At 44.4% G+C, this 72089-nt stretch overlaps 1 protein-coding gene and 2 pseudogenes across 1 annotated transcript; 1 reads left to right on the top strand and 2 right to left on the bottom strand.

Moving 5' to 3' along the window:
• Positions 1-30464: 30464 nt before the first annotated feature.
• On the bottom strand, positions 30465-31556 carry LOC125518566 (BTB/POZ and MATH domain-containing protein 1 pseudogene; annotated as a pseudogene).
• Positions 31557-31594: 38 nt separating this feature from the next.
• On the top strand, positions 31595-40390 carry LOC147961837 (uncharacterized). The gene is made up of 14 exons (XM_087533962.1): positions 31595-31715; positions 32128-32250; positions 32889-32893; positions 33986-34477; positions 34628-34738; positions 35088-35201; positions 35533-35631; positions 35733-36116; positions 36271-36554; positions 37035-38224; positions 38756-39065; positions 39202-39475; positions 39789-40054; positions 40189-40390. The coding sequence occupies exons 1-14, from the start codon at positions 31595-31597 to the stop codon at positions 40388-40390; spliced, it is 3975 nt and encodes a 1324-aa protein (XP_087390088.1).
• Positions 40391-42718: 2328 nt separating this feature from the next.
• On the bottom strand, positions 42719-43913 carry LOC147961836 (protein FAR1-RELATED SEQUENCE 5-like; annotated as a pseudogene).
• Positions 43914-72089: the final 28176 nt, after the last annotated feature.

Below are 72089 nucleotides of genomic sequence, written 5' to 3'. Positions count from 1 at the left end.
TCGGATGGACGTAAGGTTGAGTCCATAAGAAGGCTTCTTTTGCCAGTCATGTGATTGGTACACCCACTATCAATAATCCATTCTGAAGACGCTGGTGTCGTACGCTACAGTGCAGTTAGGGGATAGGCTTCACGAAGAGAATTGTGAAGCAAAAACATTTGATGAACCAGTGGATTATGAAAGCTTAGATCCAGATTAGGACTGATAGGGAGAGTAGCAAGCGATTCAGGAACGAAGTACATAGTAAGACCATTCGGGCATTTGATCTTGCGCCCTACAAGATGTTTAAGGTCCCCAGCAATAGCATCAGACGATTTTGGTTTTCTGCTGGAGACCCTTCCCTGCAAAAGAGAGTTAAGCTTTCTTAGCCACCCACATCTTCAAGGGTGGCTTAGAAGCAATAAGCCTAAGTGCAGCATCTGATAACTTTGGCTTTGGAGCCCTAGCAAACAGTCTTGCAGGTGGACAATAGTACTCATAAGAATAAGCAGAATAGTTCTTGGTCTTATGAACATGTGTAAGTGCATCTAGTGCCACCCCTAGTTGGTTTTGGAGTATTGACGACAAACCTAGTTGAGGGACTAATGTGTTTGTGAGAATTGCAGGATAACACAGGTAGAAGTCCCTCATTGATTCAGTTTTCCTACCAGAGATGACCCCTAAAAATGTATGAAGACATTGAAGTCAAAGGTGGTATATGAAGATATTCACATTGAAGACTATGACAAGAGAAGACACCACATGAAGCCTATGGAGCTCGAAGACTTAGATCTTTCGTAGTTCTCTTTCTTCTGTGTTGAGTCATAGGAACCACCGTACTGTTAAGTGGGGTCCAAGAGAACCAGTCAGAATGACTGAAGTGATGCTTAAACAAAACCTATGTCTTCGAGTGAAGACTTTGAGAGCGAATCTTGTCTAGAGTCGGGCAAGTCAGCTTTGCTTGAAGCCCATGTAAAGTTGCCATGTGAGTTTGAAATCTGGCCGTTGGAACACGTGTCAATTCCTTAGTGACCCAGGGTCATTTCGGACAAATTAGGTCGGGTTGCCAAGTGGCTATAAATAGCCCACCCCCTACAACCATAAACGGTTGGCTGCTCAGATTCAGAGTACGGCTTTTGTCGTTTGAGAGCAACCCACCTCGAAGCCTTTGAGAGAGAATTCCTTGCGAGGATAAAGCCCTAACCACCCAGAGCCAAAGAGAATTAGGCATCACTTAAGTCTTCTTGTCTGTGTGATCTGAAGACTTATTACACTTGAGGACTGTGCATCCTCCAGCCGGTTAGGCGTCGCGTTCTGAGCATCCAAGAGACATTGTGGATTGCCGGTGAACGAAGTCTGTGAAGGTTTGGGAGTCTACCTTGAAGACTTACCAGAGTGATTGGGCGAGGTCTGTGTGACCTTAGCTCAAGGGGAATACAGTGAGGACTGGGTGTCCTGAGTTGCGTGTTCAGGACTGGGTGTCCGGAACTGTGTGTCCTAAGGTTTAAATACCTAGCCGCCCTAACCAGACGTACAGTTGTCACAGCAACTGGAACTGGTCCAACAAATCATTGTCTTCAGCGAGTCACTGGTTTCATCTTCCCTTCCCTTTACTTACTGTTACTCCTTGTGAAGTCATTGTATGTTCGCACTATCTTTTGTCTTCACTGAGTGACTGCGTGTTCTGTGTGGCTTCACAATATCTTCCTACCTGATCCTTACTACATTGCTGCTATTAGTCATTGTGCTTTCACTCTATTGAATACTTGACTATGGCTTGCCTAGTGTAGTCTACCTTCCGCTGCAGGGTAATAGGTTTATTTCTATCGTTTGTCTTCGTAACTTCCACGTTTTGAAGACTTTCATAAAAATCGCCTATTCACCCCCCTCTAGTCGATATAACGCACTTTCAATTGGTATCAGAGCAAGGTGCTCCCTTGTTCTGTGTGATTCGGTTTAACCACCTGGAGTTTTAACTATGTCGACTGCAGGGATAATTAAAGTCTCCGCTGCATGCCCCGTCTTCGATGGAACTGAATATCCCTACTGGAAGAATAAGATGCGCATGCATCTTGAAGCCATTGACGTCGACCTATGGTATGTCGTCAAGAACGGCGTTCCCAAGGCTGGAGAAGGTGTCACTGCTGCTGATGTCAAAAAGTTCATTCAACTGGACTCTACTGCCAAGAATATCATCTGTGGTCATCTGACCAAAGGACAGTATGGCCGTGTGAGTGCTTTGGAAACATCTAAGCTGGTCTGGGACTGGCTCTCCAAGGTCAATGAAGGCGTCTCAACCCAGAGAGATCCGAGAATCAGTGTCCTTCGCAACCTCTTCAACCGCTTCAAGCGAAATGACAATGAGAATGTCCAGCTCACATTTGACCGACTCACTGACATCACAAATGAGATTCAAGCCCTCGACGCTACTGAGATCACCAAACATGAAGTCGTCAAGACACTACTGAGATCACTTGATAGTTCGTTTGACACCCTAGCCCTGATGATTCAAGAACGTCCTGATTTCAAGACACTCGATTCGTCTGACATACTTGAGAGGCTCAACACACATGAGTTTCAGCTTTCGGAGAAAAGAGATATCTACGGTCCAAACTATGGGCGAACTCGTGCCTTGAAGGCAAAAGCTGTCTCCTCATCTGAAGAAGAATCTGACAGCAGTTCGGATGATCCTGAAGACATTGGAAGGGAACTTTCTATGCTTGTGAAGAAGTTCCAAAAATTCACCAAGAAGAAAGGTTTTAGAAAGTCTTCCCAATCAAGCTCAAGGAATGATGAAGCTTCTGCTCACGACTACAAGAAGAAAACATGTCACAAGTGCAAGAAACCTGGCCACTTCATCTCTGAGTGTCCACAGTGGGACAATGAGAACAAAAAGAAGAAGAAGAGCAAGGAATATGACTCTGACGACAAGAAGAAGAAGAAATACTCAAAGTCTTATTCCAGGTCTTCCTCAAAGTCTTCATCACACAAGAAGAGCTCATCTGGCAAGGCACGTGCATTTGTTGGCAAGGAAATGGATTCAGAGGAGGAGTCCACTTCTGAGGAGGCGAAGGTGGAGTCTGAGGAGGAGTCCGATTCAGGCGTCGCAAGTCTGACTACAGCATACGTTGCCAAGTCCATCTTCAACACTGAAGACAATGACTTCATCACCGACCCCGATGCAAATGATAAGGACTACTCCACTGCTACCTACTGCTTCATGGCACGCGGTGCCAAGGTAAACACACGCACTACTCACTATCAAACATCTAGTGAAGATGACTCTGATTGTGGTTCAAAACCCAGCTACAAAACACTTGCTAAAATTGCAACTGAACAACAGAAAGCTATGGAACATATTCAAAAACTATTAGACAAAAGCGATGATCTGTTAGGCGCTGAAATGACTCGATCTGAGTCCTTAATTGAAGACATAAAAAATCTTCACGTTAAGTATGAGGAACTTGAAAGTCGTCATGAAACGCTCTCAACAACTCATGAAAAGCTTTCCTATGATTATCTTCAAAGGAAGCAAGATCTTGAGAAATTGAGAGCGGCTCATGAAGATCTTCAAAAGGAAAACGAGTCACTTCGCGCCAAACAGATCAGTTCCGCTCAGGAAGGATTTGAACCACCATGTCTTAAATGCATTGAGTGTGATAATGCTACTTCTGTTGCTGAATGTTCTACTGCTACTACTATTGCAATATCTTCAACTGTTGATGTGGTAACTAACCCCTCTACTGAGGATACCATTGCTATTGCTGATGAGAATGTTAGGTTGAAGACATTGCTTGAAACAGGGATGTACAAAAGTCTTAAAGGGCCTCAGACACTATGTGATGTCCTCAAAAAGCAGATTCTGAACCGAAATCCGAGGAAAGAGGGTGTTGGGTTCGTAAGGAAAATGAATGCTGATGGCTCTTACTGGAAACCTGAGCAGTACCCCAAAACCACGTGGGTTGCTGCAAAGGAACCTTCAGCAGATCCATCCAATCTATCTGGCTTCACTTGTGCTAACCCCATGATCATTGATGAATCCTTTGATGCAAACTATAAACTGTTTAAGAATCAGAATGGTGAAGTGTTTGCCAGGTACATTGGTACTAACTACAGGAATGGACCGCCTATGAAGAAGATCTGGGTTCCGAAAAGGTGTCTGGAGAATCTTCCTGTGAATGTCATCATGACACCTCACGTGAAGAAGACAAACCTCAGACCAAAGGCTTCATACGGTCCAAAGGCTTCATACAGACAGAGGACTCACCTGAGTTGCACTAACACAAATGTTTTGCAGGGAAACCATACCCAGGCATATGAATATGAGAGCGGTTCATCAAACCGCCATGTCATAAGACCAAGAACTATTCTGCTTATTCTTATGAGTACTATTGTCCGCCTGCAAGACTGTTTGCTAGGGCTCCCAAGCCAAAGTTCTCAGATGCTGCACTTAGACTTATTGCTTCTAAGCCACCCTTGAAGATGTGGGTGGCTAAGAAAGCTTAACTCTCTTTTGCAGGGAAAGGTCTCCAGCAGAAAACCAAAATCGTCTGACGCTATTGCCGGGGACCTTAAACATCTTGTAGGGTGCAAGATCAAATGCCCGAATGGTCTTACTATGTACTTCGTTCCTGAATCGCTTGCTACTCTCCCTATTATTCCTAATCTGGATCTAAGCTTTCATAACCCACTGGTTCGTCAAATATTTTTGCTTCACAATGCTCTTCGTGAAGCCTATCCCCCTAACTGTTGGGGAACGTAGCAGAAATTCAAAATTCTCCTACGTATCACCAAGATCTATCTATGGAGAAACCAGCAACGAGGGGAAAGAGAGTGCATCTACATACCCTTGTAGATCGCTAAGCGGAAGCGTTCAAGTGAACGGGGTTGATGAAGTCGTACTCGTCGTGATTCAAATCACCGATGATCAAGTGCCGAACACACGGCACCTCCGCGTTCAACACACGTACAGCCCGGTGATGTCTCCCATGCCTTGATCCAGCAAGGAGAGAGGGAGAGGTTGATGGAGATCCAGCAGCACGACGGCGTGGTGGAAGTAGCGGGATTCCAACAGGGCTTCGCTAAGCGCTGCGGGAGGAAGTAGATGTGTCACGGGAGGGAGAGGGAGGCGCCAGGCCTTAGATTGGTTTGCTCCTCCTTTTTCCCCACTATATATAGGGCCAAGGGAGAGGGGGAAGCGCAGCCCTTGCCCCTTCCTCCAAGGAAGGGTGCGGCCAAGGGTGGGGAGGAGTCCATCCTCCCCAAGGCACCTCGGAGGTGCCTTCCCCTTTTAGGACTCTCCTCTTTTTCCCATCTCTTGGCGCATGGGCCTCTTGGGGCTGGTGCCCTTGGCCCATATAGGCCAAGGCACACCCCCTACAGCCCATGTGGCCCCCCGGGGCAGGTGGCCCCACCCGGTGGACCCCCGGGACCCTTCCGGTGGTCCCGGTACAATACCGGTGACCCCGAAACTTGTCCCGATGGCCAAAATAGCACTTCCTATATATAATTCTTTACCTCCGGACCATTCCGGAACTCCTCGTGATGTCCGGGATCTCATCCGGGACTCCGAACAATATTCGGGTTACCGCATACTAATATCTCTACAACCCTAGCGTCACCGAACCTTAAGTGTGTAGACCCTACGGGTTCGGGAGACATGCAGACATGACCGAGACGTTCTCCGGTCAATAACCAACAGCGGGATCTGGATACCCATGATGGCTCCCACATGTTCCACGATGATCTCATTGGATGAACCACGATGTCAAGGACTTAATCAATCCCGTATACAATTCCCTTTGTCTATCGGTATGTTACTTGCCCGAGATTCGATCGTCGATATCCAATACCTAGTTCAATCTCATTACCGGCAAGTCTCTTTACTCATTCCGTAACACATCATCCCGTGATTAACTCCTTGGTCACATTGCGCATATGATGATGTCCTACCGAGTGGGCCCAGAGATACCTCTCCGTTTACACGGAGTGACAAATCCCAGTCTCGATTCATGCCAACCCAACAGATACTTTCGGAGATACCTGTAATGCACCTTTATAGTCACCCAGTTACGTTGTGACGTTTGATACACCCAAAGCACTCCTACGGTATCCGGGAGTTGCACAATCTCATGGTCTAAGGAAATGATACTTGACATTAGAAAAGCTTTAGCATACGAACTACACGATCTTTGTGCTAGGCTTAGGATTGGGTCTTGTCCATCACATCATTCTCCTAATGATGTGATCCCGTTACCAACGACATCCAATGTCCATGGTTAGGAAACCGTAACCATCTATTGATCAACGAGCTAGTCAACTAGAGGCTTACTAGGGACATATTATGGTCTATGTATTCACACGTGTATTACGATTTCCGGATAATACAGTTATAGCATGAATAAAGAGAATTATCATGAACAAGGAAATATAATAATAATCAATTTATTATTGCCTCTAGGGCATATTTCCAACAGTCTCCCACTTGCACTAGAGTCAATAATCTAGTTCACATCGCCATGTGATTAACACTCACAGGTCACATCGCCATGTGACTAACACCCAAGAGTTTACTAGAGTCAGTAGTCTAGTTCACATCACTATGTGATTAACACTCAATGAGTTTTAGGTTTGATCATGTTGCTTGTGAGAGAGGTTTTAGTCAACGGGTCCGAACCTTTCAGATCCGTGTGTGCTTTACAAATCTCTATGTCATCTCCTAGATGTAGCTACCACGCTCTATTTGGAGCTATTCCAAATAACTGTTCTACTATACGAATCCAGTTTACTACCCGAATAATCTGGATTAGTGTCAAAGTTTGCATCGGCGTAACCCTTTACGACGAACTCTTTTACCACCTCCATAATCGAGAAACTTCCTTAGTCCACTAGTTACTAAGGATAACTTTGACCGCTGTCCTGTGATCCATTCATGGATCACTCTTGTACCCCTTGACTGACTCATGGCAAGGCACACTTCAGGTGCGGTACACAGCATAGCATACTGTAGAGCCTATGTCTTAAGCATAGGGGACGACCTTCGTCCTTTCTCTCTATTCTGTCGTGGTCGAGCTTTAAGTCTTAACTTCATACCTTACAACTCAGGCAAGAACTCCTTCTTTGACTGATCCATCTTGAACACCTTCAAGATCACGTCAAGGCATGTGCTCATTTGAAAGTACTATTAAGCGTTTTTATCTATCCTTATAGATCTTGATGCTCAATGTTCAAGTAGCTTAATCCGGGCTTTCCACTAAAAAACACTTTCCAAATAACCCTATATGCTTTCCAGAAATTCTATGTCATTTCTGATCAACTATATGTCAACAACATATATTTATCAGAAATTCTATAGTGCTCCCACTCACTTCTTTGGAAATACCAGTTTCTCATAAACTTTGTATACACCCAAAATCTTTGATTATCTCATCAAAGCATATATTCCAACTCCGAGATGCTTACTCCAGTCCTTAGAAGGATTGCTGGAGCTTTGCATACTTATTAGCATCTTTCAGGATTGACAAAAACCTTCCGGTTGTATCATATACAACCTTTCCTCAGAAAATAGTCGAGGAAACTATGTTTTGACATCCTGTCTGCAAGATTTCATAAATAATGCAGTAATCGCTAATATAATTCCAACAGACTCTTAGCATCGCTACGAGTGAGAAAATCTCACCGTAGTCAACTCCTTGAACTTGTCAGAAAACATCTTAACGACAAGTCGAGCTTTCTTAATGGTGACATTTACCATCATTGTCCGTCTTCCTTTTAAAATCCATCTGTACTCAACAGCCTTACGACCATCAAGTAGTTCTTCCAAAGTCTACACTTTGTTTTCATAGATGGATCCTCTCTCGGATTTCATGGCCTCGAGCCATTTATCGGAATCCAGGCCCACCATCGCTTCTCCATAGCTTGTAGGCTCATTGTTGTCTAGCAACATGACTTTCAAGACAGGGTTACGTACCACTCTGAAGTAGTACGCATCCTTGTCATCCTACGAGGTTTGGGAGTGACTTGATCTGAAGTTTCATGATCACTATCATAAGCTTCCACTTCAATTGGTGTAGGTGCCACAGGAACAACTTCCTGTGCCCTGCCACACACTAGTTGAAGAGACGATTCAATAACCTCATCAAGTCTCCACCATCCTCCCACTCAATTCTTTCGAGAGAAACTTTTCCTCAAGAAAGGACCTGATTCTAGAAACAATCCCTTATTGCTTTCGAATCTGAGACAGGAGGTATACCCAACTGTTTTGGGTGTCCTATGAAGATGCATTTATCCGCTTTAGGTTCGAGCTTATCAGCCTGAAACTTTTTCACATAAGCGTCGCAGTCCCAAACTTTTAAGAAATGACAGCTTAGGTTTCTCTAAACCATAGTTCATACGGTGTCATCTCATCGGAATTACGTGGTGCCCCTTTTAAAGTGAATGTGGTTGTCTCTAATGCCTAACCCATAAACTATTGTGGTAATTCGATAAGAGACATCATGGTATGCATCATATCCAATAGGGTGCAGTTATGATGTTCGGACACACCATCACACTATGGTGTTCCAGGCTGTATTAGTTGTGAAACAATTTCCACAATATCTTAATTCTGTGCCAAACTCGTAATTCAGATATTCATCTCTATGATCATATCATAGATCTTTTATCCTCTTGTCACGATGATCTTTCAACTTCACACTGAAATTACTTGAACCTTTCAATAATTCAGACTCGTGATTCATCAAGTAAATGTACTCAACATCTACTCAAATCATCTGTGAAGAACATAACGATATCCACTACATGCCTCAGCACTCATTGGACTGCACACATCAAAATGTATTACTTCCAGCAAGTTGCTTTCTAGTTCCATTTTACTAAAAACGAGGCTTTCAGTCATCTTGCCCATGTGGTATGATTTGCATGTCTCAAGTGATTCAAAATCAAGCGAGTACAAAACGGTCCATTTGCATGGAGTTTCTTCATGCATATATACCAATAGACATGGTTCGCATGTCCCAAACTTTTCAAAAAGGAGTGAGCCCAAAGATCCATCAACATGGAGCTTCTTCATGCGTTTTATACCGATATGACTTACGTGGCAGTGCCACAAGTAGGTGGTACTATCATTACTATCTTTTGGCATGAACATGTGTATCACTACGATCGAGATTCAATAAACCATTCATTTTAGGTGTAAGACCATTGAAGGTATTATTCAAATAAACAGAGTAACCATTATTCTCCTTAAATGAATAACCGTATTGCGATAGACATAATCCAATCATGTCTATGCTCAACACAAACACCAATCTCGATGGTAGAAGGAGCGTACGATATTTGATTATATCAACATTGGAAACACTTCCAACACATATGATCAGCTCACCTTTAGCTAGTCTCCGTTTATTCCGTAGCTTTTATTTCGAGTTACTAACACTTAGCAACCGAACCGGTATCTAATACCCTGGTGCTACTAGGAGTACTAGTAAAGTACACATCAACACAATGTATATCCAATATACTTCTATCGACCTTGCCAGCCTTCTAATCTACTAAGTATCTAGGGTAATTCTGCTCCAGTGGTTGTTCCCCTTATTACAGAAGCACTTAGTCTCGGGTTTGGGTTCAACCTTGGGTTTCTTCACTAGAGCGGCAGCTGAATTGCCATTTCATGAAGTATCCCTTCTTGCCCTTGCCCTTCTTGAAACTAGTGGTTTCACCAACCATCAACAATTGATGCTCCTTCTTGATTTCTACTTTCGCGGTGTCAAACATCGCGAATATCTCAAGGATCATCATATATGTCCCTGATATATTATAGTTCATCACGAAGCTCTAGCAGCTTGGTGGTAATGACTTTGGAGAAACATCACTATCTCATCTGGAAGATCAACTCCCACTTGATTCAAGCGATTGTTGTACTCAGACAATCTGAGCACAAGTTCAACAATTGAGCTTTTCTCCTTAGTTTGCAGGTTAAGAAAATCGTCGGAGGTCTTATACCTCTTGACGTGGACACGAGCCTGAAATTCCAATTTCAGCCCTCAAAACATCTCATATGTTTCGTGAAGTTTCAAAACCGTCTTCGGTGCCTCAATTCTAAACCGTTTAACTGAACTATCACGTAGTTATCAAAATGTGTATGTCAGATGTTCGCAACATCCACAGACGACGTTCGAGGTTCAGCACACTGAGCGGTGCATTAAGGACATCAGCCTTCTATGAAGCAATGAGTACAATCCTCAGTTTACGGACTTAGTCCGCATAATTGCTACTATCAACTTTCAACTAAATTTTCTCCAGGAACATATCTAAACAGTAGAACAGAAACGTGAGCCACGACATAATTTGCGAAGACCTTTTGACTATGTTCAGGATAATTAAGTTCATCTTATGAACTCCCACTCAGATAGACATCCCTCTAGTCATCTAAGTGATTACATGATCCGAGTCAACTAGGCCGTGTCCGATCATCACGTGAGACGGACTAGTCATCATCGGTGAACATCTTCATGTTGATCGTATCTACCATACGACTCATGCTCGACCTTTCGGTCTTCTGTGTTCCGAGGCCATGTCTATGCACATGCTAGGCTCGTCAAGTTAACCCTAAGTGTTTTTGCTGTGTAAATCTGTCTTACACCCGTTGTATGTGAACGTAAGGATCTATCACACCCGATCATCACGTGGTGCTTCGAAACGACGAACTGTAGCAACGGTGCACAGTTAGGGGAGAACACTTCTTGAAATTTTAATGAGGGATCATCTTATTTACTATCGTCGTTCTAAGCAAATAAGATGTATAAACATGATAAACATCATATGCAATCAACAATAATAGTGACATGATATGGCCAATATCATATAGCTCCTTTGATCTCCATCTTGGGGCTCCATGATCATCTATTACAAGAACATGATCAATCTTATACATTACATATATCATTCATCACATCCTTTTGGCCATATCACATCACATAGCATACCCTGCAAAAACAAGTTAGACGTCCTCTAATTGTTGTTTGCTGTTTTTACGTGGCTGCTATGGGTTTCTAGCAAGAACGTTTCTTACCTACGCAAAACCACAACGTGATATGCCAATTGCTATTTACCCTTCGTAAGGACCCTTTTCATCAAATCCGATCCGACTAAAGTAGGAGAGACAGTCATCCACTAGCCACCTTATGCATCTAGTGCATGTTAGTCGGTGGAACCAGTCTCACCTAAGAGTACGTGTAAGGTCGGTCCGGGCCGCTTCATCCCACGATGCCGCCGGATCAAGATAAGACTAGTAACGGCAAGCATATTGAACAAAATCAACGCCCACAACTACTTTGTGTTCTACTCGTGCATAGTAACTACGCATAGACCTAGCTCATGATGCCACTGTTGGGGAACGTAGCAGAAATTCAAAATTTTCCTACGTATCACCAAGATCTATCTATGGAGAAACCAGCAACGAGGGGAAAGAGAGTGCATCTACATACCCTTGTAGATCGCTAAGCGGAAGCGTTCAAGTGAACGGGGTTGATGAAGTCGTACTCGTCGTGATTCAAATCACCGATGATCAAGTGCCGAACACACGGCACCTCCGCGTTCAACACACGTACAGCCCGGTGACGTCTCCCATGCCTTGATCCAGCAAGGAGAGAGGGAGAGGTTGATGGAGATCCAGCAGCACGACGGCGTGGTGGAAGTAGCGGGATTCCAACAGGGCTTCGCTAAGCGCTGCGGGAGGAAGTAGATGTGTCACGGGAGGGAGAGGGAGGCGCCAGGCCTTAGATTGGTTTGCTCCTCCTTTTTCCCCACTATATATAGGGCCAAGGGAGAGGGGGAGGCGCAGCCCTTGCCCCTTCCTCCAAGGAAGGGTGCGGCCAAGGGTGGGGAGGAGTCCATCCTCCCCAAGGCACCTCGGAGGTGCCTTCCCCTTTTAGGACTCTCCTCTTTTTCCCATCTCTTGGCATGGGCCTCTTGGGGCTGGTGCCCTTGGCCCATATAGGCCAAGGCACACCCCCTACAGCCCATGTGCCCCCCCGGGGCAGGTGGCCCCACCTGGTGGACCCCCGGGACCCTTCCGGTGGTCCCGGTACAATACCAGTGACCCCGAAACTTGTCCCGATGGCCGAAATAGCACTTCCTATATATAATTCTTTACCTCCGGACCATTCCGGAACTCCTCGTGATGTCCGGGATCTCATCCGGGACTCCGAAAAATATTCGGGTTACCGCATACTAATATCTCTACAACCCTAGCGTCACCGAACCTTAAGTGTGTAGACCCTACGGGTTCGGGAGACATGCAGACATGACCGAGACGTTCTCCGGTCAATAACCAACAGCGGGATCTGGATACCCATGATGGCTCCCACATGTTCCACGATGATCTCATCGGATGAACCACGATGTCAAGGACTTAATCAATCTCATATACAATTCCCTTTGTCTATCGGTATGTTACTTGCCCGAGATTCGATCGTCGGTATCCAATACCTAGTTCAATCTCGTTACCGGCAAGTCTCTTTACTCGTTCCGTAACACATCATCCCGTGATCAACTCCTTGGTCACATTGCGCATATGATGATGTCCTACCGAGTGGGCCCAGAGATACCTCTCCGTTTACACGGAGTGACAAATCCCAGTCTCGATTCGTGCCAACCCAACAGATACTTTCGGAGATACCTGTAATGCACCTTTATAGTCACCCAGTTACGTTGTGACGTTTGATACACCCAAAGCACTCCTACGGTATCCGGGAGTTGCACAATCTCATGGTCTAAGGAAATGATACTTGACATTAGAAAAGCTTTAGCATACGAACTACACGATCTTTGTGCTAGGCTTAGGATTGGGTCTTGTCCATCACATCATTCTCCTAATGATGTGATCCCGTTACCAACGACATCCAATGTCCATGGTTAGGAAACCATAACCATCTATTGATCAACGAGCTAGTCAACTAGAGGCTTACTAGGGACATATTATGGTCTATGTATTCACACGTGTATTACGATTTCCGGATAATACAGTTATAGCATGAATAAAGAGAATTATCATGAACAAGGAAATATAATAATAATCAATTTATTATTGCCTCTAGGGCATATTTCCAACACTAACTGCACTGTAGGGTACGACACCAGCGTCTTCAGAATGGATTATTGATAGTGGGTGTACAAATCACATGACTGGCAAAAGAAGCCTTCGTATGGACTCAACCTTACGTCCATCCGACAAGAGCCACATCACATTTGCTGACACTGGTAAAAGTAAGGTATTGGGTCTAGGTAGAGTTGCAATCTCAAGGGATCAACACATGGATAAAGTCATGCTTGTTGAATCCCTTGGCTTCAACTTAATGCCTGTCTCAATGCTTTGTGCTTTAAACATGATCGTAATATTTGGAAAATATCGTTGCCTTGTTCTAATGGAATCTAACAAGTCTCTAGTATTTGAAGGGTATCGAAAAGATGATTTGTACGTGGTAGATTTCTCAGCAGGACCACAGCTTGCCGTATGTCTTCTAGCAAAAGCTTCAGAATACTGGCTCTAGCATCGGAGGCTTGGGCATGCTGGCATGAGGAATCTCCACACCCTGGCAAAGAAGAAGCATGTCATAGGCATCGAGGGCGTCAAGTTCAAGAAAGATCACTTATGCGGTGCCTGTGAGGCAGGAAAGATGATGAGGGCCAAACATCCCTCGAAGACAATCATGACCACTACTCGACCCTTCGAACTGCTTCACATGGATCTTTTCGGTCCCACTCATTACTCAACTCTTACTACTACTGCTTGTCTCTATGGCTTTGTCATTGTTGATGATTATTCTAGATATACTTGGGTGCACATAATCCTTTACAAGACTGAAGTGCAGGATGTCTTCAGACGCTTCACCAATCGAGCAATGAACAACTATGGCGCCAAGATAAAGCATATCAGAAGTGACAATGGCACTGAATTCAAGAACACTGGCCTTGATACATATCTTGATACCTTGGGCATCACACATGAATTCTCAGCCCCGTACACGCCACAGCAGAATGGGGTCGTCGAACGCAAGAACAGAACACTCATTGAGATGGCTAGAACGATGCTAGATGAATACAAGACTCCAAGAAAATTCTGGCCTGAAGCCATTGATACTTCCTGCCCTACAATCAATCGTGTTTATCTTCACAAGCTTCTGAAAGAGACATCTTATGAGCTCCTTACTGGCAAGAAGCCAAATGTCAGTTACTTCAGAGTATTTGGCGCCAGGTGCTGGATCAAGGACCCACATCACACCTCAAAGTTTGCACCAAAAGCACATGAGGGTTTTATGCTTGGATATGGAAAGGATTCACACTCCTACAGAGTCCTCAATCTCTTTCATTACAAAGTGGTTGAAACAGTGGATGTGCGGTTTGATGAGACTAACGGTTCACAAAGAGAGAAACTGCCAAATGTGCTAGATGAAGTTCTATCCAGTGAATCAATCAAGCTAATGGGAACTGGAGAAATTATACCTTCTGAAGCTCATCCTGAAGAAGAACTTATCATCTCAGCACCTGATCAACATGAAGACAATGCTCAGCCTGAAGACATTCCTTCTAACAACGACAATGATCAGCAAGAGCAAAATCTTCGCCCTGTACATCCTCGCGTTGCCAATGAAGTGCAGATTGAAAGAATAATTGATAGCATCAATGCACCCGGTCCACTCACTCGTTCAAGGGCAACTCAGCTAGAAAATTTCTGTGGGCACTTCGCATTCGTCTCAATAAGAGAACCCAAGAAAGTTGAAGAAGCCTTCATGGAACCTGAATGGATTCAAGCTATGCAAGACGAGCTTCAACAGTTTGAGCTGAAAAATGTATGGGAACTGGTCAAGCGTCCCGATCCTCGGAAGCACAACATAATAGGAACCAAATGGATATACCGCAACAAGCAAGATGAGCATGGTCAAGTTGTCAGAAACAAAGCTCATCTCGTTGCTCAAGGATATACTCAAGTCAAAGGCATTGATTTCGATGAAACATTTGCTCCTGTGGCTAGACTTGAAGCCATACGCATACTGCTGGCATATGCAAATCATCACAACATACTTCTTTATCAAATGGATGTGAAGAGCGCCTTCCTCAATGGCAAGATTGAAGAAGAAGTGTATGTTGCACAACCTCCTGGCTTTGAAGATCCAAAACATCCTGACATGGTATACAAGCTCAACAAGGCACTGTATGGCCTCAAACAAGCCCCTCGGGCCTGGTATGACACACTCAAATACTTCCTGAAGAGTAAAGGCTTCATACTTGGTTCTCTTGACCCCACTCTCTTCACGAAGACATATGATGGTGAACTGTTTGTGTGCCAAATATATGTGGATGACGTTATCTTCGGCTGCACCAATCAGAAGTATAGTGAAGAGTTTGGATATATGATGCAAGAGCAATATCAGATGTCTATGATGGGAGAGCTGAAGTTCTTTCTCGGTCTTCAAATACGACAGCAACGCAACGGCATCTTCATATCTCAAGAGAAGTATCTCAAAGATTGCCTGAAGAAGTTCGGTATGCAAGACTGCAAAGGCTTCACGACGCCAATGCCAGCCAAGCATCATCTGGGTCCTGACGACAATGGTAAAGAGTTAGATCAAAAGGTATACCGCTCCATGATTGGTTCTTTACTTTATCTATGTGCATCTAGGCCAGATATTATGCTTAGTGTTTGCATGTGTGCTCGATTTCAAGCGGCACCAAAGGAGTCGCATCACTTAGGTGTGAAGCGAATTCTTCGATATTTGGCTCACACCCCAACTCTAGGATTATGGTATCCAAAGGGCTCAGAGTTTGATCTGGTTGGATTCTCGGATGCTGATTATGTTGGTGACAAAGTTGATCGCAAGTCTACATCAGGCACATGTCACTTTCTAGGACGATCACTTGTATGTTGGTCTTCAAAGAAGTAGAACTGTGTATCTCTCTCCACTGCTGAATCTGAATACATTGCTGCTGGATCTTGCTGCGCTCAGCTTCTGTGGATGAAGCAAACGCTCAAAGACTATGGCATTCATCTGAAGCAAGTGCCACTCTACTGCGACAATGAAAGCGCCATCAAGATTGCCAACAACCCAGTTCAGCACTCGAAGACAAAGCACATTGAAATTCGTCATCACTTTCTCAGAGATCATGTTGTGAAGGAAGATATTGATATCATACACGTCAACACTGAAGAGCAATTGGCAGATATCTTCACCAAGCCCTTGGATGAGAAAAGATTTTGCAAGTTACGGTGTGAGCTAAATATCCTGGAATCCTCAAATGTCCTGTGATCAGGCACACATCCTAACCCTTATGCATATTGATGACTTAGATGTGCAACACACGAAGTAAAGTATATCTTCAATCAATGAAGACATACATTCTAAGTGTGAATACATTAATGTGGAATTTGACTTCGGAGCGCCACGATAATTGTGCGCCGTGTCTGGGTCTAATACTTCCTATATGGTGGGTAACGCCACCACCAAATGTTCTATTTTGAAGTGTTTCACTCATGGCGTTACCTTGCTATGTCTTCACATTTGGTTTGGCTTCAATCTCAACATGTCTTCATGATTATCTTCACTATGTTGATTATATATATATATATATATACTAGTTGAATCTTTTGAATCTTTTGAATCTTCACTATGTCTTCGCATTTACTTATAGCTATGTCTTCTTGTTGAATCTTTTGAACTAAGTGAATGTGATCGGACCCTAACCTCTCTATGCTATCTATCTCAAACTCTATCTCTCCAAATCATATGCATTCTATTGAAACTGTCGAATGTCTTCTCTGCGTCCTTGTCAGCAGAAGATACAAAGACAAACCTTAAGTCCAACTTCAATGCTCATTCCTCCACATGAAACCCGGAGAAGTAGGAACGACCACCCGACAATCCAGGCGTGCGTGGGACGTGGAACAAACCCTAAAATTCTACATGATGGCCACATGTTCCTCAGATGCGAATCGCTAGGGGCACCTGTGTAATAATGCAGTGCCGCCCTTGTACCTATAAATACACACTTCACGGCGGTCATTATCTCTTCTTCCACTCTTGCACAAACCCTAGCGCCACCGCTAGCCCTCGACGACGCCGACGACGAAGCGCTTCGCTGCCGCAACCTCTCTGACGCCGTGTTCACGCCGACCGCGGCATCGTCCTCTCCGCCGTCGCTGTAGGTGTCCTCCGTCGCCAAGTTAGGGCACGGAAGATCGAACTGCTCGGCCTCATCTTCCACTCCGTCTAGCAGTTCTTAGTGTGGTAAATAAAACTTCCTTTTTACAGCACCGTTGATCCTATGGCATTTGTCACTTTCTACCACAAGCAGTTTCTATTCACACAAGTTAGATCTCTCTCATACTGCATCTCATATCATGCCTAGTATATTCACTTATGCTTCACAAAGTAGTTAGATTCCTCACTTGTACTGCTCTCTGGATTCATACAAATCTGGAACCAACTCCTTATCTATGAGTGAATGTCTTCGCACGATGAGGCCAATGTCTTCTAAACTGATTTATATTCAAAATCTTCTGAGAATGCATATGACCTCTTCCCCTTCCCTCGCACCTTAATGCTGTCACAGGTACATGTCCGTGGGAGAATCCCTTGGTTCTCATAGTCTGCATTCATTTGCAGAATTCTTACAGCATCATATAAATTCTCCTGAAGCAAGTTCCTGTTTGTCCAGCAAGCGAAAATCTTTGAAGCCTTTGAACATGTTGAAGCCTTTCAGTTTAAAGTTCATGGCTTTAGAGAAATCAGCAAGGAAGGGTGGCAGAAAGCGTCGTGGAGAAACATCTAGAGATCTGCCAGATGACCTCTCAGAACTGTACAAGACAGATCCTGAAGAGGATTACAATCAGCGCAAGACCCGAATCCGATGGATTCGAAGATATTGGGCAGAACAATGGTTCAAATACCGATTTGTAACCCAGGAATATGCTGAGAAAAATGCCATCAAGAGACCGTGGGGAGACATCCTATACAAGAATCTTCAACCCAGGTCCAGAGATGAAGCCATTGAACAAAGCTTCTATCCCTGCATGGTCCATGGGCCACAGCCTGTTGATGCACACCCATCGTCACTACTATGGTGTCGTGACGACATTCTGTTCAAGCGTAACTTCCAGTTTTCCCAGAACTCAGCGAAGCAAAACAAGAAGACATTGGGACTAGACTTCAACCCTGGTCCCTCAGCTCCAAGGGCTGATGGCATACGAGATGCAGAACCCAATGTCGTCGGTCCTTTCTACAACCTTGAAGGCCTCATCACCCATATCTTGGTTCAAGGGACTGCAGTGAATGAGCCTGCAGCTGACGCTGAATCAGATGAAGCGCCTGCAGCGCCGAAGCCAAAGAAGTTGAAGAAGCCTAAAGCTTCAAAGCCTGCCCCTTCACCCAAAATCTCACAGGCGAAGCCACTGGCAACTGCACCTCCTGAAGACAGTGTGCAGTCCGAAGATTTAGCACGCATCTCCAAGCCCCAGAAGGTCAAGATGCCTCTGCCACACACCGGCCAAGAGCTAACAACTGCTGCCATTCTGCGCAATGATGCCATTGATCTGTCAAGTGATGAAGATCTTGCAGATGACGCTCTTGAGCAACTCATCAAGAGCAAAGAAGAAGCAGAAATCTTCAATGATTTGCCTCTCTTTGATGTAACAATCATCCACAACTTCATTGATGAATGGTTTGACACGCCAAACATTAGCTTCGACGATCTCCAACTACCCATTGGCCTCAGTGTCGCCTTCCATGGCGCCATTGCTTCATAGTTAGCTATCGCCCAGAGCATTGTTGAACTGAAGCAGAAGATTGACTTTGAGAAATCTCAGTTCAAGAAGCATATGGCCAAGCTCAGCGTGCAAGACGTGAAGAATTTCAAGATTATGCTGCACGAGCTCAAGGAAGCCTTTCTAAAGAAACGTGCAGAAGCTCAGGGTTCTCGTGAGCGCATGAAGGTCCTGGCTGATAGGTGTGTGCAAGCCTACAATGAGGCTGAGAAGTGCAAGGCCCTTGGGCGTCCTGGCATCGACCCCAGGATGGCTGCCAAGAAGCAGAAGAAGCCCGCTATGGCTGAACCTGAAGCACCAAGGCAGGAGGCAGATCCCCTTGTCTTCCCAACTAGCATGACTGGCCCGAAGCCAAAGGTCAGGTCAACCGCTTCAGAACTGAAGAAGACCAGGACTGCTGAGGCTGAAGCAAGGAAGAGAAAACATCCTGAAGCCTCTGCTACTGCCCCCGCCAAGAAGAAAAGAATGACCAAGAAGGAACGGGCTGCTCCCACAGAGCCCTTGATTGTTGAACCCATTTCCATGGTTCACCCCGACGCCGATCCACAAGAACGTCAACTGACTGTCCATGTGCCACCCCTAGTTGGTTTTGGAGTATTGACGACAAACCTAGTTGAGGGACTAATGTGTTTATGAGAATTGCAGGATAACACAGGTAGAAGTCCCTCATTGGTTCGGTTTTCCTACCAGAGATGACCCCTAAAAATGTATGAAGACATTGAAGTCAAAGGTGGTATATGAAGATATTCACATTGAAGACTATGACAAGAGAAGACACCACATGAAGCCTATGGAGCTCGAAGACTTAGATCTTCCGTAGTTCTCTTTCTTCTGTGTTGAGTCATAGGAACCACCGTACTGTTAAGTGGGGTCCAAGAGAACCAGTCAGAATGACTGAAGTGATGCTTAAACAAAATCTATGTCTTCGAGTGAAGACTTTGAGAGCGAATCTTGTCTAGAGTCGGGCAAGTCAGCTTTGCTTGAAGCCCAAGTAAAGTTGCCGTGTGAGTTTGAAATCTGACCATTGGAACACGTGTCAGTTCCTTAGTGACCCATGGGTCATTTTGGACAAATCAGGTCGGGTTGCCAAGTGGCTATAAATAGCCCACCCCTACAACCATAAACGGTTGGCTGCTCAGATTCAGAGTACGGCTTTTGTCGTTTGAGAGCAACCCACCTCGAAGCCTTTGAGAGAGAATTCCTTGCGAGGATAAAGCCCTAACCACCCAGAGCCAAAGAGAATTAGGCATCACTTAAGTCTTCTTGTCTGTGTGATCTGAAGACTTATTACACTTGAGGACTGTGCATCCTCCAGCCGGTTAGGCGTCGCGTTCTGAGCATCCAAGAGACATTGTGGATTGCCGGTGAACGAAGTCTGTGAAGGTTTGGGAGTCTACCTTGAAGACTTACCAGAGTGATTGGGCGAGGTCTGTGTGACCTTAGCTCAAGGGGAATACGGTGAGGATTGGGTGTCCTGAGCTGCGTGTTCAGGACTGGGTGTCCGGGACTGTGTGTCCTAAGGTTTTAATACCTAGCCGCCCTAACCAGACGTACAGTTGTCATAGCAACTGGAACTGGTCCAACAAATCATTGTCTTCAGCGAGTCACTGGTTTCATCTTCCCTTCCCTTTACTTACTGTTACTCCTTGTGAAGTCATTGTATGTTCGCACTATCTTTTGTCTTCACTGAGTGACTGCGTGTTCTGTGTGGCTTCACAATATCTTCCTACCTGATCCTTTCTACATTGCTGCTATTAGTCATTGTGCTTTCACTCTATTGAATACTTGACTATGGCTTGCCTAGTGTAGTCTACCTTCCGCTGCAGGGTAATAGGTTTATTTCTATCGTTTGTCTTCATAACTTCCACGTTTTGAAGACTTTCATAAAAATCGCCTATTCACCCCCCCTCTAGTCGATATAACGCACTTTCAACATGGCGGTTTGATGAACCGCGCTCATATTTATAGGCCCGAGTATGGTTTCCCTGCAAAACATTTGCGTTAGTGCGACTCAGGTGAGTCCTCTGTCTGTATGAAGCCTTTGGACCGTATGAAGCCTGTGGTCTGGGGTTTGTCTTCTTCACGTGTGGTGTCATGATGAGAATCATAGGAAGATTCTCCATACACTTTTTCAGAACCCAGATCTTCTTCATAGGCGGTCCATTCCTGCAGTTAGTACCAATGTACCTGGCAAACACTTCACCATTCTGATTCTTAAACAGTTTATAGTTTGCATCAAAGGATTCATCAATCACAATGGGGTTAGCACAAGTGAAGCCAGATAGAGTGGATGGATCTGCTGAAGATTCCTTTGCAGCAACCCATGTGGTTTTGGGGTACTGCTCAGGTTTCCAGTAAGAGTCATCAACATTCATTTTCCTTACGAACCCAACACCCTCTTTCCTCGGGTTTCGGTTCAGGATCTGCCTTTTGAGGACATCACATAGTGTCTGATGCCCTTTAAGACTTTTGTACATCCCTGTTTCAAGCAATGTCTTCAACCTAGCATTCTCATCAGCAATAGAAGTGCTATCTTCAGCAGAGGGGTTAGTTCCCACATAAACAGTTGAAGATATTGCAACAGTAGCAGCAGTAGAACATTCAGCAACAGAAGTAGCATTATCACGCTCAATGCATTTAAGACATGGTGGTTCAAATCCTTCCTGAGCGGAATTGATCTGTTCGGCGCGAAGTGACTCGTTTTCCTTTTGAAGATCTTCATGAGCCGCTCTCAATTTCTCAAGATCTTGCTTCCTTTGAAGATAATCATAGGAAAGCTTTTCATGAGTTGTTGAGAGCGTTTCATGACGACTTTCAAGTTCCTCATACTTAACGTGAAGATTTTTTATGTCTTCAATTAAGGACTCAGATCGAGTCATTTCAGCGCCTAACAGATCATCGCTTTTGTCTAATAGTTTTTGAATATGTTCCATAGCTTTCTGTTGTTCAGTTGCAATTTTAGCAAGTGTTTTGTAGCTGGGTTTTGAACCACAATCAGAGTCATCTTCACTAGATGTTTGATAGTGAGTAGTGCGTGTGTTTACCTTGGCACCGCGTGCCATGAAGCAGTAGGTAGCAGCGGAGTAGTCCTTATCATTTGCATCGGTGTCGGTGATGAAGTCATTGTCTTCAGTGTTGAAGATGGACTTGGCAACGTATGCTGTAGCCAGACTTGCAACGCCAGAATCGGACTCCTCCCCAGACTCCACCTCCGCCTCATCAGAAGCAGATTCCTCCTCTGAATCCATTTCCTTGCCAACAAACGCACGTGCCTTGCCAGATGAGCTCTTCTTGTGTGATGAAGACTTCGAGGAAGACTTGGAAGAAGACTTTGAGTATTTCTTCTTCTTCTTGTCGTCAGAGTCATATTCCTTGCTCTTCTTCTTCTTTTTGTTCTCATTGTCCCACTGCGGACACTCTGAGATGAAGTGGCCAGGTTTCTTGCACTTGTGACATGTTTTCTTCTTGTAGTCATGAGCAGAAACTTCATCATTCCTTGAATTTGATCGTGAAGTCTTTCTGAAACCTTTCTTCTTGGTGAATTTTTGGAACTTCCTCACAAGCATAGCAAGTTCCCTTCCAATGTCTTCAGGATCATCCAAACTGCTGTCAGATTCTTCTTCAGATGAGGAGACAGCTTTTGCCTTCAAGGCACGAGTTCGCCCATAGTTTGGACCGTAGATATCTCTTTTCTCAGAAAGCTGAAACTCATGTGTGTTGAGCCTCTCAAGTATGTCAGACGGATCGAGTGTCTTGAAATCAGGACGTTCTTGAATCATCAGGGCTAGGGTGTCAAACGAACTGTCAAGTGATCTCAGTAGTGTCTTGACGACTTCATGCTTGGTGATCTCAGTAGCGCCAAGGGCTTGAAGGTCATTCGTGATGTCAGTGAGTCGATCAAACGTGAGCTGGACATTCTCATTGTCAATTCTCTTGAAGCGGTTGAAGAGGTTGCGAAGGACACTGATTCTCTGATCTCTCTGGGTTGAGACGCCTTCGTTGACCTTGGAGAGCCAGTCCCAGACTACCTTAGATGTTTCCAAAGCACTCACGCGGCCATACTGTCCTTTGGTCAGATGACCACAGATGATATTCTTGGCAGTAGAGTCCAGTTGAACGAACTTCTTAACGTCAGCAGCAGTGACACCTTCTCCAGCCTTGGGAACGCCGTTCTTGACGACATACCATAGATCGACGTAAATGGCTTCAAGATGCATGCGCATCTTATTCTTCCAGTAGGGATATTCAGTTCCATCGAAGACGGGGCATGCAGCGGAGACTTTGATTATCCCTGCAGTCGACATAGCTAAAACTCCAGGTGGTTAAACCGAATCACACAGAACAAGGGAGTACCTTGCTCTGATACCAATTGAAAGTGCGTTATATCGACTAGAGGGGGGGGTGAATAGGCGATTTTTATGAAAGTCTTCAAAACGTGGAAGTTTCGAAGACAAACGATAGAAATAAACCTATTACCATGCAGCGGAAGGTAGACTACACTAGGCAAACCATAGTCAAGTATTCAATGAAGTGAAAGCACAATGACTAATAGCAGCAATGTAGTAAGGATCAGGTAGGAAGATATTATGAAGCCAAACAGAACACGCAGCCACTTAGTGAAGACAAAAGATAGTGCAATCATACAATGACTTCACAAGGACCAACAGTAAGTAAAGGAAAGGGAAGGATGAAACTAGTGACTCGTTGAATACAATGATTTGTTGGACCAGTTCCAGTAGCTGTGACAACTGTACATCTGGTTAGGGCGGCTAGGTATTTAAACCTTAGGACACACAGTCCCGGACACCCAGTCCTGAACACGCAGCTCAGGACACCCAGTTCTCACCGTATTCCCCTTGAGCTAAGGTCACACAGACCTCGCCCAATCACTCTGGTAAGTCTTCAAGGTAGACTCCCAAACCTTCACAGACTTCGTTCACCGGCAATCCACAATGTCTCTTAGATGCTCAGAACGCGACGCCTAACCGGCTGGAGGATGCACAGTCCTCAAGTGTAATAAGTCTTCAGATCACACAGACAAGAAGACTTAAGTGATGCCTAACACTCTTTGGCTCTGGGTGGTTAGGGCTTTATCCTCGCAAGGAATTCTAAGGCTTCGAGGTGGGTTGCTCTCAAACGACAAAAGCCATACTCTAACTCTGAGCAGCCAACCGTTTATGGTTGTAGGGGGTGGGCTATTTATAGCCACTAGGCAACCCGACCTGATTTGTCCGAATGACCCTGGGTCACTAAGGAACTGACACGTGTTCCAACGGTCAGATTTCAAACTCACACGGCAACTTTACTTGGGCTACAAGCAAAGCTGACTTGTCCGACTCTGGACAAGATTCGCTCTCATAGTCTTCACTCGAAGACATAGGTTTTGGTTAAGCATCACTTCAGTCATTCTGACTGGTTCTCTTGGACCCCACTTAACAGTACGGTGGTTCCTATGACTCAACAAAGAAGAAACAGAACTACGAAAGATCTAACTGGTTCATACATTTTTAGGGATCATCTCTGGTAGGAAAACCGAATCAATGAGGGACTTCTACCTGTGTTATCCTGCAATTCTCACAAACACATTAGTCCCTCAACTAGGTTTGTCGTCAATACTCCAAAACCAACTAGGGGTGGCACTAGATGCACTTACAGGGAGCAATGGAGAAGGTGAAATGGCGACTAGGTGATTGGGGAGGTGGGAAAGGGCAGAGAGGTGAGGGTAGCAGAGGGTCGTAGCACGGTAAGGCAGGACGACAAGGATTTGATGATTTGGGATGTTCTCAAGCTTCTTATTTTTGATCTGGACAAGGTTCATACTTCCTTCGACTATGTGAACATCTGTATATAGTGGGAGCGGAATCGAGCCATTAAATTGCCACTTAATGCACAACAAATCTAATTTTGAATGTCTATATTGCAACGTCTACTTTTCTAGCCGTTATTATCTAACGTCTCTTTATTCAAATGTTTATATCTTAGCACTCTTTCCTTCAACGTTTATATCTCGCCGACTAATCTCCAATGTCTTTATTCAGCAACGGCTATATTCTTAGCACTCTATTCTTCAACGTTTATATCCCACCGACTAATCTTCAACGTCTGTATTCAACAACGGCTATATTCTTAGCATTCTATGCTCCAACGTTTATATCTCGCCGACTAATCTCCAACGTCTCTATTCAACAACAACTATATTCTTAGCACTCTATTCTTCAACATTTATTTCTCACCGACTAATCTCCAACGTCTCTATTCAGCAACGGCTACATCTCAACACTCTATTCTCCAATGTTTATATCTCACCGAGTAATCTCCAACATCTTTATTCAACAACGGCTATATTCCCGTAGTCTATACATGTCTGTCGGGGTTGCAAATGGAATGAAAATAAATATTAATTGTGTTTGGATGAATGTATTCCGCTTTGGAATTGTGAATTGGTATCCGCCAGTCCCCAATACAACCGTTTGAACGGTGAAGCTATTGACCAAGGGAAAACAACTTTTTTTGAGATGAAAAAAATGACGGAATAAACTTTTTGTTGAGATGTAAAAAAAAGATGGGAAAAAATTGACTCAATTCCGGCACTCCCTCCCTCGATACCGAGCCGCACACCTCCGCATTGTCTGAAATCGCTTCACCGGGTCTCGGAAAGAAGAAGGGGAGAGGCAGGGCATCGGGACGACAAGAGCGGCGGCGCCCCTCGTGAAAAAAAAAGAAAAAGGAAAGAGCGGTGGCGCCCAGGAGCTCGACCACGGCGGTCGCCCAGGCGCGCAACCATAGGCTTCGAGCAGCATTGTGCGTGAGTGCGTCCACCGGATTGATGAGGGCGACCACACTCCATGCGCGCGACACCTCACTCCTCTGGACCCGCGGCTCCGAGATCTGCATTACTGTCGGCAGCCACGAACAGATCCTCGACGCGCCTCTTCGAGCACACGCCTCGAACTCGAAGGCCCAATCGACGGCGGCCGGCCTCTGCCTCCCTCGCACTCCCTCCTGCGCAACGCTCGATTCCGGTGGCCTGCACCCCTGCAGGTCGCCACCCAGGGCCATGGCTACTGTGATGGTAGATTTTTCTGTCCGTGAGAGAAAGAGATGGATGAATGGTATTGCTGTCCTTGATAGCTACTGTGATGGATTTTTCTATGTCCTAGAGAAGAAGAGGAGCTCCCGGTGGGAATTGGGTGCTGCTGCTGCTGCTACTGAATTTTGCTGACACTGAATCCCACTGAATCTGTAAGAACGCTGAATGTTGTTGCTGATGAATTTTATTCAGAGAGGAATCTTCTGGCTTCTGCTACTAGTGCTTCTAATGATGGTTGCCGATGTGCTTGCTGCTATATTGTCCAAGAAAAGATTATTGCAGCCATTGTGTGAACATTTTTGTTGTCGTGGTTCATTTCTAGAATCATTCGAATATGTCTGACTACTATATAAACATGCGAGCATAGTCACGGACTGCAGCTTTGGAATTGCAGCCTAACTATGAGATTCCATGAGCCAATTCAGTGAACAACCAAACAACATCATTCGTATTCAGACCGATTTCAGTTTGCTTGCAGAATTGGTATTCAGCCCAATGCAATATCGTGCCACCCAAATCATACAACCAAACATAGTCTAAAGCGAATCCAATAGATAAATTTGTATTATAAGAGTAAATATTTGCATTGGGATTTCAAATATGGTTTATTTATGAATTTAAAGAATTCATTCTATCACTGGGCTGCCACATTTTTCCTCCTAGACATTTCTCTTTGTTCTTCCTCTAACATAGCAAGATGAGAGGGTTGGTTTATCTTTAGATCTTTCTTGACAATGATGAGAGCAAAAATATTGCAACCAGTACACAATCAACATGACCTTATGAACAGGGGCGGAGCCAGGCCGACAGCGTGCCCCGGGCCGCCTTCAAGCTTTGCTCCTGGATTTGGGCCTCACGTATTAGGTAGTAGTATACTCACCAAAGGAATTGGGCCTCACGCCCCGGGCCCAGGCCCTGGGGGCCTGGGTCCTGTCTCCGCCCCTGCTTATGAACAAGCGTGTGCCATCTGCAATCTATGGGTGCAGGTCGAGGTTGTCATCGTTTGTCTCGTAGCGCGGCCACTTCTCGGTTGGAGTAGCGGGCGAGGAGAATGGAAACAACACAATCTGACTGGAAGGGAAAGGGAAACACGGATGGTAGCGGGATGACTCAAAGGTGGGGAAAGGTGGCACCAGATGGGAATGACAGTGTCATCGAGGTGATTCGAGTGGCTAGGATTTGACGATGTGGGAGTTTTTTTTTCTTTGCACTCACGTCTACCAATTTTGACTGGAACACAATTGATTTTCTTTGCATCTACTTTATTTATTTTAACATGGCTAGATTCGAACATCTAACCAAGTTTATCTTCTCTAACTTCTGTTATTCTTCCACATGTCCATCGAGAATTGGGGAACGGTGGTGAGCCAGGGGCTGGGAGAAGATGACTATGGCATTATAGTAGAGGCTAGAGTACAAGGTGTCACAAGGCACACAAAATAGCTTGGGAACGGTGGTGAGCCAGGGGCTAATTAGTAAGCAGAACTAATGGTGATGTAACTAGTAGGCCAAGGAGGAACCAAGTGGCAACAAGTAAAAACAGAGGGATGGGGGGGAGATGGGAGGGAAGTGGGCGTAGACCATGGTATTATTAGAAAAAATGATGAGCATGTATGTTAGCCTCTCTAGGGAAATAATCAAGGACACTTACTCATTTGTTGGTGTGAGAGTACACCATGGATGTCATAATTTACGAACGAGTGGCGCAGGAAAGAGAAAACATAGCGACAATTGTAAACACAACTACCATTGCGGTTTTTGTTCGTATTTGCCTTTCTTTTTGTAGGCCACACTTAAAAAATATGTTTCTACAGAACTAGCTAGAAGGTTCCCCATTCGTAGCTCAGCTGACAAACACGTGAGACGGCGAGAGGTATTTGAACCAAATGTGTATGCCGTTCTACAACCTGACCATGAGGCTCTGAAGTGGGGTGATATATATGACTATCAGTGTTACAAATTCATACATAATTTAGGTAAGGTGACCCATGTTTGGAGTGAAGTAACATAGCTTGCTGAGCCATTTTTTAGAAAACGGAATCGACAAAAAGTGCAACCATGAACCGATGGAGTAGCACTACATTGCTGTGCCAAGTAAATCTTCCTCAACCAAGCATCTTGTTAGCTTGCAGACTCAAGGCCAATAAATTCATAGAAAATTTCTGCACTAAGAACACATTACTGTTTTTTGCTTTATTTTCTGTCACTGAAACTTGAAGGTTAGCTGCAGAAAAGAACACTGGAGGGCAATAAGTGAAGGGAATCGTTGCGTGCCGGCGGACCGGCTGAAGCGATGCGCCGGTTGCGCGTGCGTCACTGGATCCCTCACGATTTAACGCCACCGATTTGTGCCACGTCATGCTACTGTGGGCTCCGCACGCACCACTTTCGGCATTTCTTATCTACACCGCGTAGCTTCCTATCCACTCGTTTTTTTTCTTCTAGCCTGAGCTAGCTGCTTCCCATCTCTCTCGTCTTTTCTCCTCAGATTCCACCGGGGTGCTGTGCTCTGCTCATGCCCAAGCGCACCGCAGGGCTGCTGCACCACCACCGCTGCAAGCTTTAGGCTTCCTTTGGTTCATAGGATAGAAATGTTGTAGGAATAGGAAAATCATAGGAAGTGAGATGACATGCATCTCAATTCCTATAGAAAAAGAGATGTCATTTGATGCATAGGATAGAAATTTTTCCATTGAGTCTTAGCTAATGTTTTTTTTCCTTCAAAATGTGAAGGATTGATTCCTATCCTATATAGGAATAGGAATCCATTCCTACAAACCAAAGGGTCTCAAAGGAAATTTTTCTATGCAAATCCTATCCTATAGAAATCCTATGACATTCCTACAAACCAAAGAAGGCCTTAGATTGGAAACTGCTCCCTCTGTTCCCCTATCTCCTCCGCTGTTGTGGTGCCGTCCGCCCCCAACCTTTTCTTCAGCCATGGCAGGGGTCCATAGGCAAGCCATACTCCTCCCCTCCTCCCCGTTGTGCACCAGGAAGCTTCAACAGTGGACGACGGGGACAACTGCGATCGGCACTGGCGCTTTTGTTTGCTGCTGAGATTTGATTTTGCTAGAACCAGTGTTTCTTTTTGCTGAAACTAGCTAATTTATTTGCTACAAATAGATTGTTGGAGTTTTCTGCCGATGAGATTTTTGCTGAAACCATCAGTAAATTTTCCTGGAACCGGCAAATCCTTTTGCTTCAATCTAGTAGCCCGTAGGATGATTTTTGCTGGAACTAGCAAATCCTTTTGCTTTCAATCTAGTAGCCCGTAGGGTGATTTTTGCTAAAACCATCAGTAAATTTTGCTGGAACCGGCAAATCCTTTTGCTTCAATCTAGCAGCCCGTAGATGATTTTTACTGGAACCATCAATAAATTTCGCTTCAACCGGCATTATATTTTGCTGGAACCACCTAGTCTATTTGCTACTATCTTTTTTCTTTGAAGTTTGTTGTTGTGGCATTTTTATTGCAACCACTGTTAAATTTAGCTGGAACCGGCAAGTATTTTGCTTCAAAAGACCATTTGGAGGTTTTTGTAATGAGATTTTTAGCTTGATTAATGACTTTTTGCTGCAACCGGTGTTACTTTAGCTGGAACCGACTAATATTTTTGCTTCAACCTGCAAGGTTTTTTGCTACATTCATCCACGGCTGAGTTGCGACCACGCGACGGCGGCGACAAGATTTTGTTGCAACCATCATGGATTTTTGCTACGCACGACGAATTATTTTGCTACGTCCATTCATGGCGGAGCTGCGGTCATTCACGGCGACAGCGATGATTTTGCTGCAAGCATCATAGATTTTTGCTACGACTGGCCATATTTTTTGCTACGTCCATTCATGGCGAGCTGCAACCTGCGGCGACTCCAAAAGCACAGCTGCAGCGACGAACGGCTGCCCGGGGACGAGGACCACGACGCCGCGGCAGCTGCGATGCTGTGGATGAGGCTTTTTCATGCTGGAACCGGCGAGGATTCGTGCTACAAGCTCCATGGATCGATTTTTTTCGAGCGCGAGTAGGTTGTGTGAGGGCGGCGAGCAGCGGCGAGCTCGGGGTCTGCAGCGGTGCTTCGGACTCGGTCGCCTGCGGGAGATTACGGCGGGATCAACGGCACGGCAGCCTCCTCTCGCTTCGATGTGCGGCCGTGCAGTATTTTCAGGAAGAGGATGAAGAAGACGGACGAAGCAAGGAAGCACATCCGATGTCTAGCAGTCAATGTATCGCATAGAAATCGTACGGTCATTGGTTGACTGGCTGAATCGTTGCGCCGGTGCCCATAAGTGAAGTGCTAGCTCTCGAACAACTTAGCAAGTGAAATAGTGTCTCTCTACGTTGTTTGGTTTAACAAAGTATAATTGTCCTACTTGATAAGGAAAAACAAAGAACAGTGAGGCTGACTGACTAAACAAAACTGGTATTTGAATCTGCACAAGTTTTGTATAATTACCTAGCATCTCCATAGCATAAATAGTTGGCACCAATCAATCATTTTTCAGAATAACTTGACATGTACTGCTATTTGCTAAAGTTTCAACACATTTCACAAAATTCATCTATGGTCAGACTACTAAATTTTGCGAGTCTTAGCTGCTTTCTCCCATATATCAACAACAATAGTAGGGCATGTCCGTTTGAGGTGCTCATACCCTTTGCTTGCCACCACATCACTCATTCTATTAGAAGTGTTGATAAATTCGATGCAACCATCTTTGAGCTGGATACAATGATACTGGTCGGCTAGAGCCAACATGGTTGCCACGTTCTCGGTGCAAAGACTATCACAAAGCTTGCTTTCGCACATGAGCTTCATCCTGTCAATGGCGTACCTATCTGCAGCAACAAGTAGATGTTTGACCATCTCTTCATGCTCGTCATCACTGAGGTCATCCATTGGGGCTAATGAATCCGTGCAGATGAAGTGGAGCAGTGCCTTGAAAACAGCAGGCTGCATGTCTTCAATAATGGTTAGACCATGCTTAGCCTTGTTCTTCATTGGCCCGTAGAATTCCGCCTTGAAGACCGGAGACTGCATAGCGAGGATGATCTTATGAGCTGGGAAAACCTCTGCATCGACCTTGAAAGACACATCGGCCCCCTCTTGTGTTTCTAGCAAATTACCAAGATTGTGCAGCAAGTTGGACCGTGGAACTTGGACCTCAAATTTCGTCTTGGTGGTCTGCACCTCTGCCTTCTTTAATTTGATAACAGCAATATTGCACTCAATGACAAGCACGTCATCCAGGATGTAATCTACGAGCTCGCTCTTCTTCAGGAAATCGTGGAAACCACAGCAGGTCGAGGAATCATCACATGAGTCAAACTCCGAGGGGTCTATCTCGCTAGGGTTTGGCAATGTATAAGGCTTTGTGCGACAGTCGACTAGCCTCAGATCGAAGACCGCCCTAGCCTTGGCGTTCTTGGTTTTGAGCTCCACGAAAGCTGAAACATGGTCTGTGGATGCCCCCGTGTGACCATCGGGGTAGAAGTGGACGCACCAGTGGTAGCCACCGACGGTGAAGGTCGACGACTCGATCAACCTGCCGACGCCCAAGTCCCTGTACAGGCTGTACCGGTTGATCTTGAACAAGTGCGCCCCGTGGGCAGTCTCCGGGGTGCAGGCCGACGACGTCATCGTCCGTGGTCTCTCGGATGCCATCATTGCTCCACTGCGAAGGAGAACGATGAGGCGATTCTGGTATGGGGATGCGGTCGGGAAGAAGGCAAGACGACGGCGGGTGGGGAATCGGAGGCGGTGCGGCGCGCCACGCAACTATTGGCAGGGTTTTCTCCACGCAGCGGCCCGACTCACACGAGGCTAGTGGGCTGGCCCATAACTGTTGCTGTCTCCGCGGGATTCTTTTCTCTGTGTTTTTCCTTTTTTGATTTGCGGAAATGTTAACGCCCACACGTATGGGCGTTGACCATTTCGACCACACGCATCCATCACCGTCCAGTACTATATGCACGAATCTTGGCACAATCTGGCCGATTTTCTGTGCCACGTAGGACAAGGCGACTGTGTGGTATGTGACATAGTTCGCCCGCACGTCGGTTGCCCCCCCGCGGTCAGCGGTTGCCACTCGGGGGCGTGCGGTGGAACTGCTATGCGTCCGCACGCCACGCGCCGACCGTGGTTGATGTCAAACACGTCACGCACTTCGCCCGCCTACCCCTCACGGTTCCATTTAGTCATCCCCACAGTTACTCGCACAACCCACTTCGCATTTTAGATGATTGGAAGAGAAGACGAGGGAAGAAGGCGACGGCGGAGGCGGAAGAGTCGACGGAGTTCGCGGCCGTCGGTGGTGCTCGCCGGACCGGAGCGGCCTCGCCGGAGCGCCTACAGATTGAAGGTAATGCTCGCTCCCACTGTCACAATCCTTGCCTGCATTTTTATCCCCTTCCCTCGGTGTTTGATACTTCGCTCGAGATTCAGGCGATTTGGCGATGCGCCGGCGTTGCCGCCGGCAGCGGAGTCCTATGCTTGCCGTTTTCGGTGGCACTGGGCAGTTCCGTCGCCGCCGCGGTGGCGGTCTCGCCGGTGTGGTTCTGCCTGTCCGGAGACACACACTGGTTGTGCCTTGGGATTGGGCCGTTGTTTTCCGGTCTGATAGTTGCGCATTGCTTCGAATTGGTATTTGCGATCAGTTCGTGGAGAATTTTGGGGATGAATTTCAAGTCATTACAGTTGCCATTGAACCCTAGATCTAGTTAGTTGTTCTTCAAAACTGCAGTATGAAGGCAAACGTGGTGGTTTGAGTAACTATCATGACTGTATGGCAACTAATTTTTCTACATGACTGTGATAGTTGCCACAAACATGCTTTTCCATGCGGCAACTAATTTCTTGAATGACTGTGATAGTTGCCACAAACATTCCTTTCCATGCGGCAACTAATTTCCCGAATGACTGTCATAGTTGCCACAAACATGCTTTTTCCACGTGGCAACTAATTTTTCTTGACTGATTGTGATAGTTGCCACACTGTAGGAATGGTAAAGTGCAGTAAATCGGTAGTCACTGCAGTTTCAGTAACCAATTGCACTGGATGACAACTAATCTGCACATCAACTATGCATGTTGCCACCTGGATAGTATATTCTTGTGGCAATAGACTATGAACACACTGTGGCTGTTGCCATGTTGTAGACAGGATAATGTGGCAAATTGGCTACATAACATGACAACTAATTTGCACATCAACTGTGTCAGATGCCATATATATGCTTTCCATGTGGCAAGTTTTTGTCTAAACATAGCATGTCTGTTGTCATGTTACAGTCAGTATAATGTGGCAAATTCATTGTACGGCAGACGCAATTTTCGTGTTTCTGCCATGATGACTTGTAATATCTGGACACACTGTGGCAATTTTCAGGTTGTTCATTAGATGTTTTTCATCGCTTGTGATATCTGAACACACTTGTGATATCTGTGTTGCATTTTAACATGGCAATTTCAACCTAGCACATTTTTTCCATTGAAACACATGGCAAGTCATTTGTTGTATGAGGACAGGGTGTGGGCTGCCACATCTTAGGTTTCTGCAGTGGAGGATTTTGTGACTTTCTTTTCGTACTATCTTGTGCTAACATGGCAACTTCAATATTTTTGTTTTTAAGTGCATTTACGATCTGTACATTTTTTTCAAATGTAACCAATGTGCTTAATTGCCACATTTATGTTTTTGACAATCATAGGGGGTGCGTGCGTGCGTGTTCATGTGATATTTTTGCATTCACTATTTGACATTTTTCACTCGAGCCCATGCTGTAAGGACATTCTGTTAGGTGGCAACTGCTTACTTCCTGCATTTTCATTTCCACAGTGACAATTTGGTCTATTCTTACCTCAGCAGAATGGCTCGCGGCGATCATCAAAACGATGATGATGATTTCATGGATCCACCATAGCGGAATCGGGCAACTGGACGGAGAAAAGAGGGCGACGAGGTAACTATCCACACACCCTCTTCCTCCTGCATATGTTATTGGTTGCGACCTCGAGCTTGCAGTCATCTGTCATGAACTAAAATTTCATGACAGTGAAAACATGGCAACAACTGATCATCTGTCTGTTTTTTGCAGAAGAAGAAACATACTCGCAACAGGGCCTCCCAGGAACGACTGACTTCATTGACTGACAGATTTACCGACGATCAGAAGGGAGCTGCTGCTGAGATGGGTATGCAGGCTATGATGAATGTCCGGTGCACGAATCTAGTCAACCCTGTATGTGACTGGCTTGGTGAGATTTACGACCCCGCCTCCAGGGAATTTGTGATTCCGGGACGTGGAAGACTGCCGTTGAACGAGGAATCTGTGTTCTGCACTTTGGGTGTGCCCCGTGGACAAATCAAAGTCCCGTATGAGATCAATAACAAGATCGAGGAAACGTTGTTCCCCCGTTTGTTTCTTGGTTTGGAATCCATGCCGAACACGTCTGTACTAGCAGATTCGCTGCAGGCCATGACAACCCATGGCGAGGTTTTTAAGATGAAACTACTCATGTACCTCATCTTAGCTGTTTTCGCGTCGACCACTTCTCTTCGCCCAAGCAACAAATGCTTCCCCATCTTGGTGAATGATCTATCTTTACTACATTATTTTTCCTTTAATTTTTTTGCTCCGATGTCATGTGCAAGCTAGTCACTGCCAGTGTTTTTTGATGTTTTTTTCCATTTGATTTCTGATGCGGCATCTCGTTGTCCTGAATTTTGTGCGGTGCAGGCAAAACTGAAAGATGTGAAGAACATGAATTGGTGTAAGTTTATTGCCGACTTCCTGCATGATGTATTCTCAAGTAAGATGTACCGGAAGGGTTGTCGACTACATTTAATGGTATTTTTTACCAATCCTTTATGTGAACACTCTTTTTAACACCTTTTATTCATGCATGGCAACCTGATCATAACAAGATGGCAACTGCCATAATGACAATATGGCAATTGCCATCATGACAATATGACAACTGTCATCATACTATGATGGCAACTGCCATCATGACAATATGGCAACTGCCATCACACTATGATGGCAACTAGCACATACAGATGGCAACTTGTTCTTTCTCTCTTTTTCATACACTTCAACTTGATGATCGTAGGAACATATATATTATCCTGTTTTTTTTGTAAAATACCATGATCGCAACTGATATTTCTTTCTTTTTAAAATTTTTGTACATCAGCTCATGTACGTCGATTGTCTTGATCTGTCCACCGTGGATTTCACTGGGACAGGAGGCCCGCCGCCTACGCACAAGTTTGCTGTTCCTGCGTGGACTATCGATGCTGTCAAGGCTGTGCTTGCTGCAGACAGGATAACTGATACCAAATATGAAAAACTGTAGGTTAGTTCTGGTTTCTTTCTCTACACGACATTCTTACAAATTTTTGCGGCATAACATATCGTCGTGTGGCAACCGTCTGTAGTTAACAAGAGATGACTACCTTTGTTAGCCATGGCTGTCTGAGTATGGTATCCATGTCTCACTCCACATGGCAACTCTGTCATTCGTGCTGAAACTTATATTCACGTCTTCTTTTTTTGTTTGTATTTTGCAACAAATGAACTGCTAGTCAATGTTTATCATTCTCTCTCTTACATCCTAGCTATTTTTTGGTTTTTTCCAGCTGATGGCCAAGCATGCTATAGACTACAGCGTGTTTGGGGGGCCGCAAAACTTTGGGAAGTGGATGGACGTGCACTCAGCTCCGTCTTGCCCTACTGAGGTAATCAAGGACATATATCTATGGTTGCCTTGCATTATTTTTGATGTCGTGCTAGTGACTGTAATATGGTTGGTTACTGCTGCTTCTTGTTTCGTGCACAGGCGAGGGCACCTGTTGAGCATCTAATTGGGCAGTTTGCATCCGGAATGACCGGCTTGCTCGGGAAGTTGGTTGAGGGGTGGACGTCCCTTAATGGCTCCGACAGCGACGCGGTTGCGAGACAGTTCACTACATTTGTCTCAGAACGGACACATCGGTCAACTGGTTGCCATGGCCGGTATGACTACAACAGTTCCCAAGAGCTTGCTGACACACAAGATGAACTATATGGAGACGCTGGTCTCAGCAAGGATGACAACGATGACATGGAGAACGTGCAACAGGACACCGATGATGATGAACATGTTGAAGTTCGTGCAGGTGGTAAGAAGGGCAAGGATGCACGAGATGTCCCCCCACCGGAGAAAGTCAAAAAACATACGACTGTGAGAGGTGAGGGGGTGTTGCCGTCAAAGAGGGGGAGGGCTCCAGAGGATGTTGCGCGTGGTTCTCCTGGCAAGAGGTGTAGGACCGATCCCGTAGCTACTAGGAGGAGGTTCGACTTTAATTTTAGTTTTTTTGTCTATGTTTTTGGAACAGACTGATCCCTTTTTGCATTTGTTTTTGCTAAGCGCGGCAACGAGTTTGCTGTCTGACAATTGCCACGTCTTGTTTCCTCCATCTTATATGTGCAGGGAGGCGACAGCTGGTGGACGAGCAGTTACGAAGAAACAGGCACCAACACCAACCCGTGTTTCTGCTCGGTTGAACAAAGGTGCCCCCATTGCTGGTGACACCCCTTCCACCAGGTCATCTCCTCATACGACGACGTCCAACACCGGGGATCATGTCGTGCTGCCAGACCTGAGAAAGCCAGTCAAGAAGTAGGTTTTCCATGTGCTTTCATTGACGTAGTGCTATATTTTTTGATTTTTCAATGCATCCATTCAGCTTGCCACATGGGCTTCTGTCATCGTCCTCACACGGGCAACTGCTGTTTTTTCAAATGATTTCCTTACTTTTTAACTGCATGGCAATTCCTGCTTGTTTTTACATGGCAACTGCTATCTAGGCCAAATGGCAACTCTTATTGTACCTACATGGCAACTGCCATTTTTCCATTGGCTAGTGTGCTCATCCCATACCTAGTTTTGAAATTGCATTCCTGGTAGATCAGACATTTTTATCATTCTTCAAGTTGGCTAGCATGGCAACTCTTGCTGGATTTGCATGGCAACTCATATTCTCCTTACATGGCAACTACCAAATTTTCCACCTATTTTTCATTTTTTTAGATTTTATACCATGGCAAATATTTTTTGTTCATTTTTAATACCTTTTTCACGTGCTTTTCTTTTTTGCAGGGTGAAGAAGACTACTTCACGCGGGGCCAAGCATATCATTAGGGACCCACTCGAACGCCTTCATTCCAAGTTGTCAACAGGGGGCAACTCACATGTTCATGAGGCGCCAGTCGACAAAACTGCTGCTGCATCATCAACTGTTCCCACTAACTCTAACGCAAGTGGCCGACCATCTCCGCCGGTTGCAGATGTGCAGGTTAGAACAACAGGCATACGTACATCGGGGAGTGACGAGTCGGTATCTGCCAGGACAGCTGAAATATTGCCAACTCTTCTGGCAATGAAGGATGCTGCTGTGAGCCATGCCACCCCATCAGCAAGTGTTGAAGTGGACGCTCCCGAGACCAATCTAAGCAAGGAAGATTCCCGCTCATCTGACACTGATTCTAAGCGCGTGCATGGTGGCACTCCTGTGTCCACGACAGAAGTGGCTGAGGCGGCAGTTCATAATGATGTGCCATTTGCAGGTGAGAGTCTTGGCACAACACCTCTAGCTCCTGTCGGTGCAGATACTGCTAAGGCGACTGTTTCGCGTGCTGGTCTTCCACCGAGGCATCGTAGCCCCCGCAAGCAATTAACAGACATACCAAACGCACCAGCTGTAGCTAGGAGCAGCAGAGATGAGTCTGGTTATGTTCCTGCGTCCATACTGTTCCCACCACCTGCCAAAAGCAATATGATGGAGAAACCAGAAGACCGAAGCACAACTGATGCAGGTGTCAAGCCGGGCACGAATGACGCAGGTGAATGTCCGGAGCAGACTGCGCCTTTACCCGCAGTGGAAATCCCCAGCTTAAATCTGCGCACTTCCAGGCTCCCAGTCAATGTTGGTGTCCCCTACAGCCCAAACAAGAAGATTGCGAAGGAAGTTGCGGCTGATACTGCTGACAACACGCCCCACCCTACAAATAAGCCTGATCATTCTGTAGCGGCCGATTCAGATATGTTTGTTGATCTTTCACCCTTGGATTCTGCCCCGCAAGTTGTTCACGGTCCGGCCAGTAGGCATGAGAGGCACCCAATGGCCTTCACCCCACCGAGCTTCAGCTTTGGCATCAGTCAAGATCAACCAGTGGTGCCAGATCCTATGCCAGTTGCCTTTGCTTTCCCGGGAGGCATGCCCGCAATGATGGCGCAGCCAATGGTCGAGGGCAGGAAGGCTGTCAAGTTCGCAGAGCCGATCGTCCAAGGTACATTTTCTTATGTGCTTATCATTTTCTTGTATACATCTGTGTAGTCTGACTTTGCCCCAAGCATTTTTTTGGGTTTCTCACTTGTGATGGCAACTGTTATGTGATGACATGGTAACTGGATTTGCTGCACCATGTCACCTACATTTTTTGTTGCCATGCTGCATTTTACATTCGGCAATCACATGGCAACTGAAGTTGATTCAACATGGCAACTATAGTTGTTGTCACATGGAAACTACAGTGCAATACACATGGCAACTGGATTTGCTGCACCATGTCACCTGTATTTTTGTTTCCATGCTGCATTTTCCATTCGGTAAGCACATGGCAACTGGAGTTGACACAACATGGCAACTGTAGTTGCTGTCACATGGCAACTACAGTGCACTACACATGGCAACTGGATTTGCCTCCACATGGAAACTCCCTACTTTTTGTACCTACATTTCACATCAAGCACCCTATCTTTTTCACATTTCATTTGTTTTGTTTTCCAGGTATCCTAACCCACTTTTTTGATCCTTGCAGGCACCCCTGAGGAGATTTCACCGTCACTTGATGAAGCTTACCACATGATCGAGGAGGCAGCATTACAGAGGAGGTCCTCACGAGGTCGGGGGCAATCAAGTTCCAATGTGCCTGCAGATACGGTATCTGAGGATACCATTAGGAGTGTCACCCCTGGTTCTGTGAGGCAGCAGAGGGTAGTTCACCCACCTCCCGCGGAAGACTACGAGCCTGAAGTCAGGGCCACAAAGGAACAGACCCAGCTGTACGATATTGTCAAGCGATTTGGAAATGCGAGGGTCAGCAGCAAGCACATGAAGGAGCTGAAAGCGTAATGACCACATTTTGCTTTGCTCTTTCTACCATTTATATTTTTTCTACTTTCTATATATGATCCGCTTACGTTTTAGTTCATCCTTTTTTACTTAGTAGACATGATTCTTTCATGTTATATCATTTTCATACAGCTCATGTTTGGACAGAACCAAGGTCATTCAATGCGAAGCGACATACGTCGACCTGGGTGATCTTGCCGAGTCCGTGAGGCCAAACGGTAAAATGTCGAAGAATGTAGTTGCATGCGGGATTGACTACATCAACAAGCATATGGATATGTGTCCCGACAAAACAATCATGCATTACAGTGTGACCTGCAAAATATGGGATGGTGACTTCCACCACAAAATCCCGAGGAAGAATTTTGCTCAACACGGTCAATTCAAGCTCACACTGAAGAAATATGTGAGTACTCCTTCCCTGTTTGCACTTTTTTTCACATGGTATGATTTTTTGCTATTATCTGCACTCTGTTTATGTGGCAGATGTTTCATGCGGCATCAGCTGCCGTGCAAACTGACTTTTTGATTTTTGCATCCCATGCAAACTATGTGGCAACTTCAAAGTAAAATACACGGCAAATTTTGTTCATACATGGACGGTAACTTTCTTTCAACTATCCACTATAACTAAACATTCTACGTGATTCTACTTTTTTTGTCCCTTTGCTGTTCTTCATGTGAACTTTGCTTCTCATTTTCTTCACTTTTACATGCAGGTCATATTCCCCATGTTCCAGGAGCTTGCACCACACGACCCAGACGACAAGTGTGGTCACCACTACGCGATCTGTCTTGACCTGAAGAACCAACGCTTTGAGGTGCTTGATTCAATGCGTTCGGCAGCCGATGCAGACCTTACTTCGTATGCTGAATTCTTCATCAACAACGTCAAAGAGACATGGAACCGTCACTACGAAAACTCAAAGGTACAGATCAGTCATTTCCCGATTGAGTACGTGGCGACTACGAAACAAGGGAAAACGTAATTTCCTACCCCCCCTTCATGTGCCATTTTACATCAATCCCACCCCTCTTTGGTGTTACATATGAATTGAATTTTATCATTGATATGTCCGTCCTTTTTGCGAGTTCACCTGACTCTTTTTCTTTGTGCAGGACGGACTGTGGCTTTCACATGTTGGAATACCTTGCAAAGTGGGAAGGTAGACTTGTTCCCGCTGTTAATGCTGCAACGGTCGTTAAGCTCTGGAAATTGTACACATGGAACTGGTTGACGAATGAAGATTTCAACAAGCGGTCCGGAGCACGTGAGTTCGTGGAGGAAGATGTCAAGAAAGTCTTCAAGAAGTACAAGTGATCACGTGGCGTTACACACCGGACGCATACCTTACATTCTGTTGCCGAGGAATGTAAGGTATTACCTTTTGTTCTTCTCAAAAACTATGTCCGTGTGCTATTCTATGACTGCAACCCCGAGTAGCCTAGTACGCAGTGGTGGTTCGTGAGTGACATTTGAATATTTTCTGTAATATTTCATGTGGATGTGAACCTATTTTAGGCGTGTTAGTAGATACGTTTTATGTTTATCATTATTATTTGTGGTTTCATCGTTTGCACCACCAGGTTGCTGCTTCGAATGCATGCACTATGTTCTACAACATGGCAACTGTAGTTCATCAGACATGGTTATTAAAAGTCATCGTCGTTTTTTCATTTGGCTGTTTTGCTTCTTCTTTTTCATTGCTAACTGCACCGGCTACCATGGTAGTTTTGATCATGTAGCCGTAACCTTTTCCGCGGTTGATGCACGTTACGCTTTTTCAACTTTGTTTCCCATATATTGCACACAACACAGCATGTGTGACTAAAGCGTGTCGAATTATCATGAAAATATACGCGATGTAGAGTCATTACAAATAACATGGCATTTTTCAATACAGCTAACAGGGCAGATTCAGTACAAAGAACACGACAGATTCAGCATAAACAAGATGGTAGACTCAGTATATTTACCATGATAGATTCAGTATAAAATATCATGGCATATTTAGTACAAAATAGCATGACAGATTAAACACATATAACTTGGCAGATCAAGCACACACAAGATGGCAACTGCAGTTACCCATTCAATGCATTTTTCCTGCAACTTCTGATGTCCGTCAAGAGTTAGTCTCCCATTTCTAGAAAAAATTCACAACACCTAGGTTACAAAACAAAATGTCCCCAAGGACCATGTCACAGCGCCCCAATTTTGCTTACGGATTGCCCGTCCCTTTCTCCATTTTCTTGTGTTTTGCTTGAATCTCCAATCCCGACTTGTACCTTATCTCTTTTGGACGCCCCTTTGTGATGGAACGGGGCAGGTTCCTGACCTGAGTTTGTGTACTTGCTGTTCCAGATCCTATCTCCGAGTTTTCAGATGATGGCCCCGTGGACGAAGGCACACTTGATGTGCGAGGGAACCTGTGTAAGGCTTCCTCAGCTTTCCTCTTCTTGATCTCATCAAGCTCTCTTTTCAGGGCCTTCCTGTGTTTTTCTGCGACTCTCGCTATCTCATCACTCTTGCACGCTTCATCAATTAGCTCAGTATAGTTTTTGTCAGCACAACGTGCCTCGCGACTTCCATGGTTGACTCAGGTCTCTCGTCATGCACAGCCAAAACTGTGTTTGTTGTCTACGGCGCCAACGCGTCGTCAGCGTCCCGAGTCCATTGACGCCTTATGAAATGGCGGGGCATCCGTGTCACAGCGTTCATGTCCATTACTTTTAGTATGTGACAGCATACAATGCCGTCCCGTTCAAACTTGCAGCATTGGAAGTAGTATTCGCCTTGGCCGATTGAGGCTTTCATGAAGTAGTTCCTTCCTTTGTCCGGGTCTTCAGGTTCCGAATCTGACATGCCCAAAATAGAACACACCTTGAACGTATGTTCGTCCACCTGGAAAGCCGTGAACATGCTGGCACGCTTTATTTCTTCCTGGAATCTGCAAGTTTTGTGTGTTTTCTGTTAAACTATCGTGTGCTCTTTTTTTGTAGCACCTTATGTTGTCATGGAAATAGAAGTACATTCTTGTTTGGACATGGCAATTATAGTACATTGAACATGGCAAACATATCACCTTGAACATGGCAAATATAGTACATAAGACATGACAACTGTAGTACATTAGACATGGCAACTGCAGTACATTAGACATGGCAACTGCATAACATTTTTCAACTGGGCATCGTCATTTCCACACCAACATTCCCAATGGAAGCACATTGCATAAAACATGGCAACTGCATTTTATTAAACATGGCAACTACAATTGAGTAAACAATGGCAATTATATTTCAGCAAACATGGCAGTTGCATTTTAGTAAACATGACAATTGCATTTTAGTAGATATGGCAACAACATAACATTTTTTCAGTTGACATTGGCATTTGCATACCAACATGCCCAATGGAAGTACAGTGCATTAAAACATGGCAACTGCATTTCATTGAACATGGAAACTACATCCGGGTAAGCATGGCAAATAGAATTTCCATTGAACATGGCAACTGCAGCTGAGTAAACATGGCAAACAGTATTTCATTAAACATGGCAACCACATATCATGGCAACTGCATTGCATTCTATATGACACCTACTGCATTCGTGCTTTGCACAAATACGACCGTAACGCAACTGACTTACTTGTTAAAGATCTTGTTGGTGTATATCTTGCTCATTTGCCTCTCCATCGGTAAATACGTTAGCAATTTTGGGTGCTTTAGTGTGGTGTTCGCTTCTTGCTGTAGCTCAGATCCCAGTATTTTTTGTTGCAAAGATGTGTACTGCTTGGCAAACTGTAGCAATGAGTTGCCAGGGCTCACGTACTGCTTCAAAACAGCATTGAACCCCTCGCTGCGCTGCGTAGTCTGCAGAAATGGGAAGAAGCACTGCATGAAGTAGGCCGGCACCCAGTACATTCGCTTCTCCCACATATTAGCAAGAGTCTCGTTGTCTGGGACTTGATATGTTTCAATCATGGCCATCCAGCTCCTTTCAAACTCCTCCACCGTCAAGTTGTGGTCCACGCATAGCTCGAATGCCTTGTGCAGCTCTGGACGGTCAGCAAAGAATGGTCCTAGCGTCTCCTCAACCTTCTTTATAATGTGCCACCTGTAGTGCCTGTGCACTGCCAACGGAAAGACCTCATCTATGCCTGCACGCAAGCTAAAATCCTGGTCTGTTATTATGTTCATTGGAGCAAGTCCATCCATGCACTCCAAGAAGGTCTTGAACAGCCAAACGTACCCATCCGTGTCTTCGTCCCAAACGAGCCCGCATCCGAACTGCAACGACTGATTGTGGTTATTTATTCCTATGAATGTAGCGCATGGCATCTTGTACATATTAGTGAGATACGTCGCGTCGAATGAAATGCAATCTCGGAAATGTTTGTAGGCTCTCCTTGCAGCACCATCCACCCAATACATGTTCCTGACACGGTCCTCATCGTCCAACCTTATCCTGTAGAAGAAATCTGGATCTTCCTTCGCTTTCTCATCGAAGTAGGCCATTGTGGCCTCTATGTCAGCCAACTTGCTCTCTCTACGGTACTTTGCCTTTAGGTTTGTGACGTCAGCTGGTATGTAGGGCATGCTACTCAGAGTCCCGTTTTTGCTATGGATGAGTGATAGTATCTGGACCATTCTTGATGGACCGACGTTACAATCATGTAGCAGCTTTATGAATTTCTTCTCGAGGGGGGTGAATCCTCTGTGGGCAGTCAGAAATTTCACCAGGTCTAACTTCTTTATGAGTTTGTGGTTGTGCTTGTCAAAATATTCAATGACCACCCACTGTGCTCCATCTACATTTAGCTTACACCGGACAGGGCATTCGGTCTTGAGAATGATACCTCTCTTTCGTTCCGGAACTACAGACGTAACACCTTTCCCCTTCTTGTTCCTTCGTGCCTTGTGGCACCTCATCTCACCTCTGCTGTACTCGTTAGTTTTCTTAATTTTCCTATTGTATTCGGTGTTGACCGCAAACCCATGGAACTTTGCATATGTCTGGTAGGATTCCTTTGCTTCTGCGAACGATTCAAGTCTCTGCCCAATGTACGGTGGCTGAGGTACCATGATCTTCGATTGCCCACCATCTTCATCCCCTTGTGCTTCGTCATCAGTTTCATCATTCACTTCAGTATCGGCGGCAGTTTCATCTACTTGAGTGTTGCCAGTGCTTGTGTTCAAAGGGGTGCCTGTCGGCATTGCTGGAATGATTGCCATTTCTGACTCTGACTCAGCATTGTTTGCGGCATGATTGTTGGCTGGCTGGTGGAACGCATCCTCTGTGCGCTCGGAGCTCCCCGCAGTAGATGTCCCTGCGCCGCTGTTCACTATAGTTGTAGGCCCTGTAATAGAAAAAACAGGTACAAGTGTAAGATTTTGCTTGAATAACATGTTTATTTGTAACGGATCACATCAACTTCAAGTGATTTGGCATGACATCATTCAAACAGCAAGCCGTGAGTCTGCGTGTGGACATGCATGGCAATTGTAGTTGTCCAGTCATGGCAGCTACAGTCCAACAAACATGGCAACTATTGTTTGCCAATGCACGACAACCAGCTCCTTTTTAGTATGAAAACTTGGATTCTATATGCATGGCAGCTGCAATCCTGCATACATGGCAAATACTGCTACCAATACATGGCAACCAGTGTGTTCTAGCATCAAAACTTTGCATTCTAGGCTTGAGCTCACTAGGCAAATGCGATCAACCATTAGTGATGCACACATGCTTCTAGCAGTTGGCAAATTTCCGAAAACAATATATGACTCATTGCACACAACCACTTGTTAGCGTTTTATGCTTGATTTTGTCCACCATCACTGATACAATCTTCTTTTTTCGTCACGTGCTATTTGCCACAAAAACAAATGTAGTGCTCTTTTTGTGGTCCAATTTTTTCCTTACCTTGTTGTGCTGCATGTGCCCATCTTGTGTGGTCTGTCACACCAAATTGACATGCTCTATCTGCAATCTGTGAAGCTTGTCATGAGACGTTTGTCGGGGTACCATCACCGTAATAACCTGTAAGCATTGTAGTAGTTGGTCAATACATGGCAACTGCAGTTTGTGCTAGCATGGCAACTGCAGTTGTCCTGGCATGGCAACTGCAATTGTTCCTCCATGGCAACTACAGTTGTCCAGGGAGGACAACAACAGTTGTCCAGGGATGACAACTACAGTTATTCATTCATGGCAATTGAAGTTGTCCAGTCATGGCAACTGTTGTCAACTATGCTCCTTGTGCTAATTCACCGTCCGCAACTTCACTTTTTCTGGACTCACCTGTGTATGACGTCGATGGCAGGTACATGGGTGCTGCTTGCTGCCACGTGCTGCATGAAGGCTTTGCGTTTTCCACCGACATAACTCGTGAGTATTTTGCCAACCTTTGCAAGTTTATTTTTCATGTCCAGACTAGTATGTGTTCTTTTTCGTATGTGTTACCTTGATTAGCCATATTAGCTAGTTGAAGTTGGCTGCCCGTACATTTGTCAGTGTTAGCGCCCTACGACTGAACTTGCCACGGAGCCCCCGTGAGTGTGGTTTGGTCATAAGAACCTTCGAAAAAACGAGAGTGTAGGACATAAGTAGAATGTCATCTTCATCGTTGCGAACATGGCAAATGTTCTTTTCTTTTGTTATCACGCATCATACCAATGCCTGCATACTGTTCTAGTAGTGGTAGCAACGGCCCTGTAGAAATGAGTTGACTGTACTCTGATGCATCCCAAGGGGGCGTTTCTGGTCTTTGAGAACCCCAAGTATTAGCGCCATCTTCGTGATTCATTCTTTTCCGCGTCTAGTTTCTGCCAATGTGCTCTCAACCACTATCTTTTCTAAAATCTGGGTGCTAGCTATCCGTTTGATTCGATGGCATTAGCCTCTACAATAGGATGGCAAGCAATAAGTTGACATGGTGGCAGTTGACGACAATGATAGGTGGCAACTGACGTTAGACACCAGTGGCAATTAATTTTCACACCCCCATTTATTCCAAATTTCTCAATTTTTCTCTCCCTTTTTATGGATTCCTACACATCCATTTCATTTACCAACTACGTGCATCAATCTACTGAGAACTTGCGGTTATCTCTAGCGTAGTACATGGCAGATCTAGTGTATTCTGCTTGGCAACTGTGAAGACACACAACCTATGTAGTGTTTTACCCCTGTAGGATGGATCTAGTTGCCACCTTCGTCGGTAATTTTGCAATTTTCTGCCCAGAAGAAGGATGAGAAGCAGTAGGGAGGTCGGGAGATTCACCTGCTTTTAGCTGGTCGTCTTTGGAGGGCGTTGTTGGAGTGGGGGTGGGGTGGGGGGGGGGGGTGGGGGAGATAAGGGGTGTGGTCTGCGGTGGGAAGGCACTACGGATCTGCTCTGGTTGCCATGGCAACCAGAGAAGGCCGGCGATGGAGGTAGGGGTTCGGGAGGTGGGAGAAGATGGCGGCAGTCGGGATTGGGGATCGATCAGAGGCCGGGACGGCTGGGTCATGCGGGCTGCTGGGTCCTCTGGCCCGGACGTGCGGGCGGGGTTGCCACACACCGGACGTGCGGGCTGGTTCCTGTCCATGCCACACGAGGCGTATGGCACAACTACCCGATACACCACACGTGTGGCAGTTATCGGCGTCCTTGATTTGACTGTTTGGATAAGTTTTCCTTCGTTTTCTTTAGTTTCCTTTTTTTCTTTTTCTCTTCCTTTATTGTTTTTCTATTTCTTTTTTTCTTCAGATTTCTTTATTTCTTTTTCGGTTTTCTTCAGGGTTTCCTATTTTTCAACACATGTCAAATTTGTGTGTGACGCCGAAGCGGCTGGAGCCCTCACCTTCGCAATGGATTAATCCTGGCTGACCATATGGGCTGCATCCGAGTAAATGGCGGAATCATACAGCTAGCTTGTTACTGAGGCAGTTAACAATGCTGAGAATTATTATGGGTCTAATGTTGCCACCATTATGGAATGCTACCAGCTACCAAAGGAGTTTGGGATGATCAACTTCAGTTTGTACAAGAGGGAGGCAAATGACGTTGCTGATTGTCTCGCCAAATCTAGTTACAGTTCTAGATCTCCGTATCTTTGGGACAATACCGCCCCAGATTTTATTTCATCACTGGTTGTAAGATTTTGGCTGTCTTTTGATGAATAAAATCACATTCTTGTAAAAAAAACTTTGACGGTAAACTATCTCGGCTAAAATGATGCTATATTCTCACTTATTGCCTTCTTCAATATCTTTGATGAGCATCTGACAATCCGACGCCACGACCACTCGTGATATTCAGATCAAGGATGGATGGGCTCCTAGCTCAGTGGTGCGGCAGTTGCGTGCTCCCATCAGTGCGGGTTCGAAACCCTCTGGGCGTATCATATATTCCTTCTTAATTAAAAAGCCACATGAGCCTTCTCCCTCTATTGTTCTAGGATTTTTAATGTTCAGATCGAGGGTGAGGTCTAAGGCTTCCGTGCAAGCTATAGCTTCAACAATTGGAGGGCTCTGAATTCCCGTGACGACCAGCGCCAAGGCGCCCATGTACGATCCATCTTCCGACCGCCAAATAGCACTTGCAGCCTGATTTTTTGATGATTTCCCATAGCTTCGTCGGTGTTTACCTTCATGAAACCATGAAGCACGCCACCCGCAAGAAAAAGAAAATAAAAAAAGAAACCATGAAGCACTTAGAATGTGGCATTTTAAGTCTAGTTGTCCTAGCAGGCTGTACCTTCTTGGGTATTGACTTCAACTAAGAGACTAAGTTCTCGAGAAAACCCATGATAATTCCTGGACCTGAAATATTTCTTAATGAATAGCGTTTCTTTGAGACGACCAAACTGCCCACATAATCATTGATATAGTTGTATAGTCATCACTAGATAATGTACACTGTAACTCCGTGAGCCACTCCCGCAAGACAAATATGTACAATCAAGTTCTCTACCAAAGCCCAAACTCAGAGCACGATAAAAAGTGTTCTTCTAATAGTATCTCCAACAGATGATGAAAAAACGGGTGCCCTAAAAATGGTTTTAGGGTAGGAGAGAGAAGTTTTTTGGAAGACGGAAAATTTTCTGCCATAACAGATGCCCTACAACTGGTGCCCTAAAATTTCAGCTTGGGTACTCTCATAAGGATCCGATGGCGGGGAGTTCAGGTGGTTGATCTCATGGTTGTCGGGGCATCGAGCTCAATTCCAGCCAACGTAGCTCGTCGGGGCCTCGATGGTCGCTAGGTTGCCAATGAATCGCATCGGGAGGGACAAGGGGCCCCATAGGAGCTGTGTGTGGATCCAACTTTAGCGGTGCCACGCCGCCCGAGTGCATAACGGAGCTACAGCTCGACGGTGATCGTGTCGATCGATTGGAAGTCTCTTGGCTACTAATCGACCTCCACATCTCACGGTGGTGTGGGGGCGACCATTTTGGCCCGTGGATGGACGGGCTATGGCTTGAACTAGCGGTGGCTGCAGAGGTTATTGCGGCGGACTTGTTAGACGGCGTGGTGGTAGTGGGGCTGGGGCGGCAGACAGAGTCATGGCAGCGGCGAGAACTGGCTAGAATCGGCGTATGATGGTGATGGTTGGCAGTAGGGAGGTTTCATCATGGCAGTTGAATCCGTAAGGCGTCTTTTGTTTTTAGTGGATGCATATCACTTGTAGCAAAAATTTGGGTGTGATATACACTTTTTTTGGCACCATATAAAGATAGGGAATCTGCTCAAACTGTTTTTTTGCTCTGAGAGTATCTCAAATTTTGACCGCTGTTTTTTCATGTGTACAGGACGCATCGATCAACTCGCTTGCCAACTTGTGCAACCATGATCAATTTGTTTTGGACTGCTGGCCGGGCATTCCCTATTTGACGCTGTAGGCACCCGTTTATGTGTATTTTGCAAACAGGCGTCTACAGCCAACCCGGGGGATCGAACTAGCGATCTCTACTTCGAGCTAACCAGCACTAACCATCATGCCACCTTGCCCAATGTGATCACAAACATACTTTTACTTCGTTTCTTAGTTTAACTTTCCTTTTTTCCAAACTTAAAAAAACATTCATTTTTCTTTTTTTCTTTTTTTGTTTATGTTTTTCTTTTTTTCTTCCAGGATTAATGATTTTTATTATAATTCGTCAACATTTTTCTTCATATTGATGAACTTTTTTTTTCAAATTCGCTGAACTTTTTACAAATTCGATGAACTTTTTTAAACTTCAATGAACTTCTCTTAATTCACCGAACTTTTTTCATATTCGATGATTTTTTTTTTCAAATTTAACAAACTTTTTCTAAATTTTACTAACTTTTTTTCAAATTGATGAACTTTTTTTCAAATTTGAGGATCTTTTCTCAAATTCGATTAATTTTTTTTCTTTAATAAACTTTACTTAATTCACTGAACTTTTTTCAAATTCAATGAACATTTTTCATATTCGATGAACGTTTTTTCAAACTCAAGAAACTTTTTGTAAATTTGATGAACTTTTTTCAAATTTGTAGATTTGGTTTTGAAAAACCATGGAATTGTTTTTCAATTTCGATGAACTTTTTTTCTAATATGATGAACACGTTTTAAAAATCAATGAACTTTTTTCAAGTTTGTCAACTTTTCTTTAAAAATGATTGACTTGTTTCAAAATCCATATACCTTTTCTTATCACCATTATGTTTCCAAAAAATTTAAGCCATACTGTACAAAGTTATGTGCAACAAATAGCGCTACGACTGGGTTATTAGGTATTTGAGGCTAGTACAGATCACTCAAGGCCGGTAGCTCCATGGTTAGGGAGCTCGGACATGGAATGAACGTCATGAGTTCGAATCCTGTTGCAGCCATGTTTTTGGGATTTTTTCGCACAAGTTTGCTGGTCGACGTGTTTCGTGGGCTGGCCCAACTTGCAAGGCGAATGGGCGCCGGATCTCCTAGCCGGCGCTTAAGGCGCCGACTAGGAGCTCCCTGCTGGCTGTGTAGCAAGAATATCTTTGACCAGGATCCCTGCCACCGGAGGCCCACTAGGGTTGTCGCCGCATCGCCCCGCCCTCTGGGCCAGCCCGGATGCAAAGAGAATCAAATTGTGCTACGGAAGTCCCTAATCCCTCAATCCCTATATAAAAACGCAAAAACTAAGTCCAAACAAATAAAGAATTGAGGGCCAAAAACAGGGCCCCAAGATACCATGGAATGACAAGAAATGGAACCATAAAACCGAAGAAGTAGGAGTATATGTACATACCAGGCCAAGTAAATCTCCCTTCGAACGAACTAAGCATCTTGTTAGCTTGCAAGTTCAAGGCCAATATATTTATAGAAACGATAAAGCTAAATTACATTCGACTGGAATTTCGCAACAGATCCGAACGATCTCATCATCGTCCGATGCGCATGCATGGGCCTCGATCTGTTTTCCTGATTTTTCGGCAAACCTTCCTAGCACGTGGCAATCGTACCACCATCCCGTAATTCACGCGCTCGCCAGCGTAATCCCGGTGCTCACCTTTTTTTTACCAGGTGATCCAATTTTCTGGGGCGAGATAAAGAATTACGTAGGGGCATCGAGCTAGCCAACTCACACCTGATTAGTTCTTGTCAACAGGGCTCAGGTCTTTCTTATATGATTAGTTAGGTAGTTTTTTTTACCACATGTATGTGACAAAATATTTTATTTCTTTTCTTTTTTGTGAACCAAATTTCTTTCCCCTTGTCTGAACATTTTCTTTCCGTTTTTCTAGTTAAGAAGATGGGCTAAAAGTCCAGATAACTTACGCCTAGAAACACCCTGCTAATATTTTTTGTTCAAGCATATCCCAATAAATTATGTGCAAATATCATAGTAGTTTACACATGATAGACATGATAACTTACATTTTGACCCAGTGAAAAATGTATGTTGAAACGTAATCCGATATTTTCTATGTAAATACGAGAAAGCTAACTTCCAGTCGACCGGAAACTCACAATAGATCCGAACACAGACGACACCGTCAATTTTTAATTGCATGGTGCGTGCGCTATCCCCATACCTCTTGGTAGATAACTGTGGCAGGTAACCACATGCCCTACACTAAGCTTGTGTTTTCTGGTGCTCGCCTTTTTTCTTACCATTTTGGCATTTGTTTTCTTGTTGTTTTCTAGTCCGATGACTCATCTTCTCTATTAGTATGGTTATAAGCACAAAATGTTTAGATCCTTTGTACCTCTTATGACTTTATGAGGTAACTCTACTAGCCAACCACCCTACATTCCCTTCTAGGTTTGCACAAGAGATCATATGAATATATTAGTTGTGTGTATGTATGTTAGATAATGATATAAAAATTGTGAATAGTGTTCTGGCAAACGTACCCAAAATTGTCTTGCAGATTTGGTCCTTTCAGACGTCATAATGCAGATGTTCGCACAAACGTAGTATGCACATAAATTATTCCCTGACGTCTGCCTCATGCACTTCACGAGAATAGAATTCAATCAGATAATAATTAATCAAGCATGATAATGGTATTGGAACTAGAATTAAAGAGATGCGCGGTCGTAGCTAGTACTACTCAATTACCTTGGGTCGCACCCATGTTAGCTCTTGTTTCCATTGAACCTGTTTGATGAACTTTTGCCAAACCCTGCCCACCGGCAAAAAAATGAATAAAGGAATTATTGATTAGTTGATATCAGGAAATGAACTAAAGAGGCCGACATAGTGCGATAATGATTGAAATTACCTGTCCATCATCCCCTTCATGATTGAGTATTCTTTAGTTTCTTTAAGTAGCGAGTCCAATACTTCAAATTTTCCCAAGTCAACTTCAATGATTAGCAGGATCCAGTGAAAACTGCATGCGCACACGTTTGTATAATTAAGCGGGCATGTGCATAACTCATCAACTACACTTATTAACATCTAGTAAGCAAAACAGAATTTGTAGTACAAGACAGTAACCCTCACCCGAAATTGTAAGGAAATAGTATTTCTGGTTGGGTATTTAGTCGCTTAAAAAACTCTAGCAAGCTTCTCTTTGTGTCTTTTTATGACGTGACCATGTCTCTTCGTTAAAGGTATTTGGGTCAATGAACCCAATGCCATAGTGTCCATCTCTTTTCATTTCATAAATCTTCATTCTGCATAATACCACAGAAAAGAATATAGTGAGGATAATTACAGGTAATGAATGAGCACAACTAGATACTTAAATTACAGAAAGAAATCACTTACATACAATAGGAATTGAGGAGAGATTTGTCGAGTGCGTCTTGATTGGATAACTGAAACATTTCTTGAAACTCAACTCTAAAATCTTTTTCATGGAAGTAATGCTCTGCCTTGACTTTCACCATGAGGGCCTCTCGCCCGTTCTTTACTTATCTCAGGTACCACTCATGCAATCTGTGCATTCTCATTGATAGAAGCGGGATCTCCTCAGGCTTGACCAGAGGTTGGCCGGAGACATATTTCCATGATAGTTCCTCCTCTGTAAACCCGAGGAGAAACTCGATGCCTAGGAGTTGTTCAACAGTGACACCGGCCTCTTTAGCCTGCATTCTATGTTCGTCGGTTATTACCGGATGATCGATGGTACTCACATGTGATTGTACAATGAGCGGGGCGATCAATTGCACTGCCTGTTCTCCTAGTTGGGGAACAATTTTCCCGCATTTTTTACTACCTGCTTTGGCTCGAGCTCGACTCTTTTTCTTTTTGTGCACGATATGACTTCTTAATTAACAGAGCGCTAATAGTCTGAGTCCGTTCTCTTCACAGCCGGTTGAGCCATATCCAGAAAGTGCTGTACGACTTCCTCGGGTATTTTCTCCTTTGGTGGCGGGGGCGGCCTCTTAGCAAAAAAGGCCTTCACTTCGGCATCCACTATGGCCTTGTTTTCCTCGTCACCCCTGTCGTAAGCCAACTTCCTTTTGGCAGGAGGTGAGGGTTTCTTGCTTGGTGCTCTCTTTCGCTTTGGAGACGGCTGACATGCCTGAGATCAATATGGAGGACTTGCGTTGATGGGCTCAGTCTCGGGCAGCTGGGGTGGAGAAGGCTGACGCGATGGTGTACTAGCACCACGCTCCATCTCGGGTTGGGGTGATGTCTACTACAGAATCTTCTTCTTGTAGATGTTGTTGGGCCTCCAAGTGCAGAAGTTTGTAGGACAATAGCAAATTTCCTTCAAGTGGATGACCTAAAGTTTATCAATCCGTGGGAGGCGTAGGATGAAGATGGTCTCTCTCAAGCAACCCTGCAACTAAATAACAAAGAGTCTCTTATGTCCCCAACACACCCAACACAATGGTAAATTGTATAGGTGCACTAGTTCGGCGAAGAGATGGTGATACAAGTGCAATATGGATGGTAGATATAGGTTTTTGTAATCTGAAAATATAAAAACAGCAAGGTAACTAATGAGAAAAGTGAGCATAAACGGTATTGCAATGCGTTGAAACAAGGCCTAGGGTTCATACTTTCACTAGTGCAAGTTCCCTTAACAATAATAACATAATTGGATCATATAGCAGAGAACAAACGAAGAGATTATGGTAGGGTACGAAACCACCCCAAAGTTATCATTTCTGATCGATCTATTCAAGAGTCCGTAGTAAAATAACACGAAGCTATTCTTTCCGTTCAATCTATCCCAGAGTTCGTACTAGAATAACACCTTAAGACACAAATCAACCAAAACCCTAATGTCACCTAGATACTCCAATGTCACCTCAAGTATCCGTGGGTATGATTATACGATATGCATCACACAATCTCAGATTCATCTATTCAAACCAACACAAAGTACTTCAAAGAGTGCCCCAAAGTTTCTACCGAAGAGTCAAGACGAAAACGTGTGCCAACCCCTATGCATAGGTTCATGGGCGGAACCTGCAAGTTGATCACCAAAACATACATCAAGTGGATCAATAGAATACCCCATTGTCACCATGGGTATCCCACGCAAGACATACATCAAGTGTTCTCAAATCCTTAAAGACTCAATCCGATAAGATAACTTCAAAGGGAAAACTCAATTCATTACAAGAGAGTAGAGGGGGAGAAACATCATAAGATCCAACTATAATAGCAAAGCTCACGATACATCAAGATCGTATCGCCTCAAGAACACGAGAGAGAGAGAGAGAGAGAGAGAGAGAGAGAGAGATCAAACACATAGCTACTGGTACATACCCTCAGCCCCGAGGGAGAACTGTTGGAGAACGTAGTAATTTCAAAAAGTTTCCTACGCACACGCAAGATCATGGTGATGCATAGCAACGAGAGGGGAGAGTGTGATCTACGTACCCTTGTAGACCGAAAGCGGAAGCGTTATGACAACGCGGTTGATGTAGTCGTACGTCTTCACGGCCTGACCGATCAAGCACCGAAACTACGGCACCTCGGAGTTCTAGCACACGTTCAGCTCGATGACGATCCCCGGACTCCGATCCAGCAAAGTGTCGGGGAAGAGTTCCGTCAGCACAACGGCGTGGTGACGATCTTGATGTTCTACCGTCGCAGGGCTTCGCCCAAGCACCGCTACAATATTATCGAGGATTATGGTGGAAGGGGGCACCACACATGGCTAAGAGAACGATCACGAAGATCAACTTGTGTGTCTAGGGGTGCCCCTGCCCCCGTATATAAAGGAGCAAGGGGAGGAGGCCGGCCGGCCCTATAGGCGCGCCAAGGAGGAGTCCTCCTCCTAGTAGGAGTAGGACTCCTACTAGGAGGGGGAAGGAAGTGGGGAGGGAGAAGGAAAGGGGGGCGCCGCCCCCCCTCTCCTAGTCCAATTCGAACCAGGGGGGAGGAGGCGCGCGGCCCACCCTGGCTGCCCTTCTGTCTCTCCACTAACGTCCATATGGCCCATTACTTCTCCGGGGGGGGGGGGGGGTTCCGGTAACCCTCCGGTAGTCCGGTTTTCTCCGAAATCACCCGGAACACTTCCGGTGTCCGAATATAGTCGTCCAATATATCAATCTTTATGTCTCGACCATTTCGAGACTCCTCGTTATGTCCGTGATCACATCCGGGACTCCGAACTAACTTCGGTACATCAAAACTCATAAACTCATAATATAACTGTCATCGAAACCTTAAGCGTGCGGACCCTACGGGTTCGAGAACAATGTAGACATGACCGAGACATGTCTCCGGTCAATAACCAATAGCGGAACCTGGATGCTCATATTGGCTCCTACATATTCTACGAAGATCTTTATCGGTAAGACCGCATAACAACATACGTTGTTCCCTTTGTCATCGGTATGTTACTTGCCCGAGATTCGATCGTCGGTATCTCAATACCTAGTTCAATCTCGTTACCGGCAAGTCTCTTTACTCGTTTCGTAATACATCATCTCGCAACTAACTCATTAGTTGCAATGCTTGCAAGGCTTATGTGATGTGCATTACCGAGAGGGCCCAGAGATACCTCTCCGACAATCGGAGTGACAAATCCTAATCTCGAAATACGCCAACCCAACATTTACCTTTGGAGACACCTGTAGAGCTCCTTTATAATCACCAAGTTACGTTGTGACGTTTGGTAGCACACAAAGTGTTCTTTCGGCAAACGAGAGTTGCATAATCTCATAGTCATAGGAACATGTATAAGTCATGAAGAAAGCAATAGCAACATACTAAACGATCGGGTGCTAAGCTAATGGAATGGGTCATGTCAATCACATCATTCTCCTAATAATGTGATCCCGTTAATCAAATGACAACACATGTCTATGGTTTGGAAACATAACCATCTTTGATTAACGAGCTAGTCAAGTAGAGGCATACTAGTGACACCCTGTTTGTCTATGTATTCACACATGTATTATGTTTCCGGTTAATACAATTCTAGCATGAATAATAAACATTTATCATGATATAAGGAAATAAACAATAACTTTATTATTGCCTCTAGGGCATATTTCCTTCAAGAACTACCCCGTCCTCGTCATGGAGAGCGTCGGGATGATGAAGATGGCCACCGGAGAGGGATTCCCCCTCCGACAGGGTGTCAGAACAGGTCTAGATTGGTTTTCGGTGGCTACGGAGGCTTCTAGCGGCGGAACTCCCGATCTATTCTGTTCCCCGATGGTTTTAGGGTATATTGGTATATATAGGAGGAAGAAATACGTCAGGGGAGCCACGAGGGGCCCACGAGGGTGGAGGGCGCGTCCAGGAGGGTGGGCGCGCCCCCTGCCTCGTGCCTTACTCATTGCTTCCCTTACATACACCCCAAGTCTTCTGGATTGCTTCCGTTCCAAAAATAACTCTCCCGAAGGTTTCATTCCGTTTGATATTTCTTTTCTGTGAAACACTGAAACAAGAGAAAAAACAGAAACTGGCACTGGGCTCTGGGTTAATAGGTTAGTCCCAAAAATAATATAAAAGTGTTTAGTAAACCCATAAACATCCAAAACAGATAATATAATAGCATGAATACTTCGTAAATTATAGATACGTTGGAGACGTATCATGGGGCTGTGGTGTCGGCTGATGCGGCGGACTTGGAGAGGAGGAGCCGGCTGACGCGACGGACTTGGAGGAGGAGTCAGTGGCCTTGGAAAGACAATGCAATCCTTTCTTGATAGAATGGTACGATGTATGGCGTCCCCCAGTGTGCGCTCCTCGTCACCTTGCTACCTCTTGAGCACTGCGTTGGATTTCCCCGAAGAGGAAAGGATGATGCAGCAAAGTAGCGTAAGTATTTCCCTCAGTTTTTGAGAACGAAGGTATCAATCCAGTAGGAGGTTGCACGCGCGTCCCCTAGTACCTGCACAAAGCAAATAACTCCTCGCAACCAACGCGATAAGGGATTGTCAATCCCTTCACGGTCACTTACGAGAGTGAGATCTGATAAATATGATAAGATAATATTTTTGGTATTTTTATGATAAAGATGCAAAGTAAAATAAAAGCAAAGGAAATAACTAAGTATTGGAAGATTAATATGATGAAGATAGACCCCGGGGCCATAGGTTTCACTAGTGGCTTCTCTCAAGAGCATAAGTATTTTACGGTGGGTGAACGAATTACTGTTGAGCAATTGAAATTGAGCATAATTATGAGAATATCTAGGCATGATCATGTATATAGGCATCACGTCCAAGACAAGTAGACCGACTCCTGCCTGCATCTACTACTATTACTCCACTCATCGACCGCTATCCAGCATGCATCTAGAGTATTAAGTTCATGAAAACAGAGTAACGCCTTAAGCAAGATGACATGATGTAGAGGGATAAATTCATGCAATATGATAAAACCCCCATCTTGTTATCCTCGATAGTAACAATACAATACGTGCCTTGCTGCCCCTACTGTCACTGGGAAAGGACACCACAAGATTGAACCCAAAGCTAAGCACTTCTCCCATTGCAAGAAAGATCAATCTAGTAGGCCAAACCAAACTGATAATTCGAAGAGACTTGCAAAGTTAACCAATCATACATAAAAGAATTCAGAGAAGATTCAAATATTGTTCATAGATAAACTTGATCATAAACACACAATTCATCGGTCTCAACAAACACACTGCAAAAAGAAGATTACATCGAATAGATCTCCACAAGAGAGGGGGAGAACATTGTATTGAGATCCAAAAAGAGAGAAGAAGCCATCTAGCTAATAACTATGGACCCGAATGTTTGAGGTAAACTAATCACACTTCATCGGAGAGGCTATGGTGTTGATGTAGAAGCCCTCCGTGATGGATACCCCCTCTGGCGGAGCTCCGGAACAGGCCCCAAGATGGGATCTCGTGGATACAGAAAGTTACGGCGGTGGAATTAGGGTTTTGGCTCCGTATCTGATCATTTGGGGGTACATAGGTATATATAGGAGGAAGGAGTACGTCGGTGGAGCAACAGGGGGCCCACGAGGGTGGGCGATGCGCTTGGGGGGGTAGGCGCGCCCCCTACCTCGTGGCCTCCTCCTTTGTTTCTTGACGTAGGGTCCAAGTCTCCTGGATCATGTTCGGTGAGAAAATCACGTCCCCGAAGGTTTCATTCCGTTTGGACTCCGTTTGATAATCCTTTTCTTCGAAACCCTAAAATAGGCAAAAAACAACAATTCTGGGATGGGCCTCCGGTTAATAGGTTAGTCCCAAAAATAATATAAAAGTGGATAATAAAGCCCAATAATGTCCAAAACAGTAGATAATATAGCATGGAGCAATCAAAAACTATAGATACGCTGGAGACGTATCGCACCTCCATGAATATCAAGCTCTAGCTCATCATATCCGTACATCACTTCATCCACCTCAACATGAGCATAGCCAGCTCGAATTGGATTGCCATGGAAGGTTGCTTCAGGGGAATTTGTTAAAGCATAGTTGTCCGCCACCTTCATGGATATGCTCTTCACTTAAATGTGTAGCTCACAAGGTGTCGCACGTTTGATATCATCCACGGGGTATCTAGCCAGCAGTGCATCATCGGCCAGGGTGAAACCCATGCTGCTTGTCGGCATAGATGTGACGGTGCTATCCAATGCTGGATCTGCTTGCTGCTGTCGCTGCTGAGACACACTTTCCTGGCTAAGCGAGTCGATCTGCTCCTGCTGCTGCATGAAAGCACGTTCCAACTCCACGTGTTTTGATTCTACTAGTCGAAGGCGGACTGCTTCCTCCTTCCTCTGCTCCTCCTGCAGCTTCCTCTTCTCCTCCTCCCACCGCTTCTTTCTCGCATGGCTTTTGTAAGTGGCATTCCAATCCGCAAACCCCTCAAACCATGGAACAACGCCTTTCCCTCGTGTTCGTCTCGGGTGTTCAGGATTCTTCAGGGCGCGCGTAAGTTCGTCGTTCTCTCTCTCGGGCTTGAACGCCCCTGTTCGAGCCTCTTCTATCGCAACAAATGAAGCGTCGGAGGATTCTTTAAGACTTGCCCGCTCCATAACCAGCCCTGTCTTTGGGTCCAACTCCCCCGCTCATGCGCATAAAACCAAGTCCTGCACCTGTCGGGCCAACTCAATGTAACTGGAATGATCCCTGCAGCAATCATATGTTCCTCAGCTTGATCCCACTTAGGCCGGGCGGCCTGGTAGCCACCTGGCCCCAGAGTATGGTGCCACTTTTTTTTGCAGCATTAATCTTGTTAATTCTGGACCGTTCCCGAGCTACTTCCGATTCCTTGAACTTCATGAAAGAGTCTTAGCGTTCCCTTATCTTCTCCAGTGCTCCCTTGAATGCCGGAGTCTTCTTTCTGCCCGCTTCGTACTTGGTCCATATTCTTTTCTCATGGTTGCAGAATGCAATCGCCATCTTCTTAAGAGCACTCTTCCCGACTTTCTCCCATTATGCATATGTGAAATGATCTGGTAGGGTGAAATGTGACATGAGCGATTCTCAAAGCAAATCTTTTGCTCTTTCGGAGACAAAACTAACTCCTTGATCTCCCTTTGCTGGCTTATTCCATTCTTGAACGGTGATCGGGATTTGGTCCCTGACAATAACTCCGCATGGACAAGTAAATTTGTCCGCATTCTTCTTAGGAGCAAGCGGTTCGCCATTTGGTTTGATGTCATCGATGTTGTACTTTATGCCAGCCTACAACCTGTTGGCCGGGCCTTGTACCGCCCTGCTTGTAGAAGATTTGCTCGATCCGGAGGGGTAAAAGAAGAAAGATCGATTCGCTATAATATATATATATATGTATATATGTATGTATGTATGTATGTATATACAAATCAATTGATACATGTAATGATCACCAGACGCCTTATATAAATATACCCCGCCGGTCTTTGTTATTTGAAGAACATTTCCTTCGTCATCATTGTTGTTGTCTTCATCTATTCGTTCGTCTTCATCAAATATCATACCCTCACCGGAATTGTTCATATATTGCGAGCCGTTTCTTTAGGTTCATTGTCTGGGCTCGGGGAGCGTATGACGTCGAACATGGTCTCTTCTCCGTCTCTGCCGATATCGTCCATAGCTTAACTAATCCAGAAGAAAGATAAAACAATTTAGTATTCAAATTAGAATGCAATCAATAAGGAAAAACTAAATCATAGTTGATAATATGCATCTCGAATAATATCACTAATACATCTCGAATAATCTAGACAATATGCATCATCGACTATAATCTCGAATACACCGTCTCGAATATTAGCAAATAATATAATCTCGAATACATCGTCTCGAATATTATCGAATGTAATCTCGAATACATCATCTCGAATATTATTGAATATAATCTCGAATACATCTCAAGTATTATCACTAATACATCTCGAATATTATCATATAACATCACTAGCTAATACAAATAGAATATTATCGAAGAATCTAGTTCACTCGCGGTTCCTGAGACGCGGGCGGTGGACACCCCAAAGAGAGGGAACCATCACAGGATCATAGCTCGGGTGAGATCCCTGAAGAACCCGCCAGGTATTGGAGAACCTGACGTCCAATGCAACCATGTAGCGATGGACGTGCTCGTCCACCTCCCTGACATGGCTACGTACCACCTCCGCGGGGGCCGGTTGCCTCCACACCGAAAGTGGCCCACGCGACCACCACCAAAGAAGCTCCGGGTCGACGACCGGAGCCCAGTTCCACACGAAGCTGCGCGCCCCGGAAGGTTGTACCTCCCAGTGCCATCCCCGCGGAGCCCAGTCCCGGACATGACGCCTCTCAAGTAGGTTATCGCCACCGGGACGACGACGATGCGGGCAGGGCATCGTCGACGTCAAGAACAAAGTCTTGTGAAGACAAATTCCTATGCAATAATTATCCTTCTAGTTATTATGCTACTCATATTTAATAAACTACATATACATCCATACATCTAACATTCTACATATATATACATCAATACATCTAACATTCTACATATACATCATATACATGCATACAAAAATTAGTTATGTTTTCATCTACATACAAAAATTACTTACTTCGGTGATGGCGATGGCGGCGCTGAATAATGAATCTTCGGATCCTTCCCTGACGAGGCCATCGGTCCTATGGTTGGGGATGGATTTGGAAACCAGTCTGTTCAAGTAAGGATGGTGTGGCGGCGGCGGCATCCTTGTGGTGGACCTGTGTCCTCGGGCTCCGCCGTTGCGACGGCGTTTGCTCCAGCGTCGACGCGGAGCTTGGGAGGTAGTCTAGGAGCGGATGCAGATTGTGGTCTGCATCGTCGACATCTGGAAGACGGAATATCTACTGGGTTCGTGGTTTGTGGATGGAAGGTATGGTTTCCTCCTTCGGCATCTTAGTCGTGGTGGAGTGCCAGATCTGGAGTTCGATGGCGTGTCCGGGGTGTTGCCTCGGTCTGATTCGTTCAACGGCAAGGGCTTCACTTTTGGTGAGCCACTTTAGAGGTCCGCAAAGCTGCATATCAGCGATGGAGCCACTTCGAGCTTGGGTGAGGTGGTGATTCATCATTCTTTTTTTCGGTGGCTGCTGTGGTGGTGTCAGAAGCAGTTGACGAGCGTTGGTGTCAAGCTCAGAGATGTTCTACTATCTTTTCAGTATTGTCATGTCGGTCTTTACGTGATTTGTACTTTGTTCTTTAGGATATGAATGAGACACGTATTACCATGCAAAAAAAAGATATACTAGTCGTCAACCCGTGCTTTCACACGGGCTGGGTTTAAAAAAAATTAGTGCTATATGTGAGCTTTCTTTAAATGATGGATTGTAGTACATGTATCAAAATTATTGCTCTAACAACTTTTCCACTATTTGTGACCAGCCATATATAACCAAGACAGTATCGCTTATTTGGTATCTTCAATAATTTTCAGTTGAGTTTGCCACTTTAGCATTGAATATGATTGAAAAATTGAATAATGGATGCCCACACGCAATTGTGATGAAATAAAAAAAGAATTTAATTAAGAACCCAGTTAAGAAGATAGTAATGCTATAATGGAACTACTTAATCAACCCGAAGGAAGACCATGCAGCAACCATAGACACGTTCATAAGTACTCCCTCCATTCCAAAATATAGTGCGTCCGCGCTTCCCGAGGTCCAACTTTGACCGTAAATTTAACCAACGAGACCAACTGCGGTGGAAGAAAAAATTATATAATTGAAAACTTATTTCGAATACGAATTCACTGATATAATTTTTGCTCCCGCCGCAATCGGTCTTGATAGTTAAATTTACGGTCAAAGTTGAAGCACGTGGATAGAGAAAGCACTACATTGTAAAATGAAGGGAGTATTCCTTTTGTAACTTCTCCTAGATTCTGTCAAACACCAACGCTCCATGGCGAGATGGATCACTATTACACATACCTGACGCATGTACACATGGCACATGAAGTTGTAAATCATTATCTATGTCCAATCAACTGACAATATAGCTGGCAAGTAGTCCGACACCATGTGATAGCTAATCATTAAAAAAGGACAATTCTAATGAACGTGGTACAAACTACGATTTTACTGCATGTGCCATCATGATAAAAATGCACAGCTAAAATACTAAATAGCACTTTCATAGACAAAACAACCAAAGACACCAATGCGATACTTAACTATGCAGACAATGGTTAGAAGTCAAAATAAAGGAACAAAATGTATAAACACCCAAAATACACTCACTCAACATCAAAAAGAATAAACAAATATATTACTTCGTTTACAATATATCATATGCATAAAAGGAAAAAATACTGTATAAAAAGTAGTTCTAAGATCACAAAAAGTAATGATTTAACATGAAAAATGTGATATTGATCAGTTTTTCTAAAAGCGTTAGCACATTCACCCAATATGTTTATACTTCGTTTGCCATTAAAGAAATCTATCAAAGGGCCGTTGGCCGAATTTTATAGATTTCTAGTACATATGGTCGATGTCGTTAGTCCATTCGGCCCACAATAATGTGCAAAAGCAAATATTTATTTGAAAAAAGAAAATTATAGAAAATTATCAAAGAGATTCGGTTTAACTTGGATATTTTGGAAATATATTGATCCATAATCTCATATGCCGATCGGACAAAGTGGTCTGTTTGCATCAATAAATATTTACAAAGAAAGAACAATACATTATTTTAGCATTCTTGCAGAAGTGTAGAAGCAGAACATTATGCCATGTAAAAAAACAGGCTCATGTGGTCATTCCAACCCAAATTGTTGTGTACGAACAAATAGTTTCATTTAATTATGGATGTGATGCATAATCGAGGATGTGCACATACATAAAAAGAATTTCATTTCATACAAAGACATAATAATTTCAAGTCCAACCATCTATATAGATTTATAGACAAACATCCTATTTGTCCGTCCATTATAAATTGACCTCACCTAAGAATAGAAAAGAATAAGAGCTGTCATAAATAATGAACTATTGCACAAAATTCAGCAAAGTACGCCTTTAATTAAAATATCACCGGAATTAAAAAATGACTCCCCTACTGTGCTTTTTGAGTTGATCATATTTAATTGGCATTAATTGGGTCATGCAAAATAAACAACTGAGTTAAATCTGGTATACAGGAACTTAAGAGGATTCAAAGTTTACATACCATGGATCTCTTCATAATTATCCGAGTGGTGCTACACATGTGACAAATGTTGTACAATATGTATGATGCTACTGATCAAACCGCACATGAATAGTCCAAAGTTTTGCACAGCTGTTTGATTGCCTGTTGAACAAAAACTGTAGCACCAAAGGTGGTACGTGGAATAGTTGCATAATCATCCTGTCTCTGTAAAACAAAGACATTGGCCATCCAAGATGATGCCAGAATTAGTTTATTCTATCTTCCTCCTTTCCATTTATATATAAGGTATTAGATCATATAACATGATTCTTACGATTATATGAAATGGAAATGCATGCATGCAAGGCCATATTTCTGCTTCAGGAAAGAAATAGAGACTGAACTTTATCTGCGCACAATGCGTGCTAGTTTTTGTTTTGCAGGCTCTTTTTTGGCTTGTCTATTAAAGTCATGAAAGCAGTGAATACATATAAATTTATTTGCAGTTTCTTGGTATTACTAATCAGATCTTAATTACATAGCCGCTAGTGCTAGCACCATACAACAGAACACGTAGACTGTACATAAATCAACTCACATATAGTAAATCAATTTAGAAAAGGAATGCCATTAAATTACCATGTAGTAAAAAATATATGGGGAAGAACTACCAAGAAGTTAAATTGAGCATCATTTTTTGATGTCCCTTGTTGCTTCGAATAAATATTGTCGCAACGTCGCCTTCTTGACCTCCTGAATGCATATACGCTCCATTAGGCAAAGATCGCTATTAAAAAGAATACCATTTGAACAACATATTTCGTGCTTCTGCGATATGCATGTGTCTAATTAGATCACTGTGCGGCCATAAAATTGAAAGAACAGATCCAAATTAATAGAACCGTAGTGTTTTGGTTGTAAAGAAATACCGAGAAGTAGATTGAACAAACCAAGTAATCCTACAAAACAACTTATCCCCTATCCAATAAACTTATAGAAGGTCCCCTACAAAAAAAAAAACTTAGAAGGGATGCTTGAGTTCACTGCTCGAAAGTACGTGTACATCTTTGGTCATGAATCCCCTAATTGGATTAAATATCACCTACAAAAATCATCTCAGTAATACATATGTAAGAGTGACAAATGTATGAAACTAATGAACGCCTGCCATCATAATCTCCCCAAAACAGAAACCTAGACTGTACATGCTCATTAGAGACCATGTCTGAAACTGCAGGATGGAACATAAAAATCCCCAAATAAGGAGAACCTACTGCAGTATTGCTCCTTGAAGACCTTATTGGACGGACTGGTGCAAGCGATGGCTAGCAATTGGCAATGGATGTGTGCTAAATTTCTATGCAGCCGTTGATTGGTCCAAGCTATGGGTAAATCATGGCCAATACATGCACACGGGAGAGAGGTTGAGGTATATCTGCGTGGTAGTCCAATCAGATAGAAGGGAGAGAAGAACTATGGTGTGTGTAGCTAGCTCCTGCACGGAAGGAGTCCATGGGAGGTGAGCACAATGGTAAGAGTCGTGCTTGAGTCTGCTATAAATTCTACAGAATATTTTACCGGCTATTGGAACATTGATAACTGAGCTGAAACGTCAAGAAGATCATGGAAGAATTTTTTCTTTTTGAAACTAAAGAACAACCTTTATTTAATCATTCCATGTGGGGATCTCGTCCGAAACCACATTCAATATGAAATCTGGGGGCACAAATCGCCACACAGAGTCTAGCTTATTTGTCACAGCTTCTCTAGCTACTAAGTGAGCGGCCCTGTTTGCCTCTCGTCTAACCCACGACACCTTCCATCTCTCTCGCGATGCAAGCAGATGCTTGACTTCCTCAACGATCGGTCCCAGCGGCGACAAATCCTTCCCTTTACTCTGAAGCTTACAGGCGATCTCGCGGTAGTCCGTCTCAATGTGTATGCTGGGTATATTTAGCTCCTCTGCCAGACGATAAACATCCATAGCAGAAAGATCCATAGCAGAAAGATCTAGCCATTAGATAAACGTACACGCACACGCACACGCCACACCTCCTGTTCGCTTCTTGCGCAGGTCTCCTCTGCACCTCCATCAGATTAGATTACGCACAAACTCTCACGTCAAGGCCATCCATCCTTAGTGGGCAATCTCTATCAGCCACCTGCTCCATCTGTTGCCGTCAACCAGCCATCTCCCTCACCCTAATCAGAGTTAGGTTTAATCTTGATTTATGTATGCACGTATTTAGTTTTACTATGTGCATGTAGTTTAGACGGTAGTAGGGTGATGTAGGCCGGTGAAGCTTTGGTTCTGCACGAAGGAAGCGAGATGCCAGGCGGCCATGTGATGTGGCGAGCATGGCGAGATGCTCATGATGCTGTGAGTGTGAGGTACGGCAAGGTCGCGAGAAGCGGCAAGACATGACGAAGACTGGAGCGTGATGGACTGCATCAAGTTGAGTCGGGTGAACCGGCAGGTCGTTCGGTTTGTTGGGTCCTAGCCGATAGAATGGTTGGTAAGTAGTTTGTGCATGCATGTAGTTGGAGTGGTCACAAGTGGTGGCCGAGCCATATGGATCATGGAGAGAGTTTATGAATTAGTTAGTGCATGGGTTAGTGGGTTAGCAGCCGAGTGTGGCGGCTGGCCCGTGCATGCGTGGGTTTGTGCTGTTAGTGGCCAGGCATGGCAGCCGGGGTAGTGCGTGCGCGAGGCGGCGCCAACAATTGGCATCAGAGTCTTGTTGATCCGTGAGGGCGACGGCGGTGCTGCCGGCTATGGTGGCCGGCTTGGCTGCGGCGGCAACGACATGGTGGATTCCATGCGAGATGGAGGCCCGCGGCGCAAGGAGGAGGCCGCTGGTGGCACGACGCTGCTGGTGGCTTCAACGGCGCGAGGCCGTTATGAGGAGAAGACGGTGTGGCGATCGGCGCCGTGAAGGCGTCGTCCACATCAAGAGATGGCAGCTGCATGTGGGAGGAGGTCGTGGTAGTCGGCGCCGCGACGACGTCGTCCATGGCAAGACAGCGTGATGATCGGCGTTGCGAAGGTGTCGTCTACGTCATGAGGTGGCCGCTGCGTGCGGAAGACGATGTTGTGATGGTCGCTGCAACGGCGTCGACCACAACAAGATGGTGCATGGTGGTGTCCGGCGCTGCGACGACGTCGACCACGACAAGATAGTGCATGGGGGTGTCCGGCGCTGCGATGACGTCGTCCTCGGCAAGGAGAAATTGCTACACACTAGTGCAGAACCGGGCAATAGCACCGGTTCGTAAGGCCCTTTAGTGCCGGTTCCATAACCGGCACTAAAGTGTGGGCACTAAAGGCCCCCCCTTTAGTACCGGTTCAGCACGAACCGGTGCTAAAGGGAAACCACGTGGCACGAGCCAGTTCCGGGGGTCGGGAGCCCTTTAGTACCGGTTGGTAACACCAACCGGTACTAAATGTTTGTGGGTTTTGTTTTATTTTGTATTTTTCAATTAAATTTGTGTTATCAATTTAATTTAGGATTGTTTTACGTTATAATGAGTTGTAGTCGTCATCATCATCATCGCATATTAATAAATAAATAAACTCTAGCTAGCTAAAAATCATTGTAGTCGTCTAATTACCATTATTTAATCATCATAGTCATTACCGCTAGCTATCTAATCATCACCAACACTGGCTAGCTTAAAGAGGAAACATTCACTTTGTAACAGAAGGAAAGATATCATCGAGTTCAACATAATCATCACCAACATCAAAGTTCAGGACACGAACATGAGACACTAATTAAGAGCATGAACTAGTGCTGCTCCCTCTCAGGTAGAATAGCATAGAACATGCATAGCTCTCCTGATTCATCATACTGAAGCATGCAGATGAATCTGTCTCCTAATCTTGGGTTGCGCTTCTCCTTGCTGCCCCTAGTACTTCTCTGCGATCGTTAACAATTTTGCTCCAATCTTTCACTATTAAGCATTCTTCGCTTTCAGAAATCCTGAATGCACTCATGTGCAATGTAGGATATCTTGGTCGTAAGCTAACCATTGACATGTCACCTTTAGTCTCGATCCACTGAGGCACAACTGTCATCGGAAGTCCCTGTTGAAGAACATCGTATAGTAATTAATATACTAAGCAATGAAAGTTTAGCTTCAAAAATAATGTATGCAAAAGATGCACTAATTAAGGACAAATAGTTAAAATCTTACCATCTTTCAATTATGGATGTGACCGTAGTTCAATACGATCATCATTGGTCGCACGTTTTGAGTACTAACATTTCTATGTTCAGGAAAAAAATTTGTCTTGACAGTATTAAGATCCTCAAGCCATGAAATATAATGACTTATCTCCTCGCAGTTTAGTTGAGCCCCGAGGCAATAGTAGGTCCTTTCTACCAAGCGCCGGACATGTTTGCTTGAACCGAAATAAGCTGACAATACAAATTAGTTGTCAACTATTTTTGAATAAACTGTATCAAAGACATAAACATATGCATGCATGGTTGAGAAAAACTCACATAATGGTAGAACTGGAGGCGTTTGCACATTGACCCAGATGTCTATATTACCTTCAATATCATCTTCCGGACGAATATCAAAGGTGACAACCATAACAGGCTCAAATGCATAAGCCTTGCATAGTGCTTGCCAAGTTTTGCATTCAAAATGGGTGTATGTGTCTCCATTATATAATTTGACGTTGAAAGTATACCCATACTCTGTCTTCAAGTAAACTCTCTTTACCTCCATATCATCTATAGCACTAAAACCTATCTTATACAAGACAAAAATTCTTGCATGGCAGGGGATGCGCTAGTAGAATAGTGAAAATTTAAAATTATAAGTTGAAGCAAATGAAGCATAAGTTTTGCATTCAAATAATAATTGACAAAGTGACTTACTGTATCAACTTCGAATGTCTCATCCAGCTTGATGCTGAAGCGCCTACCATCAATAAGGAAATTTCTGTCGCACAGGCCGCGCTGGTCTTCACAGTGTTCGCACATAATGAAATCTTTTTCGTCGTCAGATGACATTTCCTATGTTCATATAGGTGAAACATTAAACACCTATTACTATCTAACATTAATTAATATCTAGCCAAATATATATTCATCTAACATTTGACATTAATATATCTAACTATATTCATCTCTAACAATTGACATTACTATATATTTAACTTTTCTATCCAATTCATCTAACATTCGACATTAATCTAACATTTATATAAACTCAAAATATATAAAACATTAAATAAACAGAAAAACTCATTAAAAAATAATATTTTAATTAGATCATCAAATCTCAGATACCTAAATTTTCTTACTAAAAATAAACTAGTTATATTAATTATTGAACTAGTTCAAATCTCATATACCTAAATAAACTAGTTATATTAATTATTGAACTAGTTCAAATCTCATATACCTAAATAAACTAGTTCGACAATTTTCTTACTAAAAATAAACTAGTTATATTAATTATTGAACTAGTTCAAATCTCATATACCTAAATAAACTAGTTCGATAATTTTCTTACTAAAAATAAACTAGTTATATTAATTATTCAACTAGTTCAAATCTCTAGTTCGACAATTTTCTATCTAGCTAATTCAACTAACATTCGACATTAATCAAACATTCGATCATCTAATTAACTTTTCTAAAAAACAGAAAATAAGTAAAAAATGTGTGTGTGTATGTGTGTGTGTAGTGTGTACGTATATATGCATGTGTGTATGTGTGTATGTGTGCGGCCCCGTACGCCGCCGCCCCGTACGTACGAGTGGGGGCGCCAGCGTACGGGGCGGGGGCGGCGGCGTATGTACGGGCGGGGGCGCCGCCATACGGGCCGGGTGCGACGACGACGGACGGCGGCGCGGCGGGTATACGCGAGAGCGAGAGACGTACGGGACCGCGGCGGGACAATGACGGACGGCGGCGCGCGGTGTTCGGGGCTGCGGCGCGAGACGGCGACGACGACGGGCGACAGCGGGGACAGCGACGACGACGACGGATGACGGGCGACGGGCGACGGGCGGCGAGGACGGGTTCGAGCGGCGCGCGAGAGGTTGGAGACGAAAGAAGTGGGGAGATCTAACTGAATTTTCGTAAATGTTGTATATATAGGAGAGGCCTTTAGTACCGGTTGGAGTCACCAACCGGTACTAAAGGCCAACTTTGGCCAGGCCAAGAGGCGGGAAGAGCAGGCCTTTAGTACCGGTTGGTGGTTCCAACCGATACTAAAGGGTGGTCTTTAGTACCGGTTGGAGCCACCAACCGGTACTAAAGGCCTCGCGCTGCCACCCCAAAGTTTAGTCCCACCTCGCCGGGCGAAGGGCAGCCGCACTGGTTTATAAACCCAGCCGCGGGTACCTCTTCGAACTCCTCTATATAGCAGGCTTCTGGGCCTAATTAATTAGGGCGCGCTGCCCTGTGAGCCTGCTGGCCCTTCTGGGCCTGCATTTGCACACCCTAGGTCTGGCAGGCCCACTGGGCAGCACGCCAACAAATTTTTTATATAGTTTTTTCTTTTCTGCATTATTTATTTTTTCTATTTATTTTTGAGTAGTTTTTATATAGTTTTTTCTTTTCTGCATTATTTATTTTCTTCTATTTATTTTTGAGTAATTTTTTTGTATAGTTTTTTTATTTTCTGCATTATTTCTTTTTTTCTATTTATTTTCTTCTGGAAATTGAATGCTGCATACTGAACAATTAGGTAAATGACCGAAAAACAACAGATGATGTCAGAACATGCTGGAAATTGATGACGTCGCTTTGAATGCTGCATACTGAACACAGAAGAAGTCCGGAGTTCAAATAAGTTTAAAAAACATTGAAGTGGCCATGTAACAGATGAGTTATCGTCCAAAACCCTGATACTCCGAAAGAGTATGTCCAGTTTGTACACAAAGTGCGTCCAGTTTTTGCCGTGACCCTCTCTACTCTTTCACGCATGCTATGCGGGTGATATGATGATACCGTGCCAAGTTTCAACATTTTCAGGATTCACTTTGTAGTAATTTTCAATTTCACGGTCATTTAACTCTCTAAACAATTAGGTAAATGACCGAAAAACAACAAATGATGTCAGAACATGTTGGAAATTGATGACGTCGCTTTGAATGCTGCATACTGAACACAAAAGAAGTCCGGAGTTCAAATAAGTTACTAAAAATAAAAAAGAGGTGCAATGCTGGTTAATTTGCTTCAAGCCATTCGGAATAGTGTAGACTGCACTGCACATAGCTCAGTGCAATCTATGCTATTCCGTAAGGCTTGAAGCTAATCAACATGTAGGTGAACATTGCAACTCTTCGTCATTGTCTGTGCACTCATGGCTTATAAACCGCTCATACTGCCTCTCTCTTGGCGAGGTGGGACTAAAAATCAGCTTACAAAGAAACTCTAGTACTGGTTCATGACATGAACCGGTACTAAAGGTCTTCGTGGGGGGCCCAGACTGACCATATCCTGACACAGCCTCATTAGTACCGGTTCGTGGCATGAACCGGTACTAAAGGTTACCAACTCTAGGTTTGCACAAAAGTTAATGTGATGTCTGATCTTTTCCGCACTTAAGTAGATTATTTTACCAACTCATCTCGAGTCGATGACACCATGGTAATTTTGACGACATGGAGGGGGAGGGGGTTGATGAAATATACCGTCATTTTTTGTGTACACCATGGTAACTCACACATCATAGACCTGATAACTTACGTACCCCGATCCTGATAACTTTGGCGCGGGGGAGGGGGGTTGCGGGGGGAGGTGTTGATGAAATATCCCCCAGTCACTTTTGTGTGAATATCATGGTAACTCACACATCAGAAACCTGATAACTTATGTACCACAGTCCTGATAACTTTGGCGACCGGGGGGGGGGGGGGGGGTTGTTGAAATATCCCCCGATCACTTTTGTGTGAATATCATGGCAACTCGCATATCATAAACCTGATAACTTATGTACCCCGATGCTGATAACTTAGGTGCGGGGGCGGGGGGAGAGGGGGTTGATGAAATATCCTCCGATAACTTTGGTGTGAATAGTATGGTAACTCACACATAGTAGACCTGATAACTTATGCACCCCGGTCATGGTAACTTTTCACGACGAGGGGTGATGAAATATACCCTCGATAACTTTTATGTGAATAGCACGGCAACTCACACATCGCAGACCTGATAAATTATGTACCCCGGTCTTGATACATTTGGCGACCGGATGGGGGAAGGGCGCTTGATGAAATATATCCCCAGTAATTTTTGTGTGAATAGCATGATAACTCACACAACGCATACCTGATAACTTATGTTCCCCACTTTTTGTAACTTTGGCGACAATGATGAGGGATGTTGGAAAAAAATAGTTGAATACCCCCCGGTAAGTCCTGTATAGTTATCATGGTAATATAAGCACCGTAGACCTGATAACTTAGGTATAGACACCACGATAACTTTAGACCCGAATAAAAGGTTGTTGAAACATACCCCGGTTACTTCTATGCAAATAGCATGGTAATATATGTATCGCGGACCTGATAACTTAGCTACAAATACCACAGTAAC

This window comes from Triticum urartu, chromosome 7A (genome assembly GCF_056163025.1).
Source record: "Triticum urartu cultivar PI428250 chromosome 7A, HENAU_Tu73, whole genome shotgun sequence".
Classification (NCBI taxonomy): Eukaryota; Viridiplantae; Streptophyta; class Magnoliopsida; order Poales; family Poaceae; genus Triticum; species Triticum urartu.
Note: the sequence above shows the minus strand (reverse complement) of the source record. Positions and strands in the feature narration are given on the sequence as shown.

What these genes read in the sequence shown, in the direction of transcription:
- LOC147961837 (XM_087533962.1), top strand. Translation starts at nt 31,595, where the DNA reads ATGGGGATGCGGTCGGGAAGAAGGCAAGACGACGGCGGGTGGGGAATC. An exon ending in GCCCGACTCACACGAGGCTA is followed by an intron (nt 31,716 to 32,127) that starts GTGGGCTGGCCC and finishes TTCGCATTTTAG; the next exon opens with ATGATTGGAAGAGAAGACGA. An exon ending in AAGTCAAAAAACATACGACT is followed by an intron (nt 36,117 to 36,270) that starts GTGAGAGGTGAG and finishes TTTTTGGAACAG; the next exon opens with ACTGATCCCTTTTTGCATTT.